The following is a 72,089-nucleotide window of genomic DNA, read 5'->3' on the forward strand; positions in this document are numbered from 1 at the left end:
GTCCCGAAGGCCCCTTTGCGCCCATTACCACTCATGGAGGTCCCGTTCGAAAGAATTGGGATGGACCTCATCGGACCATTTAACCCAAGCACACGGGAATATCGCTTTGTGTTAGTTCTGGTGGATTACGCAACGCGGTATCCCGAAGCAGTGCCGCTGCGCTCCATCTATGCCAAGAGTGTGGCGCAAGCACTCTTCACGGTCATTTCCCGCGTCGGAATCCCGAAAGAGATTTTGACGGACCAAGGCATGTCCTTTATGTCACGCACGATAAAGGAACTGTACGGGTTATTGGGGATTAAAGCGATCCACACCAGTGTATACCACCCACAAACTGACGGGCTGGTGGAACGGTTTAATAAAACGCTGAAAACCATGATCAGTAAGTTCACGCACGAGGACAAACCTAATTGGGATAAATGGCTGGATCCCCTAATGTTTGCGATGCGGGAGGCACCCCAGACCTCTACCGGTTTTGCACCGTTCGAGTTATTATACGGCAGGAAGCCGCGTGGCGTATTGGACCTAATTAAAGAAAGCTGTGAGGAAGGTTCAAGCCGCAGTAAAAACTAAATACAATACGTTATGGACCTGCGAGCAAAACTCCACCAGGTGGGGCACTTGACACGCGAAAATTTGCTCCGCGCCCAGCAACGGCAACAGCGTACGTACAACAAGGGAACCCAGCTGAGAAAATTTTCCCCGGGAGAAAAAATACTTGTACTACTCCCAACTTCCAGCTCAAAATTACTAGCAAAGTGGCAAAGACTCTTTGAGGTCACACGGCAGGTAAATGATGTGGACTACGAGGTTCGTCGCTCGGACCGAGGTGGAGGTTTACAAATTTATCATGTAAACCTACTGAAAGCATGGAGGGAGGCCCAGCCTGTCTCCATGGTGACGGTAGTGAGAGAGGAGGAGGAGTTGGGGCCAGAGATCCCGCACTCTGCTTCTTCTTCTCCTCTTCCCTGTGATGACCACCTCACATTGGGTCAAAGAGCGGAGGTTGCTGAGTTACAGCGGCGCTATGCAGATGTGTTCTCCTCGCGGCCCGGGCGCACGGATCTCATCCAACATCATATTGAGACCAGCCCGGGAATTACGGTGCGGTCTCGGCCATACAGGCTTCCCGAGCACAAACGCAAAATAGTGCGGGACGAATTAAAAACCATGCTGGAGTTAGGAGTAATAGAAGAATCCCACAGCGCATGGTGCAGCCCTATCGTTCTTGTAGGGAAGAAGGATGGGTCTGCGCGGTTCTGTGTGGATTACCGCAAGGTGAATGAGGTGTCACTTTTGACGCGTACCCAATGCCTCGGGTCGACGAGCTTCTGGATCGGCTGGGCACTGCTCGAGTCCTTGAGGCGGGCGGGGCTCACCGCCAACCCTGCGAAGTGCGCGGTTGGCCGGAGGGAGGTACAGTATCTGGGGTGCCACTTGGGGGGGGAAGGCTGCAGCCACAAGTTGACAAGACGGCGGCAATTGCGGCCTGTCCACCCCCCAAGACTAAAAAAGAGGTGAGGCAGTTTTTGGGACTGGCGGGCTACTACCGTAGATTTATTCCCCGGTTTGCAGACCTGACCAGCCCACTGACGGACCTCACCCGAAAGGGTGCTCCAGACCTGGTCCAGTGGACGGAGCGGTGCCAGCAGGTGTTTGAGGAGGTAAAGAAAGCACTCTGTGAGGAGCCGGTACTGCGCATGCCAAATTTTAACATTCCTTTCTGTCTGCAGGCGGACGTGTCGGGCCGGAGACTGGGGCCATTTTGACTCAGCGGGTGGAGGGCGTCGATCGCCCCATACTGTACATCAGCCGGAAATTGTCGGACCGGGAGGCGAGGTACAGTTCGGTGCAGAGGGACTGCCTCGCCATCCGGTGGGCGGTCGGGGCCCTCCGCTACTACCTGCTGGGGCGGGCCTTCAGTCTCTGCTCAGATCACAAACCTCTCCAGTGGCTCCACCGTATGAAGGACTCCAATGCGCGGATCACCCGGTGGTATCTCGCATTACAACCCTACAACTTCCGGGTGGTCCACAGGCCGGGAGCGCAGATGGCCGTGGCAGACTTCCTCTCTCGCCCAGCTATTGGGGGGGGATTGGGGGGAGTGGGCGCGGCCTGACGGGCGCCCGGCCTGTGTCTGGCGGTGGAGGCATGTGGAGAGGGGCGTGTTCCACGCGTCCCCTGCGGGCGGGGTATGTGCAGGGGCCGGCCATGAAGCAGCCAACAGGTGAGTGGATACCTCAGGTGGAACAAGTTATCTAATCACCTGTTCCCTTTATTAGCAGCGCTGGAGACCATGAAGCGGGAGAGACATGAGGACGCAGGAGGACGCAGGGCATGGGCACAGAGACGAACAAGAGACAGCTGAAAAGCTGGACAGACGGACAATTGTGTAAAGTAAAAGATTTATTAAATACTGTGTCAAACCTGTATCCTGAGCTGTGTGATACTGTGGTCAGAAGAAGCCGGGCGAGACGCAGGAAACTTCCACACCCACCTTCTGTTTTTTCATGTACATTCTGAGTATCTTTTCAGTACAAAAAAAGGATTTCTTTCTATTTTTGTGATGGTCTGTTACAACGTTTTAGTATCAGACATAAATGTGTGAGTGTTTGTACCATTGTGTGATCAACGTTTATACATTTTTGCAGAACCTTGGGATTTGTTCAGTAATGCACCTCCACTTTTTACAGTGTTCATAAAAATGGATCCTAGCACATACAGCAGATTAAACGGCCTGTGGCGTGTAGTGCTGCACAGGGGCGTCACTGGACCTAATACTGTACTGGGGCACACCTGGGGCACAAATAATTCATGTGAGCGTGCAAAGCGCGCGAGCAAAATCCTTTTTAGCACTTATTTATCATAAAAAATACATAAATAGTGCTTTAAACTATGAAATCATATCAGATTATGTTGTATGGATCTTTGATAAACCACCTGAAATTAACTAATGCATTTGACCTACTTGTGCACTTTTTTACTCCAGACTTCTAAACTGCTACTGGTAAAAGCAAAAAGGAAGAGCAATGAATCTTTTTGAAATATTTATTGCAGTAATCATCTGCAAATTTAACATCTACAAAAGTAAAACAAAAAATAAAGCACCCCACATCTCTGGGTTATTTATATTATTTAATTTCCATTTATGGCAATGTGGCTAATCCCATTTCAGATACACAAAACTATAAAATATACACAAAACAATAAAGCCACAGTAGTAGACTAAATGAACAACTGTTTGTCTGTTCAGGGAATCATTTTCTGAGAAGTAAACTGTAACGTCTCGTTTTCATTTTTGCAAAGTGGTCAATCACTCTGGACAGACATGGAAATATTACAGTAACTGTTATACAGTTAACCAGTGGTTCCCAACTGCTGGGTCGTGACATAAAAGTGGATTGTGTGTCATTTTCAGTGAGTCACAGTCAGATGAGTGCATGAAAAAAAAAAGTTTAGAGAGAAAAAAATCAAATTGTGGCAACAAAACCAGATTATTTTAGCCTTTTTTCTAGTGATTATTAGTGAGTATTTTAGCAAAAGGCAAACCGACTAACAAGTTGGAGGAGGACTCAGGACGGACATGGAAATATATTTTAAAAAAATCTAAATGGGGCAACAAAACCCGATATTTTCAGCCATCTTTCTGAAAACAAATACAGAAATGTTACTATTTTTTCTGGAAACAAAACCAGATGCTTTAGCTGTAACCATTTTTCTGGTGACAAAACAAGATTATTTTAGTCAAAGTCACACCGATTAACAAGACAAGTCTATTGTGCTATTTTTCTGTGAAATAAAGTTGAATGATTTAAAAATTTGTCTCACAACTTTATGATATGGAAAAATGTTTTTCTTCCTGAAGATAAACCATTTGAGAAGCACTCAACTAACACATGCTGACTCCAAATCATCATTGATGCAGAACCAGCAGACAATAACAAACATTATGTTTCATGTTCTTTGGAAATTCCCCCGACAGCTCGTACAGCAAATGAATATGTTTGTCTTGATACAAGGACTAATGTTAGCTAACTTAGCATCAACTTAAGACAATGATGTTGCCTAGCTAGCTAGGACTTCCCTTACATCTCTCATTCCTGCTGCTTCTTCTCTGCTGCGGGTGAATAACTTTCTGATATCCATCTAGGAGTTACAGTTTGAGTCAAATCAAAATCAAAATAATGTAATTAACAAATTGTTTTTGGCTAACGTTACCTACCTCACGCAGTGATTCGCAGCCCGTCTCTCTCTCTCTCTCTCTCTCTGTCTCTCTCTCTCAACCGAAGTCTCGATCCACACATGAACAAATTACCTTATTAATTAGACACGTGCTCATTGTTAGTGGAGTGAATACAGTAGCAATCAATTACCATACTAAGTAGTATGTGCGCTGTTGTCAATGTTACGTAGACTTAAAACTCTGAAGCGTTTTTTTTTTTATTGGTGAAATTTTTACTGGGGCACTGCAGATCAACAGTGGGGCACGTGCCCCAGTGAAATATGTCTGGCGACGCCCCTGCGGTAGACGAAAACGTGACTGCTGTTGTGGTGTGTTGTTGCCGCGCTGGGAGGACGTTAATGAAACTGCCTAACAATAAACCCACATAAGAAACCAAGAACTCGCCCTCGATCATTCTACAGTTATAACGTCATTGGGCCGGCACTCTGTTTATATTGTGGGAAAGCGGACGTGATCATTTCGCGATATTGCCATATATTTGCTGAAAGGATTTAGTAGAGAACATCGACGATAAAGTATGCAACTTTTGGTCGCTAATAAAAAAGCCTTGCCTGTACCGGAAGTAGCAGACGATGTGCGCGTGACGTCACGGGTTGTCAGGCTCCTCACATCCTCACATTGTTTATAATCATGGCCACCAGCAGCAAGAGCAATTCGGAACAAGAAAGCAACAATTTCCCCATTAATTTGAGCGAGGATGAAAGATTCGTGGATGAGGAAAGTTAGAGTGAAGCACTAAAAAAAATAAAAATAAAAATAAAAAAGGCGACGGCTTCTAGTGGAAGCAATTCAGATGTTATTAAACACATTTACTAGGATAATTCAGGAAAATCCCTTATCTGCTTATTGTGTCAATAGTGTTTTAGTGAGATTATAAAGTCATACCTGAATGTCGGAGGGCTGCGGTGAACGCCAGTGTCTCTCAGAGAAGCCAATGGAGGACCCAAGATCACAGCTGCCTTTTTGACAGCTGCAGGAGGAAGTCCCATAATCCACTCAAGTCTCCGGTAAGAGCCGACTTAATATCACAATTGGTTGACATGTGGTAGAGAAACATGTTCGCTTGACCGCTCTGTGTTAAGGCTTCACAACAAACAAAGAAACACCGGCTGTGTTTCGGTTGCTAAAGACAGCTGCAATCCACCGCTTTTCACCAACAGCATTCTTCTTTGACGTCTCCAATATTAATTGAACAAATTGCAAAAGATTCAGCAACACAGATGTCCAAAATACTGTGTAATTATGCGATGAAAAGAGACGACTTTTAGCCGTGAGTGGTGCTGGGCTAATATGTCCGCTCCAACCAATAACGTCACAAACACGCGTCATCATTCCGCGACGTTTTCAACAGGAAACTCTGCAGGAAATTTAAAATTGTAATTTAGTAAACTATTCCGCCGTATTGGCATGTGTTGCAATGTTAAAATTTCATCATTGATATATAAACTATCAGACTGCATGGTCGGTAGTAGTGGGTTTTAGTAGACCTTTAATGGTATTTAAATGTAAAAAAAAGGAATGCATGCATTGGCTTTTATGACTCTAGGTGTGCCTAATGATGTGTCCAGCCAGTGCACCTCTGCGTTCAACCTGTTACTATGTCTTCTTGCTACGTCATCAGCAGGGTGCTTAAGTGATGACTGGCAATTTCTTCATTATGGGCCGCAGAGGGAGTACTGCTATAGGGGCGTGTTCAGCAGTTAGCCAGGTCCCGGGGGTCAGCAGGTGTGAGGAAGCTCCCTGGGAGAGATCAGCAGAAATGGGGTATTGATCAAGCCATTAGTGGGAGGATACTGTTATATGTGGGCTAACTCCTCCACTCAATTATGTAATTAAAGCTTTAAAGGCCTACTGAAACCCACTACTACCGACCACGCAGTCTGATAGTTTATATATCAATGATGAAATATTAACATCGATACACATGCCAATACGGCCGGTTTAGTTTATTAAATTGCAATTTTAAATTTCGCGCAAATTATCCTGTTAAAAAAGTTGCGGTATGATGACGCGTATGGTGAAGCGGCGTACGCGTGACGTCTCGGATTGGGGCGGACATTTTAATTATGCTTTAATCGCATAATTACACAGTATTCTGGACATCTGTGTTGCTGAATCTTTTGCAGTTTGTTCAATTAATAACAGAGACGTCAAAGAAGAAAGATGTAGGTTGCAAGCGGTGTATTGCAGCCACCTTTAGCAACACAAACACAGCCGGTGTTTCCTTGTCTACATTCCCGAAAGATGACGGTGAATCTTTACTATGGAACAGAGCGGTCAAGCGAACATGGTTCCCTAGCACATGTCAATTGGCAGGTTTCGGTGAGAAAATGGTGGTAATAAGTCGGCTCTTACCTTAGACATTAGCGGAGAGCTTGCATCGTTCCTCCTGCAGCTGCGGACTCTCTCGCCTCTTCCCACTGGCCGCGACCTACCGTCAGATGCTTACATTGTGGAGGAGGGAAAAAAAAAATCTCAGCCCGGCTGTCTGCGCCTCGTCAAGAAACGTGGCTTCCCTTGGAGACACTGGTTGGTCACCACACCCGTGGCCACACCCCTCCGACTTTCAGGTACGACCATATAATTTCACTAAAACACTAGTAACACAATAAGAAGATAAGGGATTTTCCAGAATTATCCTAGTAAATGTGTCTAATAGCATCTGAATCGCTCCCACTGCCCTCGTCTTTTTTTTTTCTTTCTAGTCCTTCACTCTCACTTTCCTCATCCACAATAAAAAATCTCAGTCGGGCTGCCTGCGCGTCGTTGAGAAACGTGGCTTCCTTTGGAGACACTGGCGGTCACCACACCTGTGGCCACACCCCTCCGACTTTCAGGTACGGCCATATAATTTCACTAAAACACTAGTAACACAATAAGAAGATAAGGGATTTTCCAGAATTATCCTAGTAAATGTGTCTAATAACATCTGAATCGCTCCCACTGCCCTCGTCTTTTTTTTTCTTTCTAGTCCTTCACTCTCACTTTCCTCATCCACAATAAAAAATCTCAGTCGGGCTGCCTGCGCGTCGTTGAGAAACGTGGCTTCCTTTGGAGACACTGGCGGTCACCACACCCGTGGCCACACCCCTCCGACTTTCAGGTACGACCACATAATCTCACTAAAACACTAGTAACACAATAAGCAAATAAGGGATTTTCCAGAATTATCCTAGTAAATGTGTCTAATAACATCTGAATCGCTCCCACTGCCCTCGTCTTTTTTTTCTTTCTAGTCCTTCACTCTCACATTCCTCATCCACGAATCTTTCATCCTCGCTCAAATTAATGGGGAAATCGTCGCTTTCTCTGTCAGAATCGCTCTTGCTGCTAGTGGCCATGATTGTAAACAATGTTCAGATGTGAGGAGCTCCACAACCCGTGACGTCACGCGCACATCGTCTGCTACTTCCGGTTCAGGCAAGGCTTTTTTATTAGCGACCAAAAGTTGCGAACTTTATCGTTGATGTTCTCTACTAAATCCTTTCAGCAACAATATGGCAATATCGCGAAATGACCAAGTATGACACCAGGGGCGTCACTAGACCTAATACTGTACTGGGGCACACCTGGGGCACAAATAATTCATGTGAGCGTGCAAAAACATTTTTAGCACTTATTTATCATAAAAAATACATAAATAGTGCTTTAAACCAGTGGCCCCCAACCTTTTTGTATCCGCGGACCGGTCAACGCTTAATAATTTGTCCCGCGGCCCGGGGGGGTGTCCTTTTTTGTTCTTTTTTTTTTTTTTCTTCTTTGTCATGAAAAAGGGACGTTTTTGTCATGAAAAAGGGAGTTATTTTGTGGTTGGTGCACTATTTGTAAGTGTATATTGTGTTTTTTTTATGTTGATTTAATAAAATTAAAAAAATTAAAAAATGTTCTTTTTTTTAATTTTTTATAAAAAATTATTTTGCGGCCCGGTACCAATCAGCGATGGTTGGGGACCACTGCTTTAAACTATGAAATCATATCAGATTATGTTGTATGGATCTTTGATTAACCACCTGAAATTAACCAATGCATTTGACCTACTTGTGCACTTTTTTACTCCAGACCTCTAAACTGCTACTGGTAAAAGCAAAAAGGAAGAGCAATGAATCTTTTTGAAATATTTATTGCAGTAATCATCTGCAAATTTAACATCTACAAAAGTAAAACAAAAAATAAAGCACCCCACATCTCTGGGTTCTTTTATATTATTTAATTTCCATTTATGGCAATGTGGCTAATCCCATTTCAGATACACAAAACTATAAAATATACACAAAACAATAAAGCCACAGTAGTAGAATAAATGAACAACTGTTGTGTGTTTGTTCAGGGAATCCTTTTCTGAGAAGTAAACTGTAACGTCTCGTTTTCATTTTTGCAAAGTGGTCAATCACTCTGGACATACATGGAAATATTACAGTAACTGTTATACAGTTGACCAGTGGTTCCCAACTGCTGGGTCGTGACATAAAAGTGGATTGTGTGTCATTTTCAGTGAGTCGCAGTCAGATGTGTGCATGAAAAAAAAAAGCTTAGGCAGAAAAAAATCAAATTGTGGCAACAAAACCAGATATTTTTAGCCATTTTACTAGTGACTATCAGTGAGTATTTTAGCAAAAGGCAAACTGACTAACAAGTTGGAGGAGGACTCAGGACAGACATGGAAATATATTTTAAAAAAATCTAAATGGGGCAACAAAACCCGATATTTTCAGACATCTTACTGAAAACAAATACAGAAATGTTACTATTTTTTCTGGAAACAAAACTGGATGCTTTAGCTGTAGCCATTTTTCTGGTGACAAAACAAGATTATTTTAGTCAAAGTCACACCGATTAACGAGACAAGTCTACTGTGCTATTTTTCTGTGAAATACACTTGAATGAATAAAAAATTTGGCTCACGACTTGATGATATGGAAACATCTTTTTCTTCCTGGAGATAAACCATTTGAGAAGCACTCAACTAACACATGCTGACTCCAAATCATCATTGATGCAGAACCAGCAGACAATAACCAACATTATGGTTCATGTTGATTGGAAATTCCCCCGACAGCTCGTACAGCAAATGAATATGTTTGTCTTGATACAAGGACTAATGTTAGCTAACTTAGCATCAACTTAAGACAATGATGTTGCCTAGCTAGCTAGGACTTCCCTTACATCTCTCATTCCTGCTGCTTCTTCTCTGCTGCGGGCGAATAACTTTCTGATATCCATCTAGGTGTTACAGTTTGAGTCAAATCAAAATCAAAATAATATAACTAACAAATTGTTTTTGGCTAACGTTACCTACCTCAGGAGTGATTCGCAGCCTCTCTCTCTCTCTCTCTCTCTCTCTCTCTCTCTCTCTCTCTCCCTCTCTCTCTCTCTGTCTGTCTCTCTCTGTCTCTCTCTCTCAACCGAAGTCTCAATCCATACGTGGATAAATTACCATATTAATTAGCCATATGCTCATTGTTAAGTGGAGTGAATACAGTAGCAATCAATTACCATACTAAGTAGTATGTGCGCTGTTGTCTATGTTATGTAGACTTAAAACTCTGAAGCGTTTTTATTTTATTGGTGAAATTTTTACTGGGACACTGCAGATCAACACTGGGGCACGTGCCCCAGTGAAATCTGTCTGGCGACGCCCTTGGTGCTGCATAACCTGCCTCTTTTTAACGACCTGTGTCACGTGACTTCAAACTTGACACCTCATCGGCTGGTTCTGAGACAGGATCGATTGCTTCAGCCTTAATTTACTGGAAGTGTGTCTTGCGTTCTGAAGCAGCAAATTTTTCTACACTGTTTTTTTAAACACTGAATCGTTATACGGAGCAGCGTGGCTCGGTTGAAAGAGAGGCCGTACCAGCAAAATGAGGGTTCTAGGTTCGATTCCCGCTTCTGTTATCCTATTCTCCGACGTTGTGTCCTTGGACAAGACGCAGTTCCACCAAAACTGGTTTATATCTAGTTTAAAGATGTAGCTAATGGGTTTGTCTATGTAAAGCGCGTTGAGTCACTATAAGCGCTCTATAAATGTAATCACTTCACACTGAACTTTTGAACATTACATTTTTAAATCACTGTACGGCCTGAGACCGGTAGGTTGGGAGTTCAAATCCCGGCCGAGTCATACCAAAGACTATAAAAAAATGGGACCCATTGCCTTCCTGCTTGGCACTCAGCATCAAGGGTTGGAATTGGGGGTTAAATCACCATAAATGGATACCGGGCACGGCACTGCTGCTGCCCACTGCTCCCCTCACTTCCCAGGGGGTGAACAAGGGGATGGGTCAAATGCGGAGGACAAATTTCCCCACACCTAGTGAGTGTGTGACAATCATTGGTACTTTAACTTTAACTTTAAACAATTAATTTTGCTACACCAACTTTTTCTACAATTAATTTTCATACAATTAATTAATCAATTCTTTTCAAAGAAATTGCCAGTATAATATGATGCAAAAATATTTAATTCACAAACAGTGTCAAAAACAGCTTTCAGAAATGAACCTCCATACTGGCCCTATGGTTAAGACACAATGGTGTATGGCGTGCAAAGAGGTAAAAATGTGTCATCTTGAGAATGAGATAGATAGCATAATAAAATGATGAGCAGTTTGTGGAAACATGCATGGATGCTATGAATGGTGCAGGCGTACGATTTATGTTAATTACTCCAACTACTAGAGAGAAAGAAAAAGGACACAAACAAACAAGAGTTTCATCAGAGAAGATAGTTCTATTGTTGGTGCAGACAACTTGCTCTTTGGTCTGGTGTATATGTAAGGGTGCTCCTGAAAAACATGATTGATTTATGTTACAGAAACAACTGTTCTGTCCATAAGCATGCAGTAAATAAGGGTGTTGTTCTACCTTTGGTGGAAAAATGAGTTTTGTTGGCTCAGAGAAGGCGTCAATCATCTCCTTTTCTCCTTCTGGCTGGAACTAGACAGACAAAAACATATTTTTCATCATGATGAACTTGAACAGAAGGGGTTTTAGTGTGACCGTTAAGTAAGTTAAAATGTACACTTAAAAAAACTTGTATGACTGACACAGATTGACCCTGGAACAGATCATTTCTGCTTGCATGATTTCTAGTGAGAAAAGTGTTTTTTAGCGTAGAGATTGTTGTGTAGTATAAAATAATTATTGAAAAGTCACCATGCTGTTCCACAGTCCTTTGGCCAGGTTCTCGTGTCCTTTGACAGTAAAGTGGAAACAGAAGAAACCTGAGTCCACCGTACCGGTCTCATGTTTTTACAAAAAAAAAAAAATCAAAAGCCATAATATGCTACAAAAAGTTTGGTGTGCTTGTTGATTTGTGTGTGCGTGTTACAGGAAGTCTGGGTGGTCCTGCCTTTCCAATAAAGGCTGTAGATTGATGGCGAAGTCCTTTTTGAAGAAACGGTCGCCATCGAGAAGTTGTCGCAGTTTTCTCTGCAGACAAGCAACATCCTGAGCTAACGTGACTAAAAGTGCAGCAATTCCTTTTTCATCGCTGTTAATTGGTTCCTGACACAACCGTGATGAATGAGTAGGAATTGTTATTTATAAATCCAACATTTTCGCAATTATAGCATTAAAAAAACATGTTTACTACATTGTAAATACATTTTTCAACATTATGAGAGCCTTATCATTAACGTGAATGTGACGATGTGTCACATTTACGTCAGGTTGTGTTTCCTTGGTTAGTGCTTATTTCCTGTCAGCGCTCTTATTTTGGTTCGACTTCCTGCTTGTCTCCCTGAGCGCCGTTTCCCCTCACATGATGCTGATTGGCAGCCTGGCCATTCCTGTTGTCAATCAGCTGGCTGCTATTTATGCCTGCTTCGCCCTCCAGTAAGGGCTCGACGATAGGTCTCCCGTCCAAAGGCAAAACCTAGTAACTCACTTCTAGCTGATTTTGAGAAAACAAAGGAAAACCAATCTATCTTGATGCTGTCTTACAAAGATCTACAAAGTCATCAAATATATAGATGTTTTCTTGAGCTTTCATTTTCTTGCCGATTAAGCCATGGATTGAATCTGCTCTCATGAACGTGTGCCCTTTCTCCAGATATTTTATTACAATCTCGGGAGGGCCCCATTCTGCGTTTGCACATTGGGCAGCGTCCAGTTTTTATTTTGACCTCCACAGTTATCTGCCCAAAAGAGTATGCAAGGGGAAGAATCAAGAACAATACATTTAATGAAGGTGCTTGCAACGTCCTGGGCCAATCTTCCAAATATCCCCTCGTGCCATAATATCACATAATCAGGTTGACCGTCGGCCCCCATTCGTGCATATGTCTCATTAAAGACAATAAGGCGATTGACAAAGAAGCTCCTATTGGTCCCTTGAGATACTAGGTTTTTCTGTTGTATCTACACGGTTATGTGGTAGTTGTTAGGTCCTGCCATGCGCGTAACAGCTTACTTACGGAAGAAATTACAATATCGCATACACTAATGTAAAGCATATCACCTAGGAACTCCAAAATTATTATCAGCTCAGTTTTGACCAAAACTGAGTTACTGGGTTTAGCCTTTGGACGGGAGAGGTTTCCTGGTATTCTGTTTGCTGTCTCCTGTTATCCCGGTTCCCGGTTCCTGTTTTCCCTGCATTACCTTTTGACATTTAAGTCCTGTTTGAGTCATGTTTTCAGCCGCCTACTGCTCCAGCTTTGGAAACACCATCCTCGTCTCCGACGGGCCGTCCCATGGCGTCACCATCCACTTCCTATACCGGCGGTTCATCCCACGGCGTCGCCATCCTTTTCGTTTCCGGCGGGCCGTCCCAAGGTGTTGTCATCTTCCTCCCCTCTGGCGAGCCGTCCCAAGGTGTTGTCATCCTACGGCGGCGTCATTCTCATCTCCGTCGGGTCGTACAATGGCCCTGTCATCCTCGTCTCCGGCGGGCCGTCACATGGCCCTGTCATCCTCGTCTCCGGCGGGCCGTCACATGGCCCTGTCATCCTCGTCTCCGGCGGGCCATCCGACGGTGCCTTCATATTTGTTCCCAGCGGGATGTCCCACGTCGCGTCCTCTATGCTTGTCACCTCCAAGACCTACTGCTTACCTGCCGCACGGACGGCCATCAGACGCCCACATGCCTCCTCATCGGCCAAGCGAGTGGCTGTTTCGTAGTCGCTCGCCTTGCCAGATGCAACTCCGCCCTCCTGTGACTTTTGAACCTTGGTTTTTTGGGGGGACATCTAGAATCCATTTCCTAAAAGGGGAGAGAGCGGGAGGTGTTCTGTGACGATATGTCACATTCACTTCGGGTTGTGTTTACTTCGTTGGTGGTTATTTCCTGTCAGTGCTCTTATTTTGGTTACATTTCCTGCTTGTCTCCCTTAGTGAAGGAAAAAAAAGGGAGGAGAGGATGAGTTACTTTTGAAGCAGGCAACCCAGCGTCGGCTTGTGGACATCTCTGAGAGGCTTCATGGGGAGGATCGGCACCACATTCACGATGGTCCTCGGGATCTGAGGGGCAGGAAGAAGAGTGAATACGCTTTATTTATATTTGTTGGTGAAACGCTCACCTTGTCCATCATCATGTCGAGGGCTTCAGTCATGTAGTGCAGTGGTCCCCAACCTTTTTGTTGCTGCGGACCGGTCAACGCTTGATAATTTGTCCCGTGGCCCGAAATGGGAGGTTTTTGTCATGAAAAAGGGAGGTTTTTTGGGTTGGTGCACTAATTGTAAGTGTATCTTGTGTTTTTTATGTTGATTTAATAATTAAAAAAAAGATAAAATAAAATAAAAAAATAATAAAAAAATCTTCTGCGGCCCGGTACCCGGTGGTTTGGGACCACTGATGTAGTGGATGAAACTGTCAACAGAAAACAGTGTCTGTGACACAAGAAGACCATGAGGGCTCCTGAGAAGTTCCCAGAGAAGGAACCAGAGACGGTCCCAGAGAAGATACCGAAGAAGGTACCAGAAAAGGTACCAGAGAAGGTTCCAGGGAAGGTCTCAGAGAAGGTTCCAGGGAGGCCCACCTTGTTCTTGCAGTAAATACAGACATGGTTCATACCGATCAGCACGGTCACCACCTTCCAGTCTTGGTGGAAGGTCAGACCCTGAAATAAAGAGTCTGTAATTGAAAGTAAACAACAACAATTATTTATTTATTGTGCGCTTGCATGACAGATGACACGTACGGGGTATGATTAGAATGTGTTTATACTGTGATGGATCTGATCTGACACGTTCCTGCCAGACAACAGACGAAGGCATCAATGGACGGCACACAGGTTTTAATCCCGATTGACCAAACGGGAGGGTGACTTAAAGCGTGTTGTGTCCCGTCACGGCAAAGTTGAAGCCCGTCTGGTTGGCGGTGACGGTTCGTCCGTGAATGCATAACCTCGGAGTTGAAGAGTTTGAAAATATCTGTGGACGGCAAATTACATGACAGATAAACACAAGGCATGTCTTTTAACACGAGAACGCCCAGGGTTTTCTTACACCCCCTGCCATTCCCAGAAGGCAGCCCAAAGGGTGACTAGTTTAAAATTTACCACTCAGTGACCGACAATTATTCACCTTACTTTCATAATTGCAGCCATCACAGTGGATTATGGAGGAAAACGTGAATGCTCATGTTAGAGGGAGTTTTTTTTTTGATTGATTGAAACTTTTATTAGTAGATTGTACAGTACAGTACAAATTTCGTACAATTGACCACTAAATGGTAACACCCGAATACGTTTTTCAACTTGTTTAAGTTGGGGTCCACGTTAATCAATTCATGGATATGCTTGAACAGAAGGATGCTTCAAACATCTACTGAGAGTTGTCGTGGTTCTGTAGGACTGTAGGTAATATTAGCTGTATGTGGATTATTTTTTTCATTAGTCATATAGATTTTTTTATGAATGTTCAAATGGTTTATTTTTATCATCATTCATACAGATCTGGGGATGTCTTTGGGGATGTCTTGGATCCGTCCCTTGACGGGGAGGCTATGAGTAGCTGTGCAATTGGGGAGGCACAGGTACTTCTAATTCCAGTGGATCTGCCGCAGTCGCCGCCATCCACCCTGCTGGGTCTACAAATGCAGCCATCCACGGCAGTGGGCCTGCGGAGGCCGCCATCAAACCCGGTGGGCCTTCCCATGCCAACAGACGGCTCCATCCACGCCGGCAGACAAGCCGCCAGCTCCTCTAGCTCTGCCCACGCCGACAGACAAGGTGCCTGCTCCTCTGGCTCCGCCCTTTCCGGCAGACGAGCCGCCTGCTCTTTTGGCTTCGCCCACGCCGGCGACATAGTCATCTCGTCTCTGGCTCTGCCCACGCCCATGCCGTCGACATCGTCATCCTCGTCTCTGACTCCGCCCACGCCGGCGACATCATTATCCTTGTTTCTGGTTACACCCACGCTGAGGACATCGTCATCCTTGTCTCTCGCTCCGCCCATGGCGGCGACACAGTCATCCTCGTCTCTGGCCCTGCCCACACCGACAACATCGTCATCCTCGTCTCTGGCTCTGCCCATGCAAACGACATGGTCTTACTCGTTTCTGGCTTCGCCCACACCGACGACATGGTCTTCCTTGTCTCATTCTCCGCCCACGCCGACGACATGGTCTTCCTCGTTTCTGGCTCCGCCTACACCGACGACATCAGCCTCCTCGTCCCTGACGTGCCGTCCCCAGCGTTGCCAGCTTCCTCGTCTCCGGCGGGCCGTCCCACGACTTCGCCAGTGTCTCTAGCATCATCGCCACCGTGACCTCCAGCTGGCATGGGCAACCGCCTCGCCAATTGCGGTGGCGTTCAACTCACCATCGCCACCTGACTCTTCCGCTGGTTGCGGGGACACTTGCCCTGGCGACCCTCCACCCTCCCGTGACTTTGGACTTTTGGTTATGTTCGGGTTTTTTTCTGTGTTTGGGTTTTATTTCCCATCAGCGCTCTTATTTTGGTTCCTTTTTCTGCATGTCACCCTTAGCGCTGGTTTCCCTCACCTGTCCCTGATTGGCAGTCTGGCACACCTGGTTTCTCGTATTTTGTATCCTGTTTACTATTGAACTTTTCCTTGGTTCCTGTTTGCTGTCTCCAGTTCTTCTTGTTTCCTGTTTGCTGGTACCTGTTAGCTGTTTCCAGTTTGCCTGTTTCCTGTTTCTTGATTCCTGTTTTCCTGCATTTTATTTTTTACATTATAAGTCATGTTTTCCTGCATCAAGCCTGCCATCTCTGCATCTTGGGGTTCGTCACCAGCACTTCTTGATTTACTGTATGATAAAAATAATCCACATCGTTCATGAGGATTATTTTTATCATCATTCATCCATCCATCTATCCATCCATCCATTTTCTACCGCTTGTCCCTTTTGGGCCCGCTGGAACCTATCTCAGCTGCATTTGGGCAGAAGGCAAGGTACATCCTGAAAAAGTCACCATTCATCATTTATATAGATCTTTTTATGATCGTTCATAAGGATAATTTTTATCATCATTCATATAGATATTTTTATGATTGTTCATGTGGATCATTTTTATCATCATTAATAAAGATCTTTTTTATGAACATTCATGTGGATTATTTTTAATATTATTCATATAGATCTTTTTATGCTCATTCATGTGGATAATTTTTATCATCACTCATATCGATCTTTTTATGATCGTTCATGTGGATTATTTAATCATTCATATAGATCTTTTTATGATTGTTGATGTGGATCATTTTTATCATCATTCATATCGATCTTTTTATTATTGTTTATGTGGATTATTTCATCATTCATATAGATCTTTTAAGATCGTTCATGTGGATCATTTTTCATCATTCATATCAATCTTTTTTATGATTGTTTATGAGGATTATTTCATCATTTTATGTAGCCCTTTGAGAGACTCGTGATTTAGGGCTATATAAGCAAACATTGATTGATTTATTGATTGATTCATATCGATCTTTTTATGATAATTTATGATAAAAAATAATCCACATCGTTCATATGGAATATTTTTATCATCATTCATATGAATCTTTTTATGATTGTTCATATGGATTATTTTATATCTTCATTTATATAGATTGTTTTATGATCGTTCACATGTATCATTTTTATCATCATTCATATAGATCTTTTTTTTTATAACCGTTCACATGTATCATTTTTTATCATCATTCATATCGATCATTTTATGATCGTTCATGTGGATATTTTTTTATTGTCATTCATATGGATATTTTGCTGTTGTTTCTAAACATTCTACATAACAGTACCTATGTTTTCTGTGCCTTGTTGCTTTTTGTGCACTTTTTTTTTTTTTTTTTTCCTGCACTCTGCTTATTGTCTCTGTATTATGGTGTACCACTTGACACAGACCATAACCATATTGATTTTGTACTGGTTTTGACACGACCCTGGTATCAATAAATGCATTATTGGCGTCGATATGCACTCATCCGAAATATCCAAAGAAATTAAATCATGACATAACTCAGATGAAGTCATCACTTTACAACTGCAGCAACACAACAATCATAATAACATATAAAATAAATCAAATCATGACATGACTCATGTTAAGTCACTACTTTGCAACAACAGCAACACAACAATCACAATAATATATAAAATAATCTAAATCCTTACATGACTCAGATGAAGTCATCACTTTAAACTACAGCAACACAACAATCATAATGATATATAAAATAAATGAAATCACAACATAACTCAGATGAAGTCATCACTTTACGACTACAGCAAAACAACTATCATAATAATGTATCATAGAAACAAAATCATGACATAACTCAGATGAAGTCATCACTTTATGACTACAGCAACACAACTATAATAATAATACATAGGAAATAATCAGTTAACACTAACAGCTCACACAAAAACAATGTTTTAGCACCACAAATGAATGGAATATGTTCCGAGTTACCACAAACGTTTGCTTTAAAAGTGTCGTATTACGATTTTATTTCTAACTTCTTTGTGGTCTACATAACATGTCATGATGGTTCTTTGGTCAAAATGTTACATAGATTATGTTTTACAGACCATCTTCCAGACGCTTTCTGACCGTCTCTTTGTGGTTGCTCTTATTTACGTGCCTCCACTTCGACCGTGTCTTCTCCCTGTCATCCATGTTGTAGTTTTTAGCACTTCCATAGCCAGACTACTGACAGATTTGTGTGACAGTTAGAACTATACACTACTTTCTATTAGAAATGGCAACAGCTGCGGATGCATGTGCATTTTATTTTATTTTATTTTTTATTATTATTTAATTTTTCCAAGATGGCGCTGCTATAGTGGCTGCTGTTGGCAGGAGCTCAGTGCTCTTGTGTCATCCTTTTGTGTTTCCCTCTTGTTTTCATGTGTTATTATATTTTTTTTGCCTTTTGGTCTGGGACCCTTTGGGATTGTGTGACAAGGGGTGGCACTTTTTTGACCTCTGCGGTGCTTTTTTTGTGGACTTCTGGATCTGCCTCCCGGGAGCCTTTTGGCCATGGAGACCAGCTCCTGGGTGTCTGCCACACCAGAGTCGGTTTGGAGAGACTGGAGGAGATGCGGATGAGGGGACAGGGCTGCGGAGCTAGCACTGAGTGCTGAGTTTTTTCTTGCCCTGATGTGGGTTCTGAGCCGAGGATATCGTTGTGGCTTGTGCAGCCCTTTGAGACACTTGTGATTAAGAGCTATATAAATAAACTTTGTTTTGATTGATTAATGGTAATGAAGTGTGGGTCTTGACTGAAAGAATAAGATCGCAAATACAAACGGCTGAAATGAGTTTCCTAAGAAGGGTGGCTGGCATCTCCCGTAAAGATAGAGTGAGAAGTTCAGTCACCTGAGAAAGACTCGGAGTAGAGCCGCTGCTCCTTCGCTTGAAAAGGAGCCAGTTTAGGTGGTTCGGGCATCTTGTGCGGATGCCTCATGAGCGTCTCCCTAGGGAGGTCCTTGTTGCATGTCCCACTGGGAGGACACCCCGGGGCAGGCCAAGGACCAGATGGGGGGATCACATCTCCTCTTTGGCCTGGGAATGCTTCGCGATCCCCCAGGAGGAAGTTGCTAATGTTGCTCGGAAGAGGGAAGTCTGGGGGTCTCTGTTGGAGCTGTTGGAGCTGTTGTCCCCGCGACCCGATTCCAGATAAGCGGTTGAAGATCGATGGATAGATGATTGATTGATGATAAAAATGTTATCAAGATCCTTCTTCCTTGTACAAACCCCGTTTCCATATGAGTTGGGAAATTGTGTTAGATGTAAATATAAACGGAATACAATGATTTGCAAATCATTTTCAACCCATATTCAGTTGAATATGCTACAAAGACAACATATTTGATGTCAAACTGATAACATTTTTTTTTTTTTTTGCAAATAATCATGAACTTTAGAATTTGATGCCAGCAACACATGACAAAGAAGTTGGGAAAGCTGGCAATAAATAGTGATAAAGTTGAGGAATGCTCATCAAACACTTATTTGGAACATCCTACAGGTGTGCAGGCTAATTGGGAATAGGTGGGTGCCATGACTGGGTATAAAAGCGCCTTCCATGAAATGCTAAGTAATTCACAAACAAGGATGGGACGAGAGTCACCAATTTGTAAGCAAATTGTCGAACAGTTTTAGAACAACATTTTTCAACGAGCTATTGCAAGGAATTTAGGTATTTTACCATCTACGGTCCGTAAAATTATAATAAATAAATGATAAATGGGTTGTACTTGTATAGCGCTTTTCTACCTTCAAGGTACTCAAAATGCTTTGACACTACTTCCACATTTACCCATTCACACACTGAATGAGGGAGCTGCCATGCAAGGCGCTAACCAGCACCCATCAGGAGCAAGGGTGAAGTGACCTGCTCAGGACACAACGGACGTGACGAGGTTGGTACTAGGTGGGGATTGAACCAGGGACCCTCGGGTTGCGCACGGCCACACTGCCACCGCGCCACGCCGTCCCAAATCATCAAAAGGTTCGGAGAATCTGGAGAAATCACTGCAGGTAAGCGATGATATTAGGGACCATTGATCCCTCAGGCGGTACTGCATCAAAAAACAATATCAGTGTGTAAAGGATATCACCACATGGGCCAGGAACACTTCAGAAAACCACTGTTAGTAACTACAGTTGGTCGCTACATCTGTAAGTGCAAGTTAAAACTCTACTATGCAAAGCGAAAGCCATTTATCAACAACACCCAGGAACGCCGCCGGCTTCGCTGGGCCCGAGCTCATCTAAGATGGAAAAGTGTTCTGTGGTCTGACAAGTCCACATTTCAAATTATATTTGGAAACTGTGGACGTTGTTTCCTCCGGAACAAAGAGGAAAATACCCATCCGGATTGTTATAGGCGCAAAGTTCAAAAGCCAGCATCTGTGATGGTATGTGGGTGTATTAGTGCCCAAGGCATGGGTAACTTACACATCTGTGAAGGCACCATTAATGCTGAATGGTCCATACAGGTTTTGGAGCAACGTATGTTGTCATCCAAGCAACGTTATCATGGACGCCCCTGCTTATTTCAGCAAGACAATGCAAAACCATGTGTTACAACAGCGTGGCTTGGTAGTAAAAGAGTGCGGGTACTTTCCTGGACCGCCTGCAGTCCAGACATGTCTCCTATCGAAAATGTGTGGCGTATTATGAAGCGTAAAATACGACAACAGGACCCTGGACTATTGAACCACTTAAGCTGTACATCAAGCAAGAATGTTAAAGAATTCCACTTTCAAAATTTCAACAATTAATTTCCTCAGTTCCCAAATGTTTATTGAGTTTTGTTAAAATAAAATTGTATGTAACACAGTGGTGAACATGCCCTTTCCCAAATACCTTGGCACGTGTTGTTGCCATGAAATTCTAAGTTAATTTTTATTTGCAAAAAAAAAAAAGTTTATGAGTTTGAACATCAAATATCTTGTCTTTGTTGTGCATTCAATTGAATATGGGTTGAGAAGGATATGCAAAACCATTGTATTCCATTTATATTTCCATCTAACACAATTTTCCAACTCATATGGAAACAGGGTTTGTACTTTGACCACTTTCTTCGAGTGGATTATATTAGTACATTGTTTATTCATCCATTCAATCATTTTATCCCACCTACTGATATACTAAAGGTGTTAAGTGTTGTACGTGCATGCTGATGTTTTGAATCTAAGGTTATAGTTCTCCTCTTTAGTTGAGAAGAATTGTTTTACATTCTTTGCTAGCAGGTTATAGTTTGCTTTATACATAATTTTAGCTGTTTGCAAATGCACCAAATCATTGAATTTCAATATTTTTGATTCAATAAATTGTGTTTGTATGTTCTCTATATCCAGCATGATGTATTGTTATAACTGATCTGTTTTGTAACACAGTTAGTGAATAACTGTACTTTTTTAACTATTTCCCATATTTCTTTAAAATCACACAGATATGGTAACACTAGTGAGCAGTAGAGATTATGAAATCATTTTTGGTCCATAACATTTTTTGATTTATTCATTATTCAAATATTTCTTACCATCTTTTGTTGTATATTTTATATGAGATTTGCAGTTTATTTTTTTTATATATCATTACACCCAAATATCAATCAATCAAAGTTTATTTATATAGTCCTTAATGACAAGTATCTCTAAGGGCTGCAAAAGGCACAAGGACATCCTCGGCTAAAGATCCCACATCAGGGCAAGACAAAAAACGTAACCCCATGGGGACAACAACAAACCTTGGAAAGGATTACTGGTGCAATGGATGCCGAGTTGTAAATGTCAAGACCTGTTGAATAGCTCATGTCTTGTTCTGGTTATGTTGTATTTTTCCTATGTTTTGTGTTTATTTCTATTTTCAGTGCTGCCTTTGACACCTGTCATTGCTCGGAGCGCTGATTGAGCTACCTGCCTCTGATTGGTGATCAGGACATTCACCTGCCGCTGATCACTAATCAGAAGGCTTTGTATGTCAGTCTCGTCAAAGTCATATCATTCACACATTGTGTAAGCTAACGGCTTGCATTGACTTATAAACAGGTTTGTGTTTGTTTTATGTAGCTCATGTCGTGTAAAGACTTGAAGTGTTTGCCCTATGCTTCATGTGCGCTTCCTAGCCGCACAACTCCTTGTAATTTTTATGTTTAAAGGATTAAAGACACGTCTTACCTGCACCTTGTCTCCTGCATCCGCATCTTGAGGTCACAAAGACCCACCCTGACGTGACATCACACAAAAATGTGATTCCTTTCACCCTTTCAATGTCTACTCCTTCTACTGTTACCAAATAAAATTATTTTAGTTTTACTGAGATTCAAAGATGGTCTGTTTTTGCCAAACCATTTTTTTATTTATTAATTTATTCTGTTATTATTTGTATTTACTTCTGAACAAAACACCATATTATCATCGGCAAATAAAACTAACTTTAAGTCTTTAATAACTTTACAAATGTTGATTATATCAAGATTGAACAGTTTTGGTCCCAGTATTGATCCCTATATTTAGTGCTGTAGACATACTTTTAATGTATCTTCACAAGTGTCTTATCCTGTTCGAGACCAGTCTTCTGCTGTCATACCTTTCTAATTGATTCATAAAGAAATTCTGATTCATTGTGTCAGACGCATTATTTGGAGCCATAAACACAGCTGCTGTTTGCCATCGAGTGGTGTGATGGCGCCAACCGCAGCTGTGGGTCCAGCAGAGAGCCTTGTCTCACAAGTCGATCCATTCAGTTTGAAGTTGGAAGATAAAACTGCACATTTTTTTTCAGTAAGAAACTGTTCCTCTGCAATAGTTTCTATAAACACCTTAAAAATTTTTAAGACAGACATTGGGTGGTTGAGAGTACTTTTACGTGTGCTGTTGCAGCAAAAAACCCAGCAGAGGGCGCTGTCTGCAAACAACACTTTAGACGCTTTTAACCAGACAGTACTGCATTTCTTTCACAATGGAACACAAACAACTTCAAGACATGCTTAATAATTGTTAGAAGTATGTCACGAACGTTAGAGCATCAAAAATATAACGCAGGGCTTCTTCAGGATGCTTCCATTATCACAAGTTTTCACCACCAGGGATGCTGGAATCTGCTATGCACCACATTATATTCAGAGGGATCAAATATAAATCATATTGGCATGTGAAGATACAATGTTTTGCTATACGCCTAATTAAACATCAATAAAGACACCAAACTGTCCAAAGTGCACTTCATTCACTAATTGTGTATTGTTGGATATATACAACATACACACTCTTTATTTATTGAATGCAAAATATTCCAATTCAATGTGTTAGTGAATTTGCAAAGTGCTAAAATGATGTACAAAGTAAACGTGTTGACATCGTCTTGACATTTTGAACCTTGTTGATCAATAACATCATCTTTCACATATTCAGTAAATGATAGACGTGTATTTCAACATTTCATAATAACATCTGTATTGATTATTTATTCATTCATGTATTTGCTCTTGTGTTAAAGACTGAAACATAACAAAAAACAACAACAACAAAAAAAGATTGAAACAGAAAGTCAAAATCAGAAATGATTTATATTTAAAAGGGGAAGGGTTAAAGAAACGTTGCTTCTTCGTACTCCTTTTCGGACGTCTGATAATGTGAGACTGTAAATATACATGTTCCAAACACCCCACTACAATATATTGTTTTTTTTTCTCTTCTTTTTCTGTTGAGCATCTCTGAAATGAATATTTTACATTTGTGCAACCATAAATACGAAAAAACAAATGAGTTGCAGAGAAAAGAATGGATGTGACATGGGGCAACATGCTGGCCAGCAACAACTACTATGTGGAGATCTACGGTATTTTTATTGTGACACTTGCTATGAAAGACCACAGCTTTTATTATTAGCTATAATTTTACGGCTGTGTAATTTAATAAAAAAGTTAACTTGATGAATGATGCAATAACAGGGGTGGAAGCTAATGTGAATCAAAAAACACAACAAATCCTCAAACTTTAGTTCTGATGATTTATGAAAAGTAAATTTCCTTTAAATAAAAATAAATGAATAAATTAGCAAAGGAAACCTATTTAAAGTGAAGTGAATTATATTTATATAGCGCTTTTTTCAAGTGACTCAAAGCGCTTTACATAGTGACACCCAATATCTAAGTTACATTTAAAGCAGTGTGGGTGGCACTGGGAGCAGGTGGGTAAAGTGTCTTGCCCAAGGACACAACGGCAGTAACTAGGATGGCACAAGCGGGAATCGAACCTGCAACCCTCAAGTGGGCTGGCACGGCCACTCTACCAACCGAGCTATGCTATCTTATTGGACATTCGATATTAAATTCAATAACATGATATGAGCCGCAGACTAACACGTTACATTTACTTCAGTAACTTTTTAATAAAATTAACTTTTAACGCAACATACTTTTCACGTTTTCTATTTGAGTGTTTTTATTTTCCACAAAACATGACTTTTAATTTCAGAGTCCAACGGAGAGGCAGTGGCGTGCAGTACCAGAGTCCAACAGCGAGGTAGTAAGTAGCGTGCAGTACCAGAGTCCAACAGAGAGGCAGTCGCGTGCAGTACCAGAGACCAACAGAGAGGCAGTAGTGTGCAGTACCAGAGTCCAACAGGGAGGCAGTGATGTATCGTGCCGTACCAGAGACCAATAGAGAGGCAGTAGCGTGCAGTACCAGAGTCCAACAGAGAGGCAGTAGCATAATGTACCAGAATCCAACAGAGGCAGTAGCGTGCAGTACCACAGTCTAACAGATAAGCAGTAGCATACAGTACCAGAGACCAACAGAGAGGCAGTAGCATGCAGTACCAGAAACCAACAGAGGGGCAGTAGCATAATGTACCAGAATCCAACAGAGGCAGTAGCGTGCAGTACCTCAGTTTTACAGAGAGGCAGCAGCATGCAGTACCAGAGACCAACAGAAAGGCAGTAATGTGTGGGCAGCAGCGTGCAGTACCAGAGTCCAACAGAAAGGCAGAAGCGTGCAGTACCAGAGTCCAACAGAGAGGCAATAGCGTGCAGTACCAGAGTCCAACAGAGAGGCAGTAGCGTGCATTACCGGAGTCCAACAGAGAGGCTGTAGCGTGCAGTACCAGAGACCAACAGAGAGGCAGTAGCTTGCAGTACCAGAGTCCAACAGAGAGGCAGAGGCGTGCATTACCGGAGTCCAACAGAGAGGCAGTAGCGTGCAGTACCAGAGACCAACAGAGAGGTAGTAGCTTGCAGTACCAGAGTCCAACAGAGAGGCAGTAGCGTGCATTACTGGAGTCCAACAGAGAGGCAGTAGCGTGCAGTACCAGAGTCCAAAAGAGAGGCAGTAGCGTGCATTACTGGAGTCCAACAGGGAGGCAGTAGCGTGCAGTACCAGAGTCCAACAGAGAGGCAGTAGCGCACAGCACCAGGATTTAACGGAGCGGCAGTAGCGTGCAGTACCAGAGTCCAACAGAGAGGCAGTAACGTGCAGTACCAGAGTCCAACAGAGAGGCAATAGCGTGCAGTACCAGAGTCCAACAGAGGCAGTAGCGTGCAGTACCAGAGTCCAACAGAGAGGCAGTAGCGTGCAGTACCAGAGACCAACAGAGAGGCAGTAGCTTACAGTACCAGATTCCAACAGAGAGGCAGTAGAGTGCAGTACCAGAGACCAACAGAGACATAGTAGCGTACAATACCAGAGACCAACAGAGAGGCAGTAGGGTGGCCTGCATGCTGAAGTGAACCAAAGTGAATTATATTTATGTAGCGCTTTTTCTCTAGTGACACAAAGCGCTTTACATAGTGAAACCCAATATCTTATTTACACTTAAACCAGTGTGGGTGGCACTGAGAGCAGGTGGGTAAAGTGTCTTTCCCAAGGACACAACGGCAGTGACTAGGATGGCGGATGCGGGGATTGAACCTAGAACCCTCAAGCTGCTCGGACGGCCACACTACCAACCAAGCAATTCCGTCCCACCACTGCCTGCCCTGAAGAAGAACGTGGGAAGAATGGAAACTGAAGTTTTTATGAGGTAAACAACAAAAGCAGATTCATTTTGAAATGTGTAACTTTGCTGAATCTTAGCTTATTTGTAGAAAAGTTTTCTACAAAGGAAGTGAATGATGGCAAAAATATGTTGCACATCTTTTTTGGAAGAATACATCAAAATACAAACTTTTCCATCCCCAAACAAGCTTTTGTTTCATTAGAGCAGGGGTCACAACCTTTTTGAAACCAAGAGCTACTTCTTGGGTACTGATTAATACGAAGGGCTACCAGTTTGATACACACTTAAATTGCCAGAAATAGCCAATTTGCTCAATTTACCTTTAATAAATAAATATATATATATATATATATATATATATATATATATATATATATATATATATATATATATATATATATATATATAGGTGTGGGAAAAAAATCACAAGACTACTTCATCTCTACAGATCTGTTTCATGAGGGGTCCCCTCAATCATCAGGAGATTTTAATGGAAGCATTCACATACAATGGTTTATATAGAGCACAGAGTGGGTGGGTACAGGCAGGCGTAGGGTGTGGTGATTGGCTCATGTGTTACCTAGGAGGTGTTTCCGTCTGTGGCGGCATGTTGAAATGATTTCACTGCGCTTGTTGAGGGATGATAGATCTGGATGATATATAATAAACAGTTTCTCTTTTAAGCATAGGTTGCATCTTTTATTACCACTGTTGTAAGGTGTGCTGGATGCAAGAATGAAGCCAACAAGCAAACCGTCAACTTCCTCGACGTCACTTTCAACCTGAGAAATAACAGCTACCAACCATTCACGAAACCCAACACAACACTCCAATACGTGCACCATGACAGCAACCACCCACCCACCACCACGAAAAGAATACCTACCGGAATTAATAAAAGGCTATCGATGCTGTCATCCAGCAAAGCTGAATTCGACCAAGCAACCCCCCCGTACCAGAAAGCACTTGATGAAAGCGGATACAACTTCACCCTCACCTATGAACCCACTCCAGGAAACCAACCAAAAAAGAGCAGAAAACGAAACAACATCATCTGGTACAATCCGCCATTCAGCAAAGACGTCTCAACCAACATCGGCCGCAAGTTCCTCACTCCGATCGACAAACACTTCCCCAAAGGCAACACCCTAAGAAAAATATTCAACAAGAACAACATTAAATTGAGCTACAGCTGTATGAATAACATGCAACAAATCATTTCAAACCACAACAAAGCAATTGCAAAAGGACTGCCTACCCCCAGACTAAACGACTCTGAAACCAATAATGAATGTAACTGTCGCAAGAAACCTGATTGCCCTCTCAACGGAAGGTGCTTACAGACATCAGTCGTTTACCAAGCAAAGGTAATACGCAAGGACATTAACACATCCGACACGTACGTAGGATTAACCGAAGGAGCGTTCAAAACAAGATGGAATAATCACAACGCCTCCTTTAGAAACCAGACTTTGCGGAATTCTACAGAACTCAGCAAACACATTTGGAACCTCAAAGACAATAATGTTGAATATTCAATAACATGGCAAATTCTTGCATCCAGCACACCTTACAACAGTGGTAATAAAAGATGCAACCTATGCTTAAAAGAGAAACTGTTTATTATATATCATCCAGATCTATCATCCCTCAACAAGCGCAGTGAAATCATTTCAACATGCCGCCACAGACGGAAACACCTCCTAGGTAACACATGAGCCAATCACCACACCCTACGCCTGCCTGTACCCACCCACTCTGTGCTCTATATAAACCATTGTATGTGAATGCTTCCATTAAAATCTCCTGATGATTGAGGGGACCCCTCATGAAACAGATCTGTAGAAATGAAGTAGTCTTGTGATTTTTTTCCCACACCTACATATTGCTCTCTACCACGGTATCGAGCACTATTCTCCGGATAATCCAATCAAGACATATATATATATATATATATATAAATTCTGTCTGTCATTCCGTCGTACATTTTTTTCCCTTTTACGGAAGGTTTTTTGTAGAGAATAAATTATGAAAAAAACACTTAATTGAACGGTTTAAAAGAGGAGAAAACACGAAAAAAATTTAAATAAAGTTTTGAAATATAGTTCATCTTCAATTTCGACTCTTCAAAATTCAGAATTCAACCGAAAAAAATGAACAGAAAAACTAGCTAATTCAAATATTTTTGAAAGAAATTAAAAATGATTTATGGAACATTAGTAATTTTTCCTGATTAAGATTAATTTCAGAATATTGATTACACGTTTTAAATAGGTTAAAATCCAATCTGCACTTTGTTATGATATATAACAAATTGGACCAAGCTATAACAAAGACAAATAATTATTTTTCCTAGATTTTCCAGAACAAACATTTTAAAATAAATTCAAAAGACTTTGAAATAAGATTTAAATTTTATTCTACAGATTTTCTAGATTTGCTAGAATATTTTTTGGGAATTTTAATCATAAGTTTGAAGAAATATTTCACAAATATTCTTTGTCGAAAAAACAGAAGCTAAAATGAAGAATTAAATTAAAATGTATTTATTATTCTTTACAATGATAAAAAAATATATATATATATATATATAAATTGTCAGGAAAGAAGAAGAAGGAATTTAAAAGGTATATGTGTTTAAAAATCCTAAAACCATTTTTAAGGTTGTGTTTTTTCCCTAAAATTGTCTTTCTGAAAGTTATAAGAAGCAAAGTAAAACAATTCATGAATTTATTTAAACAAGTGAAGACCAAGTCTTTAATATATTTACTTGGATTTCCAAATTCTATTTGAGTTTTGTCCCTCTTAGAATTAAAAATGTTGAGCAAAGCGAGACCAGCTTGCTAGTAAATAAATACAATTTAAAAAATAGAGGCAGCTCACTGGTAAGTGCTGCTATTTGAGCTATTTTTAGAACAGGCCAGCGGGCTACTCATCTGGTTCTTACGGGCTACCTGGTGCCCGCGGGCACCGCGTTGTTGACCCTTGCATTAGAGCATATCAATATCCACAAAGATTTTTAGTGCTGTTTTTGTCAGAATTTTAAAGTTTAAATGTCGTATCATTAAAAAAACTGATTTTTTTTGCACATTTTTAAAAAATCCATAACTTATCTGAGCTAAGTTTGCATTTTTTCAACCATAAGTCTGCAGAGTTGAATACATAAGCAAGTAAGATTAATATTTTACTTTCCAAAAAACAATATTTGACTGATATCTAAAGAAGACCTGGTGAACACAAACCATCCAACCTGCTAACACACCTGCTACAGCGGGTCCTCAACAGGTACTCAACTAGGAGCGGGGTTAATGTCTAACAATTCCACTGCGAGGTTGATCGTCCAATTAGACTCTTTTCGTCCAATCAGACTCTTTTCGTCCAATCAGAATCTTCCTGTCCAATCAGATCCCTCCTGTCCAATCAGTCTTCTTTCGTCCAATCAGAATCCTCCCCAATCCAATCGTCTAAACTTGACTATTTGAAGACAGCACCAATATAGATGCAAACAATAGTCATTTATCGCCCGCAAGGCATGCTGGGAACTTTCCAAACAACAAGTTACCAACACCTGCCTTGTAGATGGTAGGGGTGGATTTCTTTCTGTGAAAGAAACAAGGTGAGTATGGCTCCCTGCTCTTCGTGCACCGTTCTCACGGATAGGTTGGCCCTACTAGAGGACCATGTCCGCCAGATAGAGCAGAGTAATTTCCTAACTTTAGACGCTGTGGACACATTTGCTAGCGTTAGCTGTAGCGAGCTAAATAGACCAGCTTGTAGGAGCCCTAAGCAGCCTACAAGCCACGGTGAACCGGTTGAGACGCATAATAGACTTAGCCCTTTAGCTAATTCTACACCCCAGTATACTGGGCAATACATCTTAGTCATAAGGGACTCCATCAGCCGGAAATGTCAGCTTAGGAAACCAGCCCTAATTAAGTGTATTCTCGGGGCCAGAGCACATGACATTGAAGCTAATCTTAGGGAGCTGACTCGCAACAGACCTAGTAAACACGTACGACAGGCTAATCACACCCCTAGCTACGCAAACATAGTTGTACAAGTCGGCTCCAATGACACTAGAATGAAACAGTCAGAGATTACAAAGACAAACATGGCCAGAACTTGTAATCTCACTAGCAAGATGTTCCGGCATCAAATACTTGTCTCTGGCCACCTGCCTGCGAGAGGCAACAATGAGAGGTATAGCAGTTTAGTTTCACTTAACAAGTGGCTAGCTAGTTTTTGTAGACAACAGGGACTAACTTTTACTGGTAATTGGCCCTCTTTCTGGGGTAAACCGGGCTTGCTGAGGAGGGACAGCCTTCACCCTAAGTGGGAAGGCGCCATCACTCTTTTTAGAAACATAATGTCTCACTGGCCCTCTCTCAGCCAGCTAGCTGCTAAGCAAATTAAGCTTCGCGCGGAGAAGGCGGCGACTGCATGAAGGAATCTGCTCCCACACGTCGCAACCACTTCCCTGAAGAAAGTAAGAACTTGAGTCGGTGAAAGAAATAACGTGAATATGGCTCCCTGCTCTTCGTTCACTGTTGTCATGGATAGATTTGTCCTGTTAGAGGAGAGTGTCCGCCAACTAGAGCTTGAGTTATCACGTAACTTTAGACGTTGTGGACACATCTCCTAGCATTAGCTATAGTGAGCTAACTAGTGCAGCTAATATCAGCTTTAAAGGGGAACATTATCACCAGACCTATGTAAGCGTCAATATATACCTTGATGGTGCAGAAAAAAGACCATATATTTTTTTAACCGATTTCCGAACTCTAAATGGGTGAATTTTGGCGAATTAAACGCCTTTCTGTTTATCGCTCTTTTTGCGATGACGTCAGAACGTGACATCTCCGAGGTAACACAGCCATACATTTTCATTTTCAACACATTACACACACCGGGTCTCAGCTCTGTTATTTTCCGTTTTTTCGACTATTTTTTGGAACTTTGGAGACATCATGCCTCGTTGGTGTGTTGTCGGAGGGTGTAACAACACTAACAGGGAGGGATTCAAGTTGCACCACTGGCCCGAAGATGCGAAAGTGTCTGCCGCCAGACCCCCATTGAATGTGCCAAAGTGTCTCCACATTTTACCGGCGCTGACAGACATGGCATAGAGATGTATGGATAACCTGCAGATGCATTTGCAACGATAAATTCAACGAAACCACAAAGGTGAGTTTTGTTGATGTTGACTGCCAGCTAATCAGACATATTTGGTTGCGGCGTGACTGCCAGCTAATCGATGCAAAAATGCTACGCTAATCGACACTAACATGCTATTTACCGGCGATGCTATAGCAGACATGGCACTTAGATGTATGGATAACCTGCAGATGCATTTGCAACTATAAAATCAACGAATTCACAAGGGTGAGTTTTGTTGATGTTGACTGCCAGCTAATCGATGCTAACATGCTACACTAATCGATGCTAACATGCTATTTACCGGCGGTGCTAAAGCAGACATGGCACAGAGATGTATGGATAACCTTTAGATGCATTTGCAACTATATTACATTTCCTTCCACCCACATTTAATGCGAAAAAAACACTTACCAATCGTAGGATTTAAGTTGGTCCAATGTCACGAGATGCGAAAGTCCTGATTGTTTGGTCCGCACATTTTACCGGCGATGCTAACGCAGCTATTCGGCCATGCTATGGCTAGGAATAGCGTCAATAGCTATTCGCTCAATAGATTCAGTTTCTTCTTCAATACTTTCATACTCCAACCATCCGTTTCAATACATGCGTAATCTGTTGAATCGCTTAAGTCGCTGAAATCCGAGTCTGAATCCGAGCTAATGTCGCTATGTCTTGCTGTGGTATTCGCCGTTTGTTTACATTGGCAGCACTGTATGACGTCACAGGGAAATGGGTAGTCGCATCGCAAATAGCGAAAATCAAGCACTTTAAAGCTTTTTTTAGGGATATTCGGGGACAGGTAAAATTTTGAAAAAAACTTCAAAAAATACAACAAGCCACTGGGAACTGATTTTTATTGTTTTTAACCCTTTTGAAATTGTGATAATGTTCCCCTTTAAGCGTTCTATAAGCGACAGTTAACCGGTTGAGACCCTTTAGCTAGTCCTACATCCCAGCCAACCGGGCACCACATCTTAGTCATAGGGGACTCCATCACCCAAAACATACAGTTTAGCAAACCAGCCATAATTAGTAAACATGTACGACAGGGTAATTGCACCCCTAGCTATGCAAATATAGTTGTACACATTGGCTCCAATGACACTAGGATGAGACCATCAGAGATTACAAAGAGGAACATAGCTAGGACTTGTAATCTCGCTAGAAAGATGTCCAGGCATCGAGTACTTGTCTCTGGTCCCCTGCCTGAGAGAGGCAATGGTAAGAGGTATAGCAGATTAGTTTCGCTTAACAAGTGGCTAGCTAGTTTTTGTAGAAAACAGGGACTAAGGTTTATTGATAATTGGCCCTCTTTCTGGGGCAAACAGGGTTTGCTGATGAGGGACGGCCTTCACCCTAACCAGGAAGGCACCATCACTCTGTCTCGGAACATAGATTATTAGTTAAGTCACACTTGACTACACTCGAGCAATCCCAGTCACAGGCAATTACAGTGTCTGTTAGTCCAGGTGAGGGAGTCAGTTAAACTACAACTAACCAGCGCCAGGCTGGGAAATCCCTGCACACACAGTATTTCTCCTAGAATAAAATATAACTCACATAATGTTGTTTCTGTAGTGACTGTGCCCGAGGTGGACATGCATTCTACTTTGATGGCAAATTATGACGAGTTCAGTTTATTGCAGCACCAAGCAAACAATCTGAAGATTCACGTCATATCAATTCGTAGATATGGTCAAAATTATTTAAGGTGCACTACGCAAAATAAACGTAACGTTATTAAGATCACAACTACGGATAACATTAACAAAAATTTCTCAAAACAGCCCACTACCGATAATATGAGCTTTTTAAACATAAGATCATTATCTCCCAAAACGTTATTAGTTAATGAGGTCATCAGAGACAACAATCTTAATGTATTTGGTCTCAGCGAAACCTGGCTCAAACCAGACACATTTTTCCAGCTTAACGAGGCATCTCTTTCTAACTATACGAATGCCTATCAGACCGTCCGTGCATGACGCTCCAGACTATGATTGATAGCTGTGGTCTTAAACAAATAATGAATGAAATCATGCATCGCAATGGTAATACGATAGATCTAGTCCTTGTCCAGGGTGTCACCACCAGAATTTTCGAAATAAACGGAAGGTGGGTCAGGATCGACGTTAGGTCTTTTGAGCAGAGGATAAATAACCACTTTTTTGAATGCTAAGGGAACAGTGCCAGAGGAGAGTGATATGTTTATAATATTTAGCACGGATGGAGCTAATATTACAAAAAGGTCCTTGATAAGTTTCCCAGGTAGTGGGTTAAGTAATCATGTTGTTTGTTTTATTCCATTTACACGGCGTAACAATTCCTCTGTTATTTCATCAAAAAAGAGAGAGACTGTTTTGGAGGGCAGTATCCGTCGTATATATTCGTATCTGTGTTAATACAACCCAGTTGTAGCTGGGATGCGTTGTCTTTAAAGGCCTACTGAAATTAGATTTTCTTATTTAAACGGGGATAGCAGGTCCATTCTATGTGTCATACTTGATCATTTCGCAATATTGCCATATTTTTGCTGAAAGGATTTAGTAGAGAACATCGACGATAAAGTTTGCAACTTTTGGTAGCTAATAAAAAAGCCTTGCTTGTACCGGAAGTAGCCGACGATATGCGCGTGACGTCACGGGTTATGGAGCTCCTCACATCTGAACATTGTTTGCAATCATGGCCACAGGCGAGAGTGATTCAGACCGAGAAAGCGACGATTAATTTGAGCGAGGATGAAAGATTCGTGGATGAGGAAAGTGAGGGTGAACGACTAGAAAAAAAAAAAAAAAGACGAGGGCAGTGGGAGCGATTCAGATGTTATTAGACACATTTACTAGGATAATTCTGGAAAATCCCTTATACACTTATTGTGTTACTAGCGTTTTAGTGAGATTATATGGTCGTACCTCTACAACCTGAAGGTCAGCCCCGCACCTTTCTTCAGCAGCAGTTGACGGGTGGTGGCGATGCCCATCTCTGCCCTTCGAAACACGATCTTTTGAAATGATCGCTGCATAATACACTGTACTTTGTGTGTGTGGTGCAATCCAACCGTGTTCGCTTGACATCTCTGTTCCATAGTAAAGCTTGACTGTCATTTTTCGGTAATGTAAACAATGAAACACCGGCTGTGTTTGTGTTGCTAAAGGCTGCCGCAATACACCACTTCCCACCTACAGCTTTCCTCTCTGACGTCTCCATTGTTAATTGAACAAATTGCAAAAGATTCGGCAACACAGAAGTCCATAATACTGTGGAATTATGCGATGAAAACTGACGACTTATAGCTGGGAACGGTGCTGGAACAAAATGTCCTCTACAATGCATGACGTCACGTGCACGCGTCATCATACCGCGACGTTTTAGCATGATACTTCAGCGCAAAATTTAAAATTGCAATTTAGTAAACTAAAACGGCCGTATTGGCATGTGTCGCAATGTTAAGATTTCATCATTGATATATAAACTATCAGACTGCGTGGTCGGTTGTAGTGGGTTTCAGTAGGCCTTTAATCTCCTTTCTAATGAGTTCCCATCCATCCATCCATTTTCTACCGCTTGTCCCTTTTGAAGTCGCGGGGGGGGGGTTCGCTGGAGCCTATATCAGCTCAATTTTCTTATTAAATAAATGTATAAAGTCATCTGAAGAGTGGGTGGAGCTACTGGAAGGAGTCCTTTGTTGGGTTGGCGATGCTACTGCACTGAACAAATATTTAGGATCGTTTTTGTTGAGGCGGTTGAGATTCGAGTAGTATTTAGCTTTCGCTAATGTAGGCATGCGTTTATAAATTAGTAAACTATCACTCCATGCTTGATGGAAAACCTCTAGTTTAGTCGTGCGCCATTTGTGTTCTAGCTTTCTACATGACAAGTTAAGAGCTGTAGTTTGTTCTGTAAACCATGAGGTACGCCTTTTAGGGGCCCTTTTGAGCTTTAGCAGTGCTATACTATCAATGGTTTCGTGCAGGGCATGGTTAAAGTTGTTAGTGAGGTTACAGTATCAATAGAGCCCACATAATTTGGGAATGGTACCATTACCGAAGGCAGTAGGCCAGCAAGAGTAATTGTTGTGGCAGCATTAATGTTGAATAAATTGAATACATATTTATTATAATAATGTGATTTAAACTGCTTAATTTAAAACATTATATTATTGTGATTTAAACTGCTAAATTTAACACATATTTTTCTATAATGCTGTGATTTGAACCGTTAAATTGAATACATATTTATTGACATTTTGAGATTTAAACTGCTAAATTTAACACATTTGTTATAATAATGTGATTTAAACTATTGAATTTAACACATATTTATTATAATACTCTGATTTAAACTGTTAAATTGAATACATATTTATTGACATTTTGTGATTTAAACTGTTGAATTTAATACATTTATAATAATAAATCGATTCAAACTGCTAAATTTATCAGATAATTGTTATAATAATGTGATTCAAACTGTTAAATTCTTTTAAAGTCTTTTAAGAGTTCAACATAGTTGCCGCGATTAGCAGAGCTCAAACTCTCTTCATTTCCACGAAATACTAGCTGCTGTTTGGCAAAGAAGCAGGTCGCATTGATGACATATTTTAAAATCTCTCGGTTCCCTTTTACCTTAGCATTGTGGGCACTGATGTTGAGTCGCCGCTGTTCATCCAAAGCCAAGTCTATCCTCGTCATCCCAAACGTTTTTAGCGCAATCTAGCTTTGAATATGAGCGGCCGACTGCTCATGTTTGGTGAGGGCTCTTTGCAAATTCTTTAGGTCACAAAATCCCATTTGAGTCCACACAGTTCCACAGGTTGAAAAAAGAAGGCAAGGAAAGCAGAAAAGGCGGTTTCGTGCAGAACATCCACAAAGCCAGTCTTTTCACGTGTACCACTCCGTTTGGATAGAGCGAGTAACTTTCCGTCCTGCTGATTGAAACAAACCATTCAGCTCCGGCGTTGGTCTTCCTTTAGTAATTATCTCCTGCTTCGCTTGAAAGTCCACTTTAGAAAACAATTTAAGTGCGGAAATGTAGTCATCCATGTTGAAAGTCAGGGTGCACGAGACGGAAAAATTAAGTCGCTGCAGTACTTACTCGCTGAGGCCACAATATGTCTGAGATCATGAGCGCCCCGCCCCTATCGTGAGACACGAGAACTGTTTGCCTCACCTCAGACTTTTTTCTCTGCCGTTTTGAATGCTCAGCAATACAACAGACCAGAACACGCTCTGACAGCCCGACAGACAGAGAAATTTACGAGGGATTGCTCAAATTCAGCGATTGTGAAGAAAAAATAATGCAAATTGGTGAAGCTAAATGAAAATGAAAAACTAACAAATACAATTATTTTATCATTATATATTTTATTTATTTTCATGATCACAGGTGAGGCACTGCGTCCCCTGCCTCCCCTGCCCGCACGTAACTGCTTCTACGAACACCATAAACAAAAATTCCTCAAAACAGCCCACTACCTATAATATGTGCTTTTTAAACATCAGCTCATTGTCTCCCAAAACGTTATTAGTTACTGAGGTCATTAAAGACAACAATCTTAACGTCATTTTACTCAGCGAAACCTGGCTCAAACCAGATGAATTTTGTCTGCTAAACAAGGCATCTCCTCCTAACCATCATATTGCCTGTCCCCTTAAAAGAGGTGAACGGGTCGCACTAATATACAATGAAAACCTTTACCTTATCCCTAACCTAAGTAATAAATATAAATAATTTGAGGTGCCTACTATGAGATCTGTCACACCATTACCTCGCTATCTGGCTGTTATCTACCGCACCCCTGACCCTATTCGGATTTAATCAGTGAATTTTCAGAGTTTGTCGCTGATCTAGTGACACACGTAGATAATATAATAATAATGAATAATTTTAATATCCATATAAATACCCCATCAGACCCTCTGTGCATGGCGCTCCAGATCATGATTGATACCTTACATAAATAATAAATGAACCCATGCATCGCAACAGTAATACGATAGATCTAGTCCTTGTCCAGGGTGTCACCACCTCCAAAGTTATGATACTTCCATACACTAAAGTAATGGCCAATCATTACCTTATAAAATTCGAAGTTCTTTTATGATCTGGTGCTGGATCATAGTTTATTTTGGGATTTGAGTCACTCTGTTTCAGCACCCCTCTTTTGGGTTTTCTTGGTTGTCATGGGTGCTGATTGTTTTCGCCTGCATCTGATTAGTGTTCAGGATGCTCACCTGTTCCTGGGCACTAATCAGAGAGCTACCTGCCTTTTCCCGTCACTCAGTCTGGAGTTTTTGTCTGCTTTATGCAACTGTTATGTTCATCCCTTGTGTTCCTTAAGCTAAGCGTTGCCTTATGCCTTCCCTATGTGTAGCTATTCCGTTAGCTTTTCTTGTGCTAGGCATGCTCTCTTTGTGTTTGCTTGTGTTGTTCGTTTCTGTTTTTTATGTAGGATTTATGCAAATAAATCATTTGTCCTACCGCACGCTGTCTCTGGAGTTCCTTCTGTCATCGCCAGAAGAACAATCCGCATCATCATGCCTCCTCGCCAGCGACCTCGTTGCAGAAAAGCACCAGCATACCGTTTTTACGGCTTCGAGGTATGGGACGTTCTTCAGGAAGCCAAGCCGCAACCCCCTGGCAGGCCACCTCCGCCAAGCTCAGGGCTACCTCTGGTTCCTGTTTCAAGGCTGCCTCCAGTTCCTGTTCCAAGGCTGGTTCCCGTACCAGCACTTGTTCCAAGGCTGCCTGCAGTTCCTGTTCCAAGCCTGGTTCCTGTACCAGCACTTGTTCCAAGGCTGCCTCCAGTTCCTGTTCCAAGGCTGGTTCCCGTACCAGCACCCGCTCCAGCTTTGCGGCTAGCACCCGCTCCAGCTCCGAAGATAGCTCGAGCTACAAAACTAGCACCTGCTCCAGCTCCGAGGCTAGCACCCGCTCAAGCACCGAGGCTAGCTCCTGCTCCGAGGTTTGCAAGTGGTTCCTGCTCCAAGGTTGCTACAGGTTCCTGCTCCACGACTGGTTACCAAGCCAGTACCTGCTCCACGACTGGTTCCCACGCCAGTATCTGCTCCACGACTGGTTCCCACACCAGTAACTGCTCCACAGCTGCTTCCGGTCCCTGCACCACGGGTGCTTCCAGTTCCTGCTCCACGACTGCTTCTGGTCCCTGCTCGACGGCTGGCCCCCGCGACATCACCTGCTCCATGGCTGGCCCCCGCGCCAGCACCTACTCCACGGCTGACCTCCACACCAGAACCACAGCTAGCAGCACCAAGGCAGCCTCCACTCAAACTCCAGAGATGCCTCCGTCTTCTTCGTTTCCAGTGTCATTGTAGCGCCCTGAAACTAGAGTTGGATGTAAAATCTAAAGTTGTATTAAGATGCTGCCTCTAGTTTCTGTTCCAAGGCTGGTTCCCGTACCAGCCCCTGTTCCAAGGCTGCCTCTAGTTCCTGTTCCAAGGCTGGTTCCCGTACTAGCACCTCTTCCAAGGCTGCCTCCAGTTCCCGTTCCAAGGTTGTTAAATACATTATGCAGTATTTTCCATTTGCATTATTCATCTCCGGTATTGATTAGTTATGAGTATTGGGAAGGGGAGCTGCGTCATTTTCTAGGTTTTGTGTGTAATGCACAGGCTCGAGAAAAAAACAGAAAGTGAAATAGTGAGCGGGAAAAAGAGGAATATCAGAAAATGCCTGTTATATGAACTGTGGGCTTCTTGAATAAGTATTGCACCAAAGAGAGACAATTTATGAGCTTCCGGTTCCGGGTCAACGTGAATGACTGCTCGCTGACTGCTCTTGTTGCAAAAAAGCTAAGTATCGTTCTATCTGTGTGATTTTAACTGTTTTGCAGCTTTATTTACAACTTATCGAACATATTTAATAGTTCAATTTAACTTGCAAATCACCCGATATCTGTCTCACCACTTCGCCCTCAGCTAGCTAGCTGCTAAGCTAACGAGGCTAGCGGAGAAAGGCAGCGCCGGTCTGAAGGAAGCTTCTCCCCCGCCACCGTGACCACCACTTCCCGAAGACAGCTGGCACTCCACTCGGCGACGGAAAGTTTCTGTGAGTATGGCTTCCTGCGCTTCGTGCACTTTACTCATGGATAGGTTGGCTTTGCTAGAGAGCCGTGTCCGCCAGTTAGAGCAGTGTAATTTCGTAACTTTAGATGTTGCGGACACATCTGCTAGCGTTAGCTGTAGCGAGCTAACTAGCCCAGCTTGTAGCAGCCCTAAGCGGCCTACAAGCTACGGTGTACCGGTTGAGACGCATAATAGATTTAGCCCTTTAGCTAGTCCTACACCCCAGTCTACCGGGCACCACACTTTAGTTATAGGGGACTCCATCACCCGAAACATAAAGCTTAGCAAACCAGCCACAATTAAGTGTATTCCCGGGGGCAGAGCACCTGACATTGAAGCTAATCTTAGGGAGCTAACTCGCAACAGGTCTAGTAAGCACGTACGGCAGGCTAACCGCACCACTAGTTATGCGAATATAGTAATACACGTTGGCTCCAATGACGTTAGGATGAGACAATCAGAGATTACAAAGAGAAACATAGCCAGGGCTTGTAATCTCGCCAGAAAGATGTCCAGGCATCGAGTAATTGTCTCTGGCCCCCTGCCTGGGAGAGGCAATGATGAGAGATATAGCAGATTAGTCTCTCTTAACAGGTGGCTGGATAGCTTCTGCAGACAACAGGGATTTACGTTTATTGATAATTGGCCCTCTTTCTGGGGCAAACCTGGCTTGCTGAGGAGAGACGGCCTTCACCCTAACCAGGAAGGCGCTATCCTCTTGTCTCGGAACATAGACTTCGCATTGAGCCACATTTGACTAACTGCACTAGAGCAAGCCCGGTCACAGGCAATTACAGAGCCTGCTAGCCTGGGTATGGAGTCAGTTAAGTTAGAACTAGCCAGCGCCAGGCTGGATGATCCCTGTACACATAGCAATTTTCGTAGAATAATACACAACTCACAAAATGTTTTTTCTACTGTGTCTATGACTTCGTCAGAGTTAGACATGCGTTCTACTGAGGTGGCAAATTATGATGCGTTCAGTTTATCGCAGCGCCAAGTAGACAATCTGAAAATTGCCGTCATATCAATTCCTAGATATGGTCGTAATTATTTTAAGTACACTGCGCATAATAAACGCAACATTATTAATATTGCTACTACGGATAATTTTATCAACAACTCCTTAAAACAGCCCACTACCTATAATATGGGCTTTCTAAACATCAGATCTTTGTCTCCCAAAACGTAATTAGTCAATGAGGTCATTAGAGACAACAACCTTAACGTCATCGGTCTTAGCGAAACCTGGCTTAAACCAGACGACTTTTTTGCGATAAATGAGGCATCCCCTCCTAACTATACGAATGCGCATATTGCCCGTCACCTCAAAAGGGGAGGGGGTGTCGCACTAATATACAACGAAAACTTTAACTTTAGTCCTAACTTAAATAATAAATATAAATCGTTTGAGGTGCTTTCTATTAAGTCTGCCACACCTCTGCCTCTGTGCCTGGCCGTTATCTACCGCCCCCCAGGGCCCTATTCGGACTTTATTAGTGAATTCTCAGAGTTTGTTGCTGATCTAGTGACGCACGCCGATAATATAATTATAATGTGGGACTTTAATATCCATATGAATACCCCATTGGACCCACCGTGCGTGGCGCTCCAGACTATAATTGATAGCTGTGGTCTTACACAAATAATAAATGAACCGACGCATCGCAGCGGTAATACGATAGACCTAGTGCTTGTCAGAGGTATCACCGTCTCCAAAGTTATGATACTCCCGTATACTAAAGTAATGTCCGATCATTACCTTATAAAATTCGAAGTTCAGACTCATGTTCGGCAAGCTAATAATAATAATAACTGCTATAGCAGCCGCAACATTAATGCTGCCACAACGACGACTCTTGCGGACCTACTGCCCTCGGTAATGGCACCGTTCCCAAAGTATGTGGGCTCTATTGATAACCTCACTAACAACTTTAACAACGCCCTGCGCGAAACCATTGATAGTATAGCGCCGCTGAAGTTAAAAAAGGCTCCAAAAAGGCGTACGCCATGGTTTACTGAAGAAACTAGAGCTCAGAAATTATTATGTAGAAAGCTGGAACGCAAATGGCGCACGACTAAACTTGAGGTGCACCATCAAGCATGGAGTGATAGTTTAATAACTTATAAACGCATGCTTACCTTAGCTAAAACTAATTATTACTCAAATCTCATCCGCATTAATAAAAACGATCCAAAATTTTTGTTTAGTACAGTAGCATCGCTAACCCAACAAGGGACTCCTTCCAGTAGCTCCACCCATTCGGCAGATGACTTTATGAAGTTCTTTAATAAGAAAATTGAACTTATTAGAAAGGAGATTAAAGACAATGCGTCTCAGCTACAACGGGGTTATAGTAACACAGATACGATTGTATATACGGCGGATACTGCAAATATCCAAAATAGTTTCTCTCGTTTTGATGAAATAACATTAGAAGGATTGTTACAACGTGTAAATGGAATAAAACAAACAACATGTTTACTTGACCCACTTCCTGGGAAACTTATCAAGGAGCTTTTTGTATTATTAGGTCCATCAGTGCTAAATATTATAAACTTATCACTTTCCTCGGGCACTGTTCCCGTTGCATTCAAAAAAGCGGTTATTCATCCTCTCCTTAAAAGACCTAACCTCGATCCAGACCTCATGGTAAACTACCGACCGGTGTCTCACCTTCCCTTTATTTCGAAAATCCTCGAAAAAATTGTTGCAGAGCAGCTAAATGACCACTTAGCGTTTAACAATCTATGTGAAACCTTTCAATCCGGTTTCAGGGCAAATCACTCGACTGAGACAGCCCTCGCAAAACTGACTAATGATCTATTGCTAACGATGGACTCTGATGCGTCATCTATGTTGCTGCTCCTCGATCTTAGCACTGCTTTCGATACCGTCGATCATAATATTTTATTAGAGCGTATCAAAATACGAATTGGTATTTCAGACTCAGCCCTGTCATGGTTTAACTCTTATCTTACTGATAGGATGCAGTGCGTCTCCTATAACAGTGTGACCTCGGACTATGTTAAGGTAACGTGTGGAGTTCCCCAGGGTTCGGTCCTTGGCCCTGTACTCTTCAGCATCTACATGCTGCCGCTAGGTGACGTCATACGCAAATACGGTATTAGCTTTCACTGTTATGCTGATGACACCCAACTTTACATGCCCCTAAAGCTGACCAACACGCCGGACTGTAGTCAGTTGGAAGCGTGTCTTAATGAAATTAAACAATGGATGTCCGCTAACTTTTTGCAACTTAATGCCAAAAAAACGGAAATGCTGATTATCGGTCCTGCTAGACACCGACCTCTATTTAATAATACAACTTTAACATTTGACAACCAAATAATAAAACAAGGTGACTCTGTAAAAAATCTGGGTATTATCTTCGACCCAACTCTCTCCTTTGAGTCACACATTAAAAGCGTTACTAAAACGGCCTTCTTTCATCTCCGTAATATCGCTAAAATTCGCTCCATTTTGTCCACTAAAGACGCCGAGATCATTATCCATGCGTTTGTTACGTCTCGTCTCGATTACTGTAACGTATTATTTTCGGGTCTCCCAATGTCTAGCATTAAAAGATTACAGTTGGTACAAAATGCGGCTGCTAGACTTTTGACAAGAACAAGAAAGTTTGATCATATTACGCCTGTACTGGCTCACCTGCACTGGCTTCCTGTGCACTTAAGATGTGACTTTAAGGTTTTACTACTTACGTATAAAATACTACACGGTCTAGCTCCAGCCTATCTTGCCGATTGTATTGTACCGTATGTCCCGGCAAGAAATCTGCGTTCAAAAGACTCCGGCTTATTAGTGATTCCTAGAGCTCAAAAAAAGTCTGCGGGCTATAGAGCGTTTTCCGTTCGGGCTCCAGTACTCTGGAATGCCCTCCCGGTAACAGTTCGAGATGCTACCTCAGTAGAAGCATTTAAGTCTCATCTTAAAACTCATCTGTATACTCTAGCCTTTAAATAGACCTTTTTAGACCAGTTGATCTGCCGCTTCTTTTCTTTCTCCTATGTCCCCCCCTCCCTTGTGGAGGGGGTCCGGTCCGATGACCATGGATGAAGTACTGACTGTCCAGAGTCGAGACCCAGGATGGACCGCTCGTCGGGACCCAGGATGGACCGCTCGCCTGTATCGGTTGGGGACATCTCTACGCTGCTGATCCGCTTGAGATGGTTTCCTGTGGACGGGACTCTCACTGCTGTCTTGGAGCCACTATGGATTGAACTTTCACAGTATCATGTTAGACCCGCTCGACATCCATTGCTTTCGGTCCCCTAGAGGGGGGGGGTTGCCCACATCTGAGGTCCTCTCCAAGGTTTCTCATAGTCAGCATTGTCGCTGGCGTCCCACTGAATGTGAATTCTCCCTGCCCACTGGGTGTGAGTTTTCCTTGCCCTTTTGTGGGTTCTTCCGAGGATGTTGTAGTCGTAATGATTTGTGCAGTCCTTTGAGACATTTGTGATTTGGGGCTATATAAATAAACATTGATTGATTGATTGAACTTTTTGTCATTTTAAGGGTGCTGCATAATTTTGGTGTTTCCACCCTGACAGGCAAATTTATCCCCGTGGAAATAAGTTTTGATGGAAACAGTGAACTACCGAAGTCAAGCTCGTTAATGATCAGCGAACAATGTTCACCCGCCGAAAGGAAAGGAGAAAGTTGACTAAATAAGACCAGCGATTTGGGAGTAAATACCAACACAATCTGAACATGGATATTGAGTGGGAATCACTACTGGTCGAAATCGAAAAGAAATTTGTCACGTTATCAGTACGTCATCTCAAATTAATAAGTGAGGAGTTGAAATTAGGGCTTGCGGAAGAAGTGCAATTGTCAAGGTTGTTTACATAGGAGAGATATTCTGAATTACTTGGAAAGTGAGATTACAAGTTTAGAATTGATTGATTGATTGATTGATTGATACTTTTATTAGTAGATTGCACAGTTCAGTACATTTTCCGTACAATTGACCACTAAATGGTAACGCCCGAATAAGTTTTTCAACTTGTTTAAGTCGTAGTCCACGTTAATCAATTCATGGTACAAATATATACTATCAACATTATACAGTCATCACACAAGTTAATCATCATAGTATGTACAATGAATTATTTACATTATTTACAATCCGGGGGGTGGGATGAAGAGCTTTGGTTGATATCAGTACTTCAGTCATCAACAATTGCATCAACAGAGAAATCTGGACATTGAAACGGTGTAGGTCTTATTTAGTAGGATATGTACAGCCAGCAGAGAACATAGTGAGTTCAGATAGCATAAGAACAAGTATATACATTAGAAGTACATTTGAGTTGTTTATAATCCGGGGAGATGGGATGTGAATGGAGGAGGGTATTAGTAAAGTGTTGAAGTTGCCTGGAGGTGTTGTTTTAGAGCGGTTTTGAAGGAGGATAGAGATGCACTTACTTTTATACCTGTTGGGAGTGCATTCCACATTGATGTGGCATAGAAAGAGAATTAGTTAATACCTTTGTTAGATCGGAATCTGGGTTTAACGTGGTTTGTGGAGCTCCCCCTGGTGTTGTGGTTATGGCGGTCATTTACGTTAAGGAAGTAGTTTGACATGTACTTCGGTATCAAGGAGGTGTAGAGGATTTTATAGACTAGGCTCAGTGCAAGTTGTTTTACTCTGTCCTCCACCCTGAGCCAGCCCACTTTGGAGAAGTGGGTTGGATTGAGGTGTGATCTGGGGTGGAGGTCTAAAAGTAACCGGACTAGTTCATTCTGGGATGTTTGGAGTCTAGATTTGAGGGTTTTGGAGGTGCTGGGGTACCAGGAGGTGCAAGCGTAATCGAAGAAGGGTTGAATGAGAGTTCCTGCTAGATTCCTCAAGGTGCTTTTGTTGACCAGAGGAATGTAGAGGAATTTTGTTCTTTGGTTGACCTTTTTGATCACCTTGGTTGCCATTTTATCACAGGAAAGATTAGCCTCTAGAATGGAACCTAGGTAGGTGATCTCATCCTTCCTGGTGATAACAATGTCACCCACTTTTATAGTGAAGTCACTGACCTTCTTAAGTTTGATATGACACCCAAAGAGGATGGATTCCGTTTTACCTAAGTGTATGGATAGCTTGTTGTCAGCGAGCTAGGTGCAAATATTGAGGAGTTCAGCACTGAGGATTTGTTCCACCTGTGACTTGTCCTTGCCGGATACCAGCAGGGCCGAGTCATCCGCAAACAGGAACAATTCACAGTGGCATGCTGATGGCATGTAATTTACGTATATTAGGAACAGTAAAGGTCCTAGTATACTGCCTTGGGGGACTCCACAGCTTACTGAGAGGGGAGGGGACATGGTGCCGTTCACCTCTACCACCTGTTTCCTCCCCTCCAAGTAAGATTGCATCCAGCTCGATGAGGTTTTGTCGAATCCGATTGCTCGGAGCTTATCCAACAGTATAGCGTGGTTAACGGTGTCAAAGGCCTTCTGAATGTCCAGCATGACCATGCCGCAGTATTTGCCCGCGTCCACCTCATGTTTGATGTGGTCGGTCAGATAGAGAAGGCATGTGTCAGTGGAGTGGTTAGTTCTGAAGCCGGTTTGGAATTTGTACATTAGTTTATTAGTAGCAAGGTATCTATCAACCTGTTCATAAACTATTTTCTCCATTACTTTCGAAATGGAACTGAGAATAGAAACAGGTCGGAAGTTACCAGGTTCTAATTTGCTTCCTTTTTTATAAAGGGGGGTTACTCTTGCTATCTTGAAATCCTTGGGTACTTGGCCTTGTTTGATTGAAAGGTTTATTATATGAGTGATTATTGGGGCAATGGTGGTGGCAGAGTCCATGAGGAATCTGGAGGGGATATTGTCAAGGCCGGTGGCCTTGTTTGGGTGGAGCGCGCTCAATTTATTTAGCACCTTGTTAGCTGAGACCATTTCTAATTTGAAATTGTTGTTGACTACTCCTAGCTTTCTGTATAAGTCATTAATGTGTTCTACACCAAAGCGACCAGAATGTTGGGATAGCTTGTTTACGAGAGTTGTGGCTATGTTGGTGAAAAAGGTGTTAAGTCTGCTTGCTACCTCTATTTTGTCTGTAATGAGGGCGTCACCCTCCTTGATGTTGATGTTGGTGAGTCTGGTTTTAAGTTTCTGGCCGCATCCAGGAAGCTGGTTGTTGAGAATTTTCCAGAGCTCACGTGGCTTATTTGTGTTTCACTCTATTTTGTCATTGATATCATTTTTATTAAAGGATTTAGTCAGGTTGTTTGTCTTATTTCTTAATTTATTGCATTGCTTTTTGAGCGTTGAAAGGAGTGATTTGAGGTTATTATTATTGGGTTGTTTATTTACTTCGGTTTTACACTTTTGGTATTCGAAATATTTTCTGTCCCTGTCTTTTATGGCAGCTAATAGGTCTGGATTGATCCATGGTTCAGAGCGGGCTTTGATCCTGACTGTTCTCATGGGAGCCATATCATTTAGTATAGCTAGGAACGCTGTTTTGAAGCGATCCCAAGCATCTTCAACCAGGTTGCTCGTGAGCACAGGGGACCAGTCCCACTCACCTAATTTGAGGTTGAAATTATCACTGTTGAATTTTTTAAGGGATCTGGATTGAGCTGTTATGTGGCCATTGGCTTTAAGTTTACTTATTTTGCGCGTGCAGAAGGTTATATAGTGGTCGCTAAGACCACAGATCATGAACCCACTATTTTTAATATTATGCCGGTCCGATGTGAGGATGAGATCTATGGTTGACTGGGTGGAAACACACACCTGTGTGGGGAGTGTTAGTAGCTGGGAAAGAGCGTGCAGATTACAGAATTTGCTGTAAGATTTGAAGACAGACGCATCTCTGCGTTGAATATCTGTGTTCAGATCTCCAGTTATAATAATCTCCATGTTTTCTACACCAGCTAAACACTCCTCGAGGGCACCATAGAAATCACTCTGATCAGGGGGTCTGTATACAGTCCCTATTAGTACCGGCTTAGCGTTAGTGAATTTGATTTCTGCCCACACAGATTCAAGGGTATTGTGGTTGAGATCAGAGCGAGTTATGTATTTAATATCCTGGTGAATATACATACAAACACCACCACCATGTTTATTCCTGTCCTTTCTGATGACCGAGAAGTTTTCTATCTCTATCTCTGAATCAGAAACACTATCATCTAATTTAGTTTCGGAGAAACACAGGATTTTTACCTTATTGTTGTGGAACATTTCTCTGATTTGGTCGAGTTTATTTCCAGAGAGGCTGTTCACATTAAGATGGATGATGTGTAGCCCACCGGAACCAAAGAGAACATCAGAGTCCGTTGGAGAGAAGTACTGTCCAGAAGATGGAGGGGTGTTGGTTGTTATTGAGGTTTCTGTGGCAAGACTTGGGGGAGGAGGAGAGGGAGAGAGGCCCATTGTTCGTCGTCCAGGTGATGGGGGAGCGGCGTGGTTGAAGAGGGGGAGGGGGGGCCAGGTAGGAACTGTGGTGGGGGTAGGTGTGGTTTTCGCGGATTTTGGTGAGGTTGAGAACAAAGACCATGGATCCACGAAGAGACCCCCGAAACCTGTGTAGGCCGTGGGGGGTCCAGGTGACGCGACGATGACCCTCAAGGTTTCGGGAGAGGTTAGGAGGACCTCCGCGCTGCCGACTTTAATGGTGGCCAGGGAGTCGTCAGAAGCCGTTACGCCGTCCGCCGCTGAGCCGCTGTCCTCACCGGTGTCTGAGCAGTCTTCCTCCATCTCTGGGCCGCCAACCGCACCGATGTTCGGGGTGAAGTCCTCCGTCGTGCCGCCGACCGCTGGATCGCAGGTGAGCTCGTGTGGTGATGAACAAGTAGGAGCTGGCATAGGTGGAGAGCTAATGTTTTTAGCATAGCTCCGACAAGGTCCCGCAGCTACGCTAGCTTCCTCGGCGTCGTTAGCAACAACATTGCTAGGCTTCGCCAGGTGAGACAACATTAACCGGGTGGTTATTGGTCCAGGGTTTAGTTCAGTGTCTCCTGAGAGTAGAAGTAATAGTACAATTATAGATTTTCGGTCTATCCTTCCAGTCAGGGGCTTGTTTCTTCTGTTCCGATCCACTGTGAGGTGAGAGTGGATCACATTACCTCCGCAGCCCAGGTGCTTCGTCGATACATTACCGAGAAGGTAAAATTCGCAGTGATTGTCCATTTCGCGTTCACGACTCTCATTTTCAAGAGGGTATTGTATCCGTGGTGGTTTCAAATATAAATCCGTGATCCACCGTAGAAAAAAGAGAAAGTGTGGTATTATCCTAGTGGTTGATTGTATTCCCGAGCGGGAGAGAAAAAAAATGCGACTGCTCATCTCGGCGTCCAGACCACAGACTGATGGAGAAGATGGAGGTTTGTCAATACCTTTGGCTACAAATGATTTGATTGATAACATCCAGAAAAAGGCTCATGGCAGCAAGTACCAGCGGAGCTTGAAACTCCAGAGCAGTCAAATATGGTCTTGGAGCGCCCTCTATTGGTCCAACAGTGCCAACAACATCACCAGTCTACCAGACACACAAAAAAGACCTGTCAATAACCGATCTCAATTGAATTTGCACCCAATTTATTGAAAATACTAGGATCATTGGACAAATAAGTGATGCAGGGCAAAAGGACAAATTAAATTACACCAGTCTCAAAAGACAAATTCGACCTCTCACTCAAAGTTGACCTCTCACACCTAACGTCAGAACAACAGCAGAAAGTGAGACAGATGCTGAGGGAAGACAGTGAGGTGTTCGCTCAAGATGATTGGGACACAGAATGGATTCCGAAGCTGCAAATGACGATTCGATTGAAGGATGACATCCCAGTCACAAAAACTTACAATGCCATCCCCCGGCCTCTGTATCAGGAAGTAAGAAACACATCCAAGACTTGCTTAGCCGCGGCTGGATGCAGAAGTTAAGTTCTTCCTACTCATCGCCAGTTGTCATTGTGAGGAACAAGGATGTTTCTATCAGACTCTGCATTGATTACAGACAACTGAATGCCAAAACACACTCTGATAGACACCCAATTCCGCAACTTTAAGAGATCTTACAAAATCTTGGGGGGAATTCATGGCTGTGCTCGACCAAGGGAAGGCATACTACCAGGGGTTTGTCAGTGAAGAGAGCCGATCATGCACTGCCTTTATTACACCCTGGGGGTTATACGAATGGCTTCGGATCCCGTTTGGGCTGACGAACGCGCCCACTGCATTTCAGCGGCACATGGAGGGTTGCACAGCTTCCATTATAAACCTGTGCTGGATTTCTGTCGACAGAAATACAGCACAGATTTAAAATGGAAGCTGTGCTCAGTGTGACGTCAGAAGTACTTTGTATTTTACACAACAGACTTTCATGATGCCAGCAGGAAAACATGGTGAAAGCCATACTGAAAGATCCATCCATCCATTTTCTACCGAACTACAAACTCGACAATCAGGTCGGCCACAGCTAAAGGCAGAATGAGGTAATTAGTCGGACTGTGTAGCTGTCGAAAATAAACTACAGCGATTATGACAAGAAGGTTCCAACATATGGTGCAAACCGACAAAAAGCCAAGGAAAACATACAAAGCAACGCACACAACTGAAGGATGACTTTTATATATGTAAGCTGTATTATCTAATGTTTAGCAGGGATGGATGTTATCGAAAACATTGGTCTTGTTGACAGTCATCTCCTCTTCATCAATATGATTTCCTGGAAATGTTATTTCCAATAACCGTCAAATACATAATTACTTAAAGCCAGTGTAAGGACTAACACGTTACAAAGTTATTGTAACACCGTTATTTTCGGCAGTAGCAAGAAGTCTAGCGCGTTATTTTTTATATTCAGTAACTCAATTACCGTTACTACATGATGCATTACTGCGTTATTTTACGTTATTTTTTATGTACTAGAAACTGAAAAAAATCTGAGTGTGTTTTACTGGAGAGCTGCAGAAGAGGCGCGGGAGAAGAGGCGCGCTGTGTGTGAGTGAGTGTGTGTGTGTGTCTGTGTGTGTGTGTGTGTGTGTGTGTGTGTGGGGGGGATGGTGAGGGTTGGGGAGTCGTGTCTGTGTTTACTAACAAGACATCATTTGGAGCCAAAGTCGAGTTTCTTAACATGGAGATATTCTCACTACTTTTCTTTTGTCGAGCACAAAGAAAATAACATTTTAGTTCAATGTTAGTTTTGTCTTGGACCAAAGATACTATTTACTGCCCAAAACAGCAATTCAAATCTGCTGAAACACCTACAAAAGCAACATGCTTCGACAAAGCTAGTAAAGAGAGAGACGCTTCCCCTCCAACACCATTTAGACACAGAGGGCGTTCATCTGATCGTGGTTATGAACAGAGAGGGCGTTCACCTGACCGTGGCTGGCACGAGCGGTGTGTAGAAGGAGGGCCCAGGGAGAAACAGGACTTTTGCGGCCCCGACAACAACCGAGCTAACTCCCCAAATTGGCGGGGTTGAAGGCCTGCTAGGAGCCCCTCTAATGAGGTGTGCATTTTCTCTCCCACAGGAGGGAAGACTATACATATAAGTTGGGAAAAGAGATGTAGCTGATGTTGCAGCCCAAACATCAGCTACAGAATCTATGGGCCCTATGGAGGGAGGGATGTTTTTTCCTCCATGAGTAATGCAATGATACCGGACAAGACAGAACAGGGAACCTCATATGTAAGGGGAAGTATTGACGGGATTAAAATCAACATATTGATCTATTCAGAAGCAACTGAGTCGTTTATCAATGTCAACTTCCACTTGTCTGTTTCAGCCCTGCATAAGCGGCCCCTAACGGTGGACTTTGTTGCTTCACGGGCGGTGAATGGACAGATGCTCGACACACTGGGCACCATAACAGTGACTCTGCATCTGGAGAAGACCTCCCGGCAGCAGGTTTTCCACGTCATTAGGGGTCCACACAAACAGCGCTACTAGGCTTGGACTTTCTTGTCACAAATCACGCCCTCCTGGATTCTGCCTGTGGTCAACTGCACATATGGGACATTGTACTTCCACTCCTGACTGGCAAAGACCTGATCCCGGAGTGTTTCCATCGCCACTGTCATTACACTGCCCCCCCTCAGCGAGATGCTGGTGCCTGTGAGTGTGTCCCCACCTGGGCCCGTTGATCAGCTTCCTGATTTTGTTGGCTACTTATCACCCAACCTTAAAGGCAAAAGTGAGTGTGTCATAGCTCACACGGTGGCATCTGTAAAAGACGGGGTTACCACAGCCCGTGTGTTGAACCCTACACATCAGGACGTTATACTGAGAGAAGGCGTGCACCTGGGGTGGTTTTTCTCTATTGATGAGGCCGAGATCGTGACACTTCTTCAGGTTCCAACGGAGACTATCCCTGCCATTTCATCCAGTGAGGTGCCTGTTGTGTCATCGGAGGAATCTTCCGCTAGCCAGCAACAGAAGGCACCACTGGTTGGACTGCTGGCCGAGCATCAGGGGATATTCAACCAATCAAAAGGGGGGACTGGCAGGTGCACACTTATCCAACATCACTTCAAAAGACCAGTGATCCTCCTCCTCTGCGGCAGCACGGATACCGGACTTCACCAGAAAATAGAGAGGAAATAGACAGTCAGGTGACCGCCCTGTTGGTGGACGGGATGATTGAGGAAAGCTGCAGCCCATGGGCCTTGCCTGTGGTCCTGGTAAAGAAGAAGAATGGTAGGTGGAGATTCCGCATCGACTATCGTGAAAGATTCTCATCCGCTCCCCAGGGTGGATGAGACCGTGAATGCACTGGCGGGCTCCCTGTGGTTCAGCATGTTGGACTTTACTAACAGATATTGGTAGATCGAGGTCGCTAAGGGAGACAGGGAGAAAACTGCCTTCACTTCGGGCCAGGGCCTCTACCAGTGGTGGTCTATGCCGATGGGCCTTACTAACTCTCCTGCAACATGTCAGCGCATGATGGAGCTGGTGCTCTGAGGGCTCCCATGGCAGGTGTGTGTGGTGTACCTTGACAACATTTTTGTATACAGTCCCACCAATTGAGGCCCATCTCACCTGTCTGCGTGAAGTTTTCTCCAGGATCCATGCAGCTGGCCTCAGGGTGAATCATGAGAATAACACTCGGCTCGAGATCATGTAGTGTTCCTGGGACATATTTCTTGCCACGGCTTACAGCCCGACCCTCCAAACACGGATAAAGTCAGAACCTGGCCAACACCACAGAACCCAACCGAAGTGAGAGCCTTTGTGGGCTTTTTCTCCTACTACACTTTTTTAAAAAACTTTTCCCAGTGTGCAGCCCCTCTTCACCGCCTCACCTGCAACGGCACACCTTTCAAATGGACAAGTGAGTGTGACACAGCCTTTAAGTACCTGAAGGGGGTGCTTTCATCTGCTCCAGTTGTCACCGTGCCTGACTTTAACAATCCCTTTCCAGGTGTACACAGACGCCTCCTTGGAAGTAGTGGGGGCCATGTTGGTGTAGCCGAGCTAAATTTTATTTTATTTTATTTTATTTTTGGTCATTTACTCACATCATTGTCTGTTGTGAACTTCTCCAAAAGTGTCTCTTATTGTAAATAGGTTCCACTCTATTATTTTTCGTCACATACCTTTTTGTTTTCCTGGGAGGTGATTTGGCGTCGCACCTGTGTGACTAGCTTCAGTGAGCTCTGACGCTCGGACCTGGTAAGTCATGTTTGTGTCTTTCCCTTTATTTTTATTATAAACTTTTTGGTTGTCGCTCTTAAAGTATTGTATAAGAATACACACTGTCTTGTGACGTGCTGTTAAGCATGCGGGTTGAATTCCCAAACTTTCTGTTTGTTAGATTGTTGTAAAAACCGGACTCCTATATGTTAAATGATATGTGGATTAGTTTAATGCTAGCGGCAGTTATTACGGGGTTTACTGGTCTCGTGAGTTTGTGCCCGGGTCAAAACTCTGCTGCGTGTCTTGGTGGACATCTTGTGTGCCCCTGTGGCATTAATAATAGTGTGCATTATATATTTCTTTATTCTGTGGTGGACAGAAATCCTGTGTACTGTGGACTGTGTGTGACGCCCTCTTCTTTTTGTTTCTATCAAAACAAAGGTAAGTCTGTTTTTTGGCATAGTTTATTGTAGGAACATATAAAATGAGTTGATGTGAGTTGGAAAAATGAGGTGAATTGCTGAACATATTAAAGATCCTTTTCTTAATATATATTTTGTTATTTGCTGATGTATATATTTTATATACTGGTTTTTATGTAATTAATTTATTTGAGACTGTTTTATGCTTTATTTACCTTTTATTATTATTACTATTATTATTATTTCATTTATTATTATTATTACTATTTCAACATGTAAGCATAAATAATTGAATTCATGAGCCAGAGTGAGCACTGACGCTCGGAGCTGTGGAGAGAAATCCTGTGTACTTTGGACTGTGTGTGACGCCCTGTTCTTTTTGTTTCTATCAAAAAATGGTGAATAAATCCTCCATGACTCAACTCTTGTGTGTGCCTCACTATATAGACACAACGCAGAACAGCTACTGTTACATTGGCTCAGGACAAAGACGGACTGGAGCGAGTGGTGTCATACGTTAGCCAAGCACTCCGTTCCCCAGAAAGGCGCTGGTCTACATTTGCTGTGGGCCGTAGTGTGGGCTGCACGGCAATTCAGACATTACATAGGATCAGCTGCCTTTACCACCATAACTTATTAGAGCCTCTGCTGAGCCTGCGTGGCATGTCCATTGACAAGGATCCCATGGGATGCAGAGCAAGATGGATACTGGAACTGGACCCTTATAACTGGAGTATGCAGCACAAGGACGGCAAACAGCATACTAATGCTGATGCACTCTCAGGGCGTCCTCAATACCATGAGCCAAGTGTGGTAAACACAGGTGAGACAACCACACAAGTGAATGTCATAGGCTCAAATATAGAGCCCAGTGTTGCCCAACCAGTCACTCAACTGCTACAAACACCCACGGGGAACCCCCAGACCAGCTTCAGTCGTTCAACAGTTCGGGGTCTCCGCTGTCATAATTTACGCTTCATTGTGTGCCACACATTTTCGATGGGAGACAGGTCTGGACTGCAGGCGGGCCAGGAAAGTACACAAACTCTTTTTTTACGAAGCCACGCTATTGTAACACGTGCTGAATGTGGCTTGGCATTGTCTTGCTGAAATAAGCAGGGGCGTCCATGAAAAAGACGGCGCTTAGATGGCAGCTTTTAAATGTTCCAAAACTTGTATGTACCTTTCAGCATTAATGGTGCCTTCACAGATGTGTAAGTTACCCATGACTTGGGCACTAATGCACCCCCTTACCATCACAGATGCTGGCTTTTGAACTTTGCGTCGATAACAGTCTGGATGGTTGGCTTCCCCTTTGGTCCGGATGACACAATGTCGAATATTTCGGGCCCAGAAAAGCCGGCGGCGTTTCTGGATGTTGTTGATAAATGGCTTTCGCTTTGCATAGTAGAGCTTTAACTTACAGATGTAGCAACAAACTGTATTTAGTGACAGTGGTTTTCTGAAGTGTTCCTGAGCCCATGTGGTGATATCCTTTAGAGATTGATGTCAGTTTTTGATACAGTGCCATTTGAGGGATCGAAGGTCACGGTCATTCAATGTTGGTTTCCGGCCATGCCGCTTACGTGGAGTGATTTCTCCAGATTCTCTGAACCTTTTGATGATATTATGAACCGTAGATGTTGAAATCCGTAAATTTCTTGCAATTGCACTTGGAGAAACATCGTTCTTAAACGGTTTGACTATTTGCTCACGCAGTTGTGGACAACTAGCTAGCTAGAGATATTGGCCCCAAAATCATTTAACGAGTACAGGAACAGCTAGCCAGCTTGAGTGGAAGTCTGCTGGAGTAGTCTACAGTCATACAGTAACAAGCAATTACACCTGTATTAAACTTAAATACCATAGATCAAATATAATTAACCCCAGTGATATCATCCGTGTCGTGCGGTGAGGTTCATGGCTGGTGAGGCACTGACGTGCACAGTCAGATTTATAAACATATGAACCCTAAAGCAGTGGTTCTCAAATGGGGGTACACGTACCCCTATGGGTACTTGAAGGTATGCCAAGGGGTACGTGAGATCTTTCAAAAATATTCTAAAAATAGCAACAGTTCAAATATCCTTTATTAATATGTTGATTGAATAATACTTCAACAAAATATGGATGTAAGTTCATAAACTGTGAAAAGAAATGCAACAATGCAATATTCAGTGTTGACAGCTAGATTTTTTGAGGACATGTTCCATAAATATTGATGTTAAAGATTTCTTTTTTTGTGAAGAAATATTTAGAATTAAGTTCATTAATTCAAATTGTTCTCTATTACAATCCCCAAAGAGGGCACTTTAAGTTGATGATTACTTCTATGTGTAGAAATCTAGCTCCCTCCTCAAAAAGCGGATGCCAGACGCGCTCCCCGCGGTCTGAAACTACCTCTAAGGGTGGGTGGAGGGAAGTCAGGAAAGAGGTGGACTGAGTGGGAGCAATAGTCACAGGGGGCGGAGCCCAAGTCACAAGTGGCGGGGTTTCAGAAAACAAAGACTTATATTGGGACTGAAAACAAATGTCTTTAAGAAGAGTGATGGCTTCATTTTAGTCCCCTGTGGATGACTGAGGGAGTGCATGTTTCAAAAAAAATTCCTCATCTCCACTATCCTTAGGAGGCATCGGAGGAGTGACGTCACGACTGCAGTACCCGTGACTGACAGGCCAGCCGGAGTAGTCAATAGAGGGACGAAAAAAATAATTACCAGACATGTAGGGTGAGTCCTGGATGGGTTGGAAATGGCTTTGTCCCTGAGAGAGTAATGGCGGGGCTAGCGCGTCTCTATCACGTGGCGAAGTCTTCCTCTGCGACTTCCGCCTTCGCTGACGAGTGCGAGCCGGGCGAGAGGGAACATTACTGGACAAAGTGGAGTCGAGCGGGACTTGGAGACCTCCAAGCCCCCAGATCATCTCTCCACCCGGCGCACCGTGGAATGTCCCAGCCTGCATCGCTTGGGATATTCTCCCCGTAAGCTCATTGAAGTCCTTTATCTCCGATGTGAGAGAACGTCTCTGTGCTCGCAGTGTACTGTGACATTTGGCTAGCATCGTGGTGTGGGGATGCGTTCTCTCGTTGATGCAAAGCGGAATGTAAGGTTGATGATTTATTTACAACTACAAAAATAGCCTTAGAAAAAAAAGACTTGCACATAGGTACTATAGACAAAACAAACAGAACTAGCATGGGAGCTAGAAAGAACAGAAAGCGCTAGCAATGGAGCTAGGTACAAACGAAGGAATAGCGTGGAAACTAACAAGTACAAAAGATATTTACCACAATCGAGGATAGCGACGTCACCTGTTGCATAGAAAGCAAGTTTACACTGCGAGGCCGAATGGCAAACAAAGGCAGGCTTAAATAGGGAGGTAATCAAAAAGCAAGTGCTCGTGACAAACACAAGGCAGGTGACACAAATACGTAACTAGGCAACGGAACAAAACAGGAAGTACCACCTTGAACCAAAGAAGTCAAATAACAAACAGGATGTGATCTACAAAATAGAACAAAACCAGAATATACCGTGATCCTAGTAGCGGATCATGACAGAAGGACTATAAAAATGGGATCCATTACCTCCCGGCTTGGCAATCAGCATCAAGGGTTGGAATTGGGGGTTAAATCACCAAAAATTATTCCCGGGCGCAATCACAGCTGCTGCCCTTTGCTTCCGGCCCTCACCTCCCAGGGTGTGATTATGGGTGATGGGTCAAATTCAGAGAATAATTTTGCCACACCTAGCAATTATCTGATGAGTGTTACCGGTGGTGTTGAGCGAGAGGCGGAAGGAAGTCTGTGAGCAGACGTGAGGTCGAGGGGAGGAGAGATGCGTCAAAGTCTGTGTCCAGGCGGAAGGTCGAGATCCAAGAGGCAGCCTGAATACGGGGAGACGAGACACACAGCTTGTGACCCGGGAACGGAGGTACACTGCTGGAAGGCGAAAAGGAGGACACGAGACAAATTAACATGACGGGGGAGAAGCACAGAGAGACAAAGAGTGCATAGAGCTTGTTAGGTTCGGCTTAGTGTACAGGACAAATCGCTACATTCTGGCACAGGTTGCAGGTTCGTACTGGCTTATGAAGGCAGATCCTATCATCAGCAACAGGTGTGTTGATTGCTGATGATTGATTGAATGCAGGTGCCAGCTGCAGCCGGAGTGACACGCGCCGGCGCGGTCTTGGAGGTGCGCCCAGATGAATGCGCACAGGTGTACATCCAAAATAATGTTTGAGGATTTGCTGTTTGAGGATTGCTTTTCCCCCTCATTCCTCAAGCAATGAAATTGTATTTTTCTAAAAACAAATGTTAATGACACATTCCAGATACTGACACATTCAAGGTTTTGTTGAGAAGATTTGTTGCACATTCTTGGCTAAAAGGTTATCATTTATTTTGTACATCATTTTAGCACTTTGCAAATTCACGAACACATTGAATTGGAATATTTTGGATTCAATAAATAAAGAGTTTGTATGTTGTATATATCCAACAATACACAATTAGTAAATGAAGTGTACTTTGGCCATTTTGGTGTCTTTATTGATGTTTAAATAGTTGTACAGCAATAAATTGTATCTTCACATACCATTATGATTTATATTTTATCTTTCTGAATATATTGTGGTAAGTAGCAGATTCCATCATCCTTGGTGGTGAAAACTTGTGAATAATGGAAACCTCCTTAATAAGCCCTTCGTCTATTTTTGATGCTCTAACATCCATGACAGGCTTCTCACAATTATTAAACATGTCTTGAAGTCATTTGTGTTCCATTATGAAAGAAATGCAGTACTGTCTGGTTAAAAGGGTCTTCAGTTTTGTGCGCAGACAGCGCCCTCTGCTGGGTTCTTTGCTGCAACAGCACACGTCATTAGTGCAGCCGTAAAAATACTCACAACCCACCCAATGCGTGTCTTAAAGTTTTTAAGGTGTTTAGAGAAACTATTGCAGGGGAACAGTTTTGTACTAAAAAAAAGGTGCAGTTTTATCTTCCAACTTCAAACTAAATGGGTCGACTTGTGAGACAAAGCTCTGCTGGACCCACAGCTGCAGTTGGTGCCGTCACACCACTCGATGGCAAACAGCAGATGTGTTTATGTCTCCAAATAAAGCGTCCGACACAATGAATCAGAATGTCTTGATGAATCAATTAGAAAGTTATGACAACACTGGTCTCGAACAGGATAAGAAATTCATGAAGATAAATTTAAAGTATGTCTACAGCACTAAATATAGGGCTCTATACTGGGACCAAAACTGTTCGATAGTATTTGTCAATTGTAGAGTTATTAAAGACTTAAAGTTAGTTTTATTTGCAGATGATACAATAGTGTTTTGTTCAGGGGCGAACACACAGAAGCTAATACAATTAATAACAGAAGAAATGAATACATAGAAAAAAATGTTTGACAAAAAAAGACTATCTTTGAATCTCAGTAAAACTAAAATGTTATTTAGTAGACATTGAAAGGGTGAAAGGAATCAAATTTTTGTGTGATGTCTCGGCAGGGGTGGTGGTCATTGTGACCTCAAGAGGCGGATGCAGGAGACAAGGTGCAGGTAAGACGTGTCTTTAATCCTTTAAACAGAAAAATCACAAGGAGTCGTGTGGCTAGGAAGCGCACATGAAGCATAAGGCAAACTACTGAAAATCTTTACACATGAGCTATATAAAACAAACACAAATCAGTTTATAAGTCAACACAATAATATTGTTATCATAATTATTGTTGTTATTATTACCATTATTATTACTATTATTTTAGTAGTCTTGCGGACTACTTGTCCGCACCAATGCAAACTACAAGCCCAATAGCAATTATAATGTAAATAAAGATACATTTATAAAAATACAAATGAAAATGTAATTATAATAATGTGAATAAAGATATATTTAGAATGTGTAAGGCTTCTGTCTTTGTGAGAAAGACGGTGTATGATGATAAAATGAGAAAGATTATGTATGATGATATGTGAGAAAGATGATGTGTGCTGATATAGTTTGTATGAGAAATATGATGTATGATGATATATGAGAAAGATAATGTATGGTGATATATGATCAAGATGATATATGATGCTATTAGAAAAAGATGATGTACGATGCTGTATTAGAAAGATGATGTATGATGATATACAAGAAATATTATGTATGATGAGATATTAAAAAGATGATACATGATGATATATTAGAAAGATGATGTATGATGATATATGAGAAAACTGATAAATGACAGGGGTGCCCACACTTTTTCTGCAGGCAACCTACTTTTCAATTGACCAAGTCGAGGGGATCTACCGCATTCATATGTATAATTTATATTTATTTATTTATGAAAGATAAGTTTTTGTTAACTAGCTAAAGTGTTTAATGATAATACAAGCATGTTTAACACATATAGATTCCTTTCTTTCATGAAGCAAGAATATAAATTGGTGTATTACCCGATTCTGATGACTTGCATTGATAAAGAATCAGACAGTAGTGCTGATAACATCCCCATTTTAAAATGGAGGAGAAAAAAAAGTATTTCTTTCTGTCCAATACCACATGAAAGTGGTTGGTTTTGACATCTTATCTGTCCAGCTTCCACACTCCTTTTTATACACTTTACAAGAAATACATTGACGGAAAACTTCGTAGCTTGCTAGCTTATGCATGCCAGCTTTCTGAGACTCTTGTTTTGTTAGCACATGCAGGATGAAGCAATGCTTTTATTGTGAAGACAGGAACTGAGCATTCGGTCTTTAAAGTTTTGACAAGTACGGCGCGGTAGTCTGTCGAAATAAAAAGTCTTTCTCGCCTTCCTGTCGGTAATTTTTTTCTGACATAATGAGCTCGCAGCAGCCAGCGTCATCTCACAAGACCCTTGGGTGCCGTGAGTGTCAATCAAGAGACGAAAGTGACGTCTTGGTGAAGATTGATGATCGCTAATAATTCGGTCTATCTTTTTAATGGATGGCTGGCGATCGATTGACACACCCTCCACCATTGACGGGTAGCTCGCGATTGACGTAATTAGCACCCCTGATGTATGATGATATGTAAGAATGCATCAATCAATCAAAGTTTTTTTATATAGTCCTTAATCACAAATGTTTCAAAGGGCTGCACAAGCCACAACGACATCCTTGGCTCAGATCCCACATCAGGGCAAGAAAAAACTCAACCCAATAGGCACAATGACAAACCTTGGAGAGGACTGCAGATGTGGAGACCCCTGGGTGACCAGTGCAATAGATGCCTAATGGATACGGTTAATAAATGTGAGAGTCCAGTCTATAGTGGGGCCAGCAGGGGATCATCTTGAGTGGAGACAATTCAGCAGCGCAGAGACGTGCCCCACTGATGCACAGAGGAGTGATCCACCCTGGGTCCTGACTTTGAACAGGTAGCACTTCATCTGTGGTCACCTGATGACATCTCCACGCAGGAGAGGGGGGCAGAGCAGAAAATAGATGGCAGATCAACTGGTCTATACTACAGTATACAAATTACTTTTAAGATGGGACTTAAATGCTTCTACTGAGGTAGCATCTCTAACTGTTACCGGTAGGGCATTCCAGACAACTAGTGCCCAAACAGAAAACACATTACAGCCCGCAGACTTTTTTTGGTCTCAAGCAATTACTTATAAGCCGGCTTTCTTAGTACGCAGATTTATGGCTGGGACATATGGTACAATACAATCAGCAAGATATGATGGAGATAGACCGTATAGTATTTTATATGTAGGTAGTAAAACTTTAAAGTCGCTGTGACACCTTTCTGTGTCTCGGGGTTTGTTCTCTGGTGGCTCGAATGATGAGACTTCAGCTCAATGGTCAACGAGACTTTTGTTTTCAGGTTTACTTTGTTTTCTTGGCTCTCACCGTTGTCTGCACTCTCTTCTCGCGCTCCTCTCTTCCCGCTGCTAATAAAGGAGACAGGTGATTAGATAACCCGCTCCAGCTGGGAAATCCACTCACCTGTCAGCTGCTTCATAGCCGGCTCCTGCACACGCCCTTCCCGCAGGAGACGCGTGGACCACGCCCCCTCCACATGCCTCCACCGCCAGACTCAGGCCGGGCAGCCGTACGGCCGCGCCCTCTCTCCGCCCTCCGTAGAGGAGCGCGAGAGGAAGTCGGCCACGGCCATCTGCGTACCTGGTCTGTGGACTACTCGGAAGTTGTAGGGTTTTAAAGCGAGATAAAACCGGGTGATCCACGCGTTGGCATCTTTCATGTGGTGGAGCCACTGGAGGGGTTTGTAGTCCGAGCAGAGGCTGAAGAACGTCCCAACAGGTAGTACAGGAGGGCCCCGACCGCCCACCGAATGGCGAGGCACTCCCTCCAACCTCGCCTCCCGATCCGAAAGCTTCCAGGTGATGTATAATACGGGCCGGTCGACCCGCTCCACCCGCTGGGACAACACCGCTCCCAGTCCCCTGCCCGACGCGTCCGCCTGCAGACAGAAGGGGATGGCAAAGTTAGGCATGTGCAGTACCGGCTCCTTGCAGAGTGCTGTGCTTACCTTCTTGAACACCTGCTGGATACTGCTCTGTCCACTGGACCAGATCTGGAGCACCCTTTCGAGTGAGGTCAGTCAGTGAGCTGGTCAGGTCTGCAAACCGGTAGTAGCCCGCCAGACCCAAAAACTGCTTCACCTCTTTTTTTCGCTTGGGGGGGGGTCTACTGTACTTCCCTCCGGCCAACTGCACACTTCGCCGGGTTGGCGTTGAGCCCCGCCTTCCTCAGGGCCTCATCACTGCCCCATTCCGCCGCGTGTGCTCTTTCCAGCTGCGACTCTGGATGATGACGTCATCCAGGTAGGCAGCCGCGTATGCAGCGTGAGGGCGCAGCACCCGGTCTATGAGGCGCTGGAACGTGGCGGGCGCACCGAACAAGCCAAACGGAAGTGTCACTAATTGGTACACACCTTGCGGAGTGGAAAATGCCGTTTTGTCCCGGGACTCTGGCGACAAGGGAATCTGCCAGTAGCCCTTTGTTAAATCCAGTGTCATAAAAAAACAAGCAGTACGCAGCCAATCGAGGAGCTCGTCATCCTCGGGCATTGGGTAAGCGTCAAAACGTGATATTTCGTTCACCTTGCGGTAATCCACACAGAACCGCACAGACCCATCCTTCTTCCCTACCAGAACGATGGGGCTGCACCACGCACTGTGGGATTCTTCTATTACCCCCAACTCCAGCATGGGATTTAATTCCTTCCCAACCACTTTGCGTGATTGGAGAGCCTGTGGTTGTATGAGGTTCGTTCGGCCTGGCCGAGTGGAGAACAACACATCAGAAAAGCGCTGATGCAGCTTGACAACATCCGCTTTCTGTGCTAATGTGAGCTGATAGTCACAGAGGAAGGGAGAGGGCAAGACAGAGCGCAGGACCTCTGGCCCGAACTCATCCTCTTACTCAACCTCTGTCACCATGAAAACAGGCTCTGCCTACTTCCATGCTTTCAAGAGGTTTATATGGTAAATTTGAGTGTCTCCGCCCCGGTCCGAGCGTCGGACCTCGTAATCCACATCACCCACTTGCCGTGTGACCTCAAAGGGTCCTTGCCACCTGGCGAGCTGGATGTTGGAAGTAACACAAGTACTTTTTCTCCCTGTGAAAATTTTCATAGCGGAGTCTCCCTGTTATACAGGCGCTGCTGACGTTCCTGGGCATGGAACAAATTCTCGCGTGACAAGTGCCCTACCGTGTGGAGTTTTGCTCGCATGTCCATGACGTATTGAATTTTGTTTTTGCTGAGTAACAGTACGGGATCCAGCCATTTATCCCAACTTGGTTTGCCTTGTGCGTAAACTTACAGATCATGGTTTTCAGCGTCTTATTTAGCCGCTCCACCCGCCAGTCAGTTTGGGGGTGGTATACGCTGGTGCCGATTGCTTTATTCCCCAATAATCTGTATAGTTCCTTTATCGTAAAGGACGTCCCCTGGTCAGTCAGAATTTCTTTTGGGATTCCAACTCGGGATATGACCTGAAACAGTGCTTGTGCGACACTCTTTGCAGAGATGGAGCACAGTGGCACTGCTTCGGGATACCGTGTTGCGTAGTCCACCAGGACTAACACAAAATGGTATCCTGTGTGCTCGGGTGGAATGGTCCGATGAGGTCCAAACCAATTCTTTCGAAGTGGACTTCCATGATGGGTAATGGCCGCAAGAGCCTCTTGGAGGTGGCCGCCGTATTGACCAGCTGAAATTGGACCATTACCCGATTAAGTGTCTTATCACACTCCATGTGGCCAGCCATGGGATTGAAGTGCGCCGCCTGGAAAACCATTTCCCGGCATTGTTTTGGCACCATTAACTGGGTGATTTCCTCTCCCGTTTGAGTGTCACAGCTCATCTGGTATATTCTATCTCTAATAATTGAAAAATAAGGGAATACCCGCGCTCTTCCCCGGCGCACCAGCTGACCGTCGATGGAAGCCACCTGGTCCCAGGCTGCGCGCAGCGTTTCATCTTGGGCCTGCTTGAAGGAGAAGTATTGGATGAACCCACAATCACCACTGATTCCTCTTTCCTACGTTCCGTGAACGCACCCCTACACATTGTGTCATTAAACGGTTACACCCCGGCCAATTTGTACTCCAAAATTACGGGGTGCGTAAGGTGCACACTTACAGCAACCTTGACACTATGCTTTTGCCCATTAATTTCCACTGGCACAATAAGGTATTCATGCACATCCCATGAATATATTTAATTCTCACCCGTGTTAATTCCTCCCGAACCACTTTGAGTTAGTGTATGGGGAGCCTTTAGGGCAGAGACCGCACCGTAACTCAATTTGATGTTGGATGAGGTTTGTGCGGCTTGCTCTCGCTGCGCTTCTCAATGCATGGCCAGGTGGTCCTCGGCCAGCGACACCGCCACTGTCAGGCCGCTTGGACGGTGATATCGGACCCACGCCGATGTCCTTGCCGGAATGGCCTCCAGGAACTGCTTGAGGAGTATGAGCTCCTGCATGGGCTGTCAGACGTCGTCAGGTCTGCCACAGGGTTGCCGCGTCTCTGAGCTGCTGCCCAAGCGTGAACGGGTGGTCCTCAGGCCCCAGTCTCAATGCCCGTAAGCGGCGTCGGTGGTCTTCCGCCGTGCTGCCGACCCGGTCCAGTATGGCCCACTGCGCCTCTCTGGTAAACAAAGGCAGCAGACACTCCCCCACTCCTTTTCAGCGGACCCGCATGACGCAGCCGTGGCCTCGAAAATGTCCAGGAAGGCCTGTGGGTCTTCGGCCTCCGCTATGCGCTGCATGGAGGCCGCAGGGCCTGGTGGTGGTGCCGCTCCCATCCTGCTGGTCTTCGCCTGGAGGATTTGTCCTTGCTGGGCCATTTGTTGGTGGACAGCCTTCATCTGCTTGTGGTTCGCTGCCGTCACGTCCGCCAGCAACTGCCCAAGTGCTGTCAGGGGGTTGTGCTCCGACATTTTCTCTGTCTCTCTTCTTTTTTCTTTTCCAGCCACCGGGCACCAATGTGACACGTTTCTGTGTCTCGGGGTTCGTTCTCTGGCCGCTGGAATGATGAGACTTCAGCTCAATGGTCTAAAAGACTTTTATTTTCTGCGATAGTTTTTTTTCTTGGCTCTCTCCGTTGTCTGCCCTCTCTTCTTGCGCTCCTCTTTTCCTGCTCACGACCTCGGATGCTGCTAATAAAGGAAAAAGGTGAATAAATAACGCGCTCCAGCTGGGAAATCCACTCACCTGTCAGCTGCTTCATAGCCGGCTCCTGCACACACCCTTCCCGCAGGAGACACGCGAACCAAGCCCCCTCCACAGTCGCATTTTAAGAGCACAGGAACCCAGCGCAGGTGAGCCAGTATAGGTGTGTTTATATTAGGGGTGTGGGAAAAAAACGATTCGAATTTTAATCGCGATTTTCACGTTGTGCGATTCAGAATCGATTCTCATTTTAAAAAAAATTTTTTTTTTTTTAATCAATCCAACAAAACAATACACAGCATTACCATAACAATGCAATCCAATTCCAAAATCAAACCTGACCCAGCAACACTCAGAACTGCAATAAACAGAGCAAATGAGGTGACACAAACACGATACAGAACAAATCAAAAGAAGTGAAACAAAAATTAATATTATCAACAGCAGTATCAATATTGGTTATGATTTAATCATAGCAGTGATTAAAAATCCCTCATTGACATTATCATTAGACATTTATAAAAAAAAAAAAAAAGAACAATAGTGTCACAGTGGCTCACGCTTGCATCGCTTCTCATAAGCTTGACAACCTTTACAATTATAAAAGCTTTAAAAAAAATCTACTACTCTGCTAGCATGTCAGCAGACTGGGGTAGATGCTGCTGAAATCCTATGTATTGAATGAGTACAGAATCGTTTTCAATCAGAAAAATATCGTTTTTGAATTGAGAATCGCATTGAATCGAAAAAATAGATTTATAATCGAATCACGACCCTAAGAATCAATATTGAATCGAATCGTGGGACACCCAAAGATTTGCAGCCCTAGTATATATATATATATATATATATATATATATATATATATATATATATATATGTGTGTGTGTGTATGTATATGTGTTTGTGTGTATGTATAAAAAGGCATATGCAGTATAGGTGTGTATATAGCAGGCGTCGGCAACCCGCGGCTCTTTGGCAACTCTGATGCGGCTCAGCTGCATAATCGCCGACCCCCCAGACTGTTACGGGGGGATTACGGATTTCGGTGCCTCTCCCGGACATCACCGGGGTCAACGTTCTCTGATTTTTACTCGGACTACTACATTGAGGGCCTACCGTGATGGCTTTACTTTTAACATCCTCTACAACATTTCATCGTGTCAGCCTATCGCGAAATGATGTCTGCGTGCCGACGGGACGCATGCTTGCCAGTCTAATAACATATTGTACATTGCTTCCGCAGATAAACTTACATGACTGCAAGGCATACTGGGTGATACAGGTATATATTGAAGGTTGTGATATAAACAACTTTAACACTCTTACTATTACGCACCACACTGTGAACCCACACCAAACAAGAATGACAAACATATTTCGGGAGAACATCCTCACAATAACACAACATAAATGCAACACAACGATACCCAGAATCCTTTGCATCCATGACTCTTCCTAACTACATTTTACACCCCCGTGTCCCCAACCCCGCCCACCTCAACCGATGCACGGAGGGGGGGGGGGGGGGCGTCGTTTGGTGCTAGCGGGGTGTGTAGTATTGCCAGTTCTAGACATGGATGCAAAGGATTCTGGGTATTTGTTGTGTTGCGTTTATGTTGTGTTACTGTGAGGATGTTCTCCCGAAATGTGTTTGTCATTCTTGTTTGGTGTGGGTTCACAGTGTGGTGCATATTAGTAAGAGTGTTAAAGTTGTTTATATCACAACCTTCAGTGTAATCTGTATCACCCAGTATGCTTTGCAGTTGTGTACGTGTATCTGCGGAAGCCATGTACATCATGTTGCTGGACTGGCAAGCAGTTTGTATATGTTGAAGAAGGCATTTAAGGCAATGGCTTCATAGCACGCCCTTATCATTGTTATCTGGGTGACCATCAGGTGACATCCGCGAGAATGATTGCGTCTCCCATTGTCTTCTTTATTTTGTGAAACGGGTCAAAATGGCTCTTTGAGTGGTAAAGGTTGCCGACCCCTGGTATATAGGTATATAAAGGTATATACAGTATAGGCGTAATATGAGCAAACTTTCTTGTTCTTGTTAAAAGTCTACCAGCATCACTTTGGACCAACTGTAATCTTTTAATGGTAGACAAACGGATGAATAATGATCACAGCTTCGCTGGTGGACAAAATGGAACACATTTTAGCAATATTAGCAGATGAAAGAAGGCTGTTTTAGTAACACTCTTAATGTGTGACTCAAATGAGAGAGTTGGGTCGAAGATAATACCCAGATTCTTTACAGAGTTGCTTTGTGCAATTGTTTTCTTGTCAAATGTTAAGGTGGTATTATTAAATATGAGTCGGTGTCTAGCAGGACCGATAATCAGCATTTCTGTTTTCTTAGCGTAACAATATTATCCGCTGCCCGGATAATATTGTTTGTTTTTTGAACTCCCTCAGTTCCTGTTTTGTGCATCCCTGGGTTGGTGTTCTGTTTCCATGGGTGCTTATTGTCTTCACCTGTCTCTAAATTGGTGTTCGGGACGCTCACCTGCCTTTGCCGGTCAGTCAGTCTGGCCTCCTAGTTTGCTACACGCAACAGGTAACGACAACTAGATTTGTATTCTTTTTGTATGCTAGCTTCCACGCTAGTCTCTTTCTTATATGCTAGCTTCCACGCTAAGCTCTATTTGTTATGCTAGCTTCCATGCTAGGCTTCTTTGTATGCTAGCTCCCTTTTTTTGTTCCCAACTGATTCATTGCTTAAATGGTAAATGGGTTATCCTTGTATAGCGCTTTTCTACCTTCAAGGTACTCAAAGCGCTTTGACACTGTTTCCACATTCACCCATTCACACACACATTCACACACTGATGGCGGGAGCTGCCATGCAAGGCACTAACTACGACTCATCAGGAGCAATGGTGAAGTGTCTTGCTCAAGGACACAACGGACGTAACCTGGTTGATAAAAGGTGGGGATTGAAACAGGAACCCTCAGGTTGCTGGCATGGCCACTCTCCCAACAATGCCATGTCATTTTCTACCTGCACGCTGTGCCCGAAATCCGTCTGCATCTTGGGAGAACGAACCCTGCATCATCATGCGACCCAGTTGTCACATGTTAAATTGCAAACAGTTAGTCAACATCCATTGTTTATTTTATTTAGACACGCCTCCAGGTGACTACAATCTGGCGTGTTGGCCAGCTTTAGGGGCATGTAGAGTTGGGGGTCATCAGCTTTACAGTGAAAACTAACACCCTTTTTTGCCTATGTAGTCACCTAGTGGCAGCATGTAGATGCTGAAGAATCTTGCTGGCCTACTGCCTTTGGTAATGCCGCCATTCCCAAATTATGTGGGCTCTATCGATAACCTCCCTAACAACTTTAACGATGCCCTGCACGACACCATTGATAGTATAGCATCGCTAAAGCTATAAAAGGCCCCTAAAAGGCGTACCCCCTGATTTACAGAAGAAACCAGATTTCTTAAACTATCATGTAGAAAGCTGGAATGCAAATGGCGTGCGACTAAACTTGAGGTTTTCTGTCATGCATGGAGCGATAGTATAACAACTTATAAACACACCCTTAGCTAAAACTAATTACTACTCCACTCTCATCTGCCTCAATAAAAACGATCCTAAATATTTGTTCAATACAGTAGCGTTGCTAACCCAAAAAGGGACTCCTCCCAGGAGTTCCACCCACTTGGCAGATGACTTTACAAATTTCTTTAATAAGAACTAATCAGAAAGGAGATTAAAGACAAAGTGTCCAGGCTAAAACTGGTTTCTATTAACATAAATACGAATGTAAATACGATGGATATTGCCCTCCAAAATAGTCCCTCTCTTTTTGATGAAATAACATTAGAGGAACTCCTGCGACGTGCAAATGGTACCAAACAAACAACATGTTTACTTGACCCACTTCCTGGGAAACTTATCAAGGAGCTGTTTGTAATACTAGGACCATCAGTGCTAAATATTATAAACTTATCACTTTCCACTGGCACTGTTCCCCTAGCTTTCAAAAAAGCGGTTATTCACCCTCTGCTCAAAAGACCTAACCTCAATCCTGACCTCATGGTAAACTATGGACTCTCACACTACTAACTAAATCCACTCGACATCCATTGCATCTGTTGCCCACATCTACGGTCTCCTCCAAGGTTTCATGTTGTTCCGATTGGGTTGAGTTTTTTCTTGGCCTGATGTGGAATCTGAGAAGAGGATGTCATTGTGGCTTGTGCAGCCCCATGAGACAATTGTGATTAGAGGCTATATAAATAAACTTTGATTGATTGATGATTGATTGAAGAGTGCAGGGCCAAGAACCGAACACTGTGGAATTCTGCATGCTACCTTAACATACTCCCAGGTCACATTGTTAAAGGGGAACATTATCACCAGACCTATGTAAGCGTCAATATATACCTTGATGGTGCAGAAAAAAGACCATCTATTTTTTTAACCGATTTCCGAACTCTAAATGGGTGAATTTTGGCGAATTAAACGCCTTTCTGTTAATCGCGCTGGAGGCGATGACGTCAGAATGTGGCGTTGCCGAGGTAACACACCCACCATTTTCATTTTCAACACATTACAAACACCGGGTCTCAGCTCTGTTATTTTCGTTTTTTTTGACTATTTTTTGGAACCTTGGAGACATCATGCCTTGACGGTGTGTTGTCGGAGGGTGTAACAACACTAACAGGGAGGGATTCAAGTTGCACCACTGGCTCGAAGATGCGAAAGTGTCTGCCGCCAGACCCCCATTGAATGTGCCAGAGTGTCTCCACATTTGACCGGCGATGCTAAGGCAGACATGGCACAGAGATGTATGGATAACCTGCAAATGTATTTGCAACGATAGTCAACGAAATCACAAAGGTGAGTTTTGTTGATGTTGACTGCCAGCTAATCGATGCTAACATGCTACGCTAATCGATGCTAACATGCTATTTACCGGCGGTGCTAAAGCAGACATGGAACAGAGATGGATGGATAACCTGTAGATGCATTTGCAACTATATTACGTTTCCTTCCACCCACATTTAATGCGAAAAAAAACACTTATCAATCGACGGATTTAAGTTGCTCCAGTGTCAAAAGATGCGAAAGTCCTGATCGTTTGGTCCGCACATTTTACCGGCGATGCTAACGCAGCTATTCGGCCATGCTATGGCTATGAATAGCGTCAATAGCTATTCGCTCAATAGCTTCAGTTTCTTCTTCAATATTTTCATACTCCAGCCATCTGTTTCAATACATGCGTAATCTGTTGAATCGCTTAAGTCGCTGAAATCCGAGTTTGAATCCGAGCTAATGTCACTATATCTTGCTGTGGTATTCCCATTGTTTGTTTACATTGGCAGCACTGTGTGACGTCACAGGGAAATGGCCAGTCTCTTCGCAGAGAGCCGAAAATAAGGCACTTTAAAGCTTTATTTAGAGATATTCCGAGACCGGTAAAATTTTGAAAAAAACTTCAAAAAATACAACAAGCCACTGGGAACTGATTTTTATTGTTTTTAACCCTTTTGAAATTGTGATAATGTTCCCCTTTAAGGAAAACAAACTGTATCCTGTCAGTAAGATAGGAGTTAAACCAAGAAAAGGCCAAGTCTGACATACCAATTCGTGTTTTGATACGTGCTACTAAAATGTTTTGATCGACGGTATCGAAAGCAGCGCTAAGATCAAGTAGCAGCAACATGGATGATGCCAGCATCCATCGTTAGCAATAGATCATTAGTAATTTTTGCGAGGGCTGTCTCTGTAGAGTGATTTGCCCTGAAACTGGACTGAAAGGGCTCACAGAGCTTGTTAGACGCTAAGTGTTCATTTAGCTGCTGTGCAACAATTTTTTGGAGGATTTTCGAGATAAAAGGAAGGTGGGAAACCGGCCGGTAGTTTACCATGAGGTCAGGATCGAGGTTAGGTCTTTTAAACAGAGGATGAATAACCGCTCAAATGAGCACTTTGAAATTTGTTATTCAAATGTTAATTGCAATAAAAGTAAAATATATTATTATTATTAAATACAACACTTCATAAATAGGTGTTATTCATCCATTTATCATTTCATTCCACATACTGATATGCTAAAGTTTGAAGTGTTGTATGTGCATACAAAGGCTTTAAATCTAAGGGTATATTTCTCTTTAGTTAAGAAGAGTTGTTCAATTTGGGGTAACAGGTTATAGTTTACATAATTTTAGCTGTTTGTAAACGCACCAAATCATTGATTTCAATATTTTGGATTTCAAAAACAAAGGTTAAAATCAGGTTTATTTGTCTTTGAATTTGTACAACATGTGATGTTTGATGCATGATTTAATACATGATTGAGTTGTTTTCATGGCCAGGTGAGGATGGCACCTTGGACACCTCGTTACTTGTGAGCAGTGACAGTAAATATTCCCCAAACTGTTCACCAAGTCTTTGTTTGCATCCTTGCTTGTGTTCTTGCTCAAACAGCCAGGCCCCAGGTTGAAGAGGTGAGAAGCTTGGAGGCTAGATGATGTGTGTGTGCGTGTGTGTGTGTGTGTGTGTGCGTGTGTGTGTGTGTGCGTGTTTGTTTGTTTATGTCACATAGCAGCCTGCGGAGGGACCTCCTCAGGACCTCCATTGACAGCACACACATACACACGCACGCACGCACGCACACATGCACGCACGCACGCACGCACGCACGCACGCACGCACACACACACACACACACAAAAGTCACACCTTTAATGGAAGGTTGTTGATCATGTCACACATGGACACAACCTCCTGTTGACATGACATCATGCGCGTGTTTGCATCATTGCATGTGACACACTAATACATAATACACACACGGGAATGGTTGTTCTTGTTTTGAACTTGTTGCAAAACAAAACATGTTTATGTTTTCAGCTTGCATTTATTTCCATTCAAACTTAAATCCTAACCTAGCGTCAATAATAAAGTGTCAATAATGTCAAAAATAAAGTGTCAA

General features: G+C 43.1%; 1 protein-coding gene and 1 long non-coding RNA gene across 2 annotated transcripts; one reads left to right on the forward strand and one right to left on the reverse strand.

Moving 5' to 3' along the window:
- Positions 1-8,292: 8,292 nt before the first annotated feature.
- LOC133549516 (uncharacterized) lies at positions 8,293-48,858 on the reverse strand. Its single transcript, XM_061895011.1, has 4 exons — positions 47,614-48,858; positions 13,614-13,705; positions 11,108-11,179; positions 8,293-11,028 (listed from the first exon to the last, which is right to left on the reverse strand). The coding sequence occupies exons 1-3, from the start codon at positions 48,814-48,816 to the stop codon at positions 11,152-11,154; spliced, it is 1,323 nt and encodes a 440-aa protein (XP_061750995.1). The 5' UTR covers positions 48,817-48,858; the 3' UTR covers positions 8,293-11,028; positions 11,108-11,151.
- A 1,707-nt stretch (positions 48,859-50,565) lies between these two features.
- LOC133549517 (uncharacterized) lies at positions 50,566-53,876 on the forward strand. Its single transcript, XR_009806096.1, has 2 exons — positions 50,566-51,085; positions 51,183-53,876. It is a non-coding gene; the product is annotated as an uncharacterized LOC133549517 (long non-coding RNA).
- The last annotated feature ends 18,213 nt before the right edge of the window (positions 53,877-72,089 follow it).

This window comes from Nerophis ophidion, linkage group LG03 (genome assembly GCF_033978795.1).
Source record: "Nerophis ophidion isolate RoL-2023_Sa linkage group LG03, RoL_Noph_v1.0, whole genome shotgun sequence".
NCBI lineage: Eukaryota > Metazoa > Chordata > Actinopteri > Syngnathiformes > Syngnathidae > Nerophis > Nerophis ophidion.

Coding starts and splice junctions, on each gene's coding strand:
- LOC133549516 (XM_061895011.1), bottom strand. CDS start 48,816: ATGTTATCAATCAAATCATTTGTAGCCAAAGGTATTGACAAACCTCCA. Junction 13,706..47,613: donor AAATGTTCCACAACAATAAG/GTAAAAATCCTG, acceptor CCTGCCCCTCAG/ATCCCGAGGACCATCGTGAA. Junction 11,180..13,613: donor CTGGGTTGCCTGCTTCAAAA/GTAACTCATCCT, acceptor TTGTCTGTCTAG/TTCCAGCCAGAAGGAGAAAA.